The sequence below is a fragment of the Sus scrofa genome, chromosome 5, assembly GCF_000003025.6.
Source record: "Sus scrofa isolate TJ Tabasco breed Duroc chromosome 5, Sscrofa11.1, whole genome shotgun sequence".
In the NCBI taxonomy this organism is placed as follows: domain Eukaryota; kingdom Metazoa; phylum Chordata; class Mammalia; order Artiodactyla; family Suidae; genus Sus; species Sus scrofa.
The window spans coordinates 62,673,816-62,745,748 of record NC_010447.5 but is presented as its reverse complement, the minus strand read 5'-3'; the positions used below and the strand labels follow the sequence as shown (position 1 = coordinate 62,745,748).

The window sequence follows — 71,933 nt, the reverse complement described above, 5'->3', positions numbered from 1 at the left end:
GCTGGGTGTGCCACAGTTTCTCTGGAGTACAGGGACGTCTTCTTATCCTGTCTTTGCATTTTAGTATCCACTGTTACAGGGGTAGGAAAAGGCTTTTTGTTAGGATTAGTGCACATTTTCTGAGTATTAAAAGCATTAAAAAAAAGAGGATCAAGAAGGTGTTAATGAATGGGATGATTGTTGAGCTGGTGAGTTAGATCCTTGGTCACGTCTATCTCTTGAACTCTGACCATTCAGCTCCGTTGTCCTGATAAGAGCCCAGATCCAAGGTTTTACCTACCTCCTCGTTGACCACTGACCCCTAGGGGTGTCCAACCTGTATCAAAGGAAGGAGAAAATGGGTGTGAATGACTCCAGCTCTCTACCCTATAAAGCTTGTTTGAGATGAACCAGAAAATGACAGGAAAATTGTTGTACTATTCCGTGGGGTTTTTTTGTTTTTTTTAGTGGACATTGCATCCCAAGCTCCTGGGCCAATGATCAAATCAGAGCCATAGCAGTGACAACACTAACCTCCTGAGCCACAAGGGAATTCCTCTGTGTTGTGTTTCTATTACAGCTCAATATAAAAGTACTCAGACCTTGGAGTTCCCGTTGTGGTGCAGTGGTTAATGAATCCGACTAGAAACCATGAGGTTGCGGGTTCGGTCCCTGCCCTTGCTCAGTGGGTTAACAATCCGGCGTTGCCGTGAGCTGTGGTGTAGGTTGCAGATGCGGCTCGGATCCTGCGTTGCTGTGGCTCTGGCCTAGGCTGGCAGCTATAGCTCCAATTGGATCCCTAGCCTGGTAACCTCCATATGCCGCAGAAGTGGCCCAAGAAATGACAAACAGACAAAAAAAAAAAAAAAAGTACTCAGACCATTGGTACTACATACAAACATGGAAACACTCAAAGACAGCAGATTCCTGAGGACAAAGGAGTGCTCTGTTATGCCCTGATTCAGAATGCTCTCTTGGAGTTCCTGCTGTGGCTCAGCAGTCGAGAACCCAACACAGAGGATGTGGGTTCAATCCCTGGCCTCAGGATCCTTTCGGTTAAGGATCTGGCATTGCCGCAAGTTGCAGCATATGTTGCAGAGGCAGCTCGGATCTCACATTGCTGTGCCTGTGGTGTAGGCCTGTGAACTTTTACGTGCTGCATGTGCAGCCCTAAAAAGCAAAAAAGCAGGAGTTCCCGTCTGTGGCTCAGTGGTTAACGAATCCAACTAGGAACCATGAGGTTGCGGGTTCGATCCCTGGTCTTGCTCGGTGGGTTAAGGATCCAGCGTTGCTGTGAGATGTAGTGCAGGTCACAGACGCAGCTTGGATCCTGTGTGCTGTGGCTGTGGTGTAGGCCGGCAGCTACAGCTCTGATTCAACCCCTAGCCTGGGAACCTCCCTGTGCTGTGGGAGCGGCCCAAGAAATGGCAAAAAGACAAAAAAAAAAAAAAAAAAAAAAAAAAAAAAGCTCTTTTGCCCTCAGTCCTGACCTAAATTGGGTTCCAACCCATACACAGGGCCAGTGAGTGGCTTTTGTGATGTATCCTGTCCTTTTTTCCCCACAGCCAACCCCTCTAGCTACACTACTGAACAAATCCATAGACTATATTTGGCAGAATGAGAAAAAAAGAGTAGGATTTCTTCAAAGTTCAAGTTTCACTTTCTGTGGCCAGTCTCCTAGCTAGCCTCCGTGAAATACATGAAGATCATTTTTCTTTTGTGCATAGATGTGGCAACATCTTTTTTGCGTGCACATGAATATGCTTGTGTGTGTGCTGTGCTAGTGTTTGTGTGTATATTCCCACTGTTTTCCTCCTCGGTTTCGACTTGAGTTTCTTAGGAGGTGGTCCTTATGTTTGTGTACCCATTTGTATATATCTGCTTCTTTTTCCTTCGGTATTTGTTTCCTTGTATATGTGTGTGGCCCTCTTTTGGTGATTATGTATGCATTTGTGTGTATCTTATTTTTACCTTAATTTCAAAACTCTCAGGATACCTTTCCTCAAATCTGAGGTCATCTCTAATCCCAAACCTGCTGCCCTTTTCTTCTTGGACCAAGAATCTGAGTTCTCTCTCTCTCTCTCTCTCTTTTTTTTTTTTTTTTTTTTGCTTTTTTAGGGCCACGCTTGCTGGCATATGGAGATTCCCAGGCTAGGGGTCCAATGGGAGCTGTAGCCGCCGGCCTGCACCACAGACACAGCAATGCAGGATCTGAGCCGCGTCTGCGACCTACAGCACAGCTCACGGCAACGCCAGGTCCTTACCCCACTGAGTGAGGCCAGGGATCGAACCCAAAACCTCATGGTTCCTAGTCAGATTTCTTTGCACGGTGCCACGGTGGGAACTCCAAATCTGGGTTCTCTTTAATGGCAATTCTAGGACTCAGTAGCCAACATCTCTCCTCCGTTTCCCCTTCAGCCTCCCTCTAGTCACCCTCTAACAGACACCCCCACCCACATCTGAGGAGATGACATTTTAGGGAGAAAAGAGAAAAGGTAGGGACTCACCAGAGGGGATGATGAGGGCAGTGAGCACCAGCAGCACTTTGGGTCCCAACAGCAGCATATCTAACAGGTGAATGGGGAGAATGGAGAGAGAGATGCTCTAACTCTGCCTCTTCCCGGGAGCTCTCCCGGCCCCTCATCAGAGTCCAGCCCTTCCTCTCTTTGACCCAATGTTTAGTTCTTCATCCGATTCTATTCTTTGATCATTTACCATTATTTTCACACCCATTACTTCTTCCGACCAACCATGAAAAGGTTCTTGGTGGCCCCAACCCTGTGGTCTCTTTCACCCCCTAGTGTCTGTTTTGTTTTGATACCTGTGGCTTTTTTTTTATATTGTTTGCTCGTCTTGGGGGCTCCTCAACTGAATTCCATGGATGACTGGGATGTCTATTCATTCCAAGTCAGTGACATTTCCCATTGCCCCCCTCCAGCCCTTCAACACACAAACACACACACACACATACCCACACTCCTCTCTCTTTTTCTCGCTCTCCCTTCCCTTCGTCTAGTTAGGGTTTTATACAGACAAAACAACTTACTCTTTATGGTTCTCTGCGCTTTCCCACCGAGTCCTCTGGTTGTGTCGCTCTCCTTCTCACTCTGTTCCACTTTGGCTGGAGAGCAAGTTGAACAGGGCCCCTCCCTGGAAAGGACTTCCAATTTGGCCTCCTGAAACAATGAGATGAGGGAGAGCGAGAAAGAGAGAGAGGGGTGGGGGAAGACGGCCAGGCGAGAAGAGTCAGATGTAGGGTTGCAGCGAGGCTGGGAGGGGAAGGGGGACGGGACTTTGCAGTTGCTCACACCCTCATTCCAAAGGTTATGACCACATTGAGAGATGCTGCTGCTCCCTCGAAGGGCTGGGTCGAGCGCATATGTGCCTTTCTTCCATGAACCTATTTTTCTTCTCCCAATCCGGCCCCAGCCTCACTTTTTTCCCTTGGGCTCCTTCTTACCTAAAGAGCAGTCCAACACCCCGCAGAATCTGTTTCAATCTCCCTGGCTAGCTTCCATATTTGACTTATTCCTCCAGTTCCCTTTCTCAATTTTGTCCTTTTTAGAATTCTCTACCAAACATTTCTGTATCATCTCTCTCTTTTTTTTTTTTAAATGCTTTTTAGGGCCATGCTGTGGCATATGGAGGTTCCCAGGCCAGGGGTTGAATTTGAGCTGTAGCTGCCGGCCTATGCCACAGCCACAGCAATGCAGGATCTGAGCCTTGTCTGAGACCTACACCACAGTCCACGGCAACACCAGATCCCTAACCACTGAGCAACACCAGATCCCTAACCCACTGAGTGGGGCCAGGGATTGAACCTGCAGCCTCATGGTTACTAGTCAGATTTGTTTCCGCTGCACCACAGAATTCCTCTTTGCCTCTTTCTTGACCCACACCTGCCCACCCCCTCCCCCACTGCTATTTATTATTGCCACAGTCAAGCAAACATTATGTGAATTCTATCCAAGAGGAGAGCTGGCTGTTTTAGGATTAGGAAAAGTTGAGTCCAGAACCTTCAGATATTTGAAATCTGGAGGAGCCCCATGAGAGGAGATGTCAACCTTATTTTGTCTTTTGCCTTTGTTTATACTTAGGTTAAGAATCTTGGGGATTTCCTGTTGTGGCTCAGTAGTAACAACCCGACTAGTATCCATGAGGATGCAGGTTGGGTCCCTGGCCTCACTCCGTGGATTAAGGATCCGGCATTGCCATAAGCTGTGGTGTAGGTGGCAAACAAAGCTCAGATCCTGCGTTGCTGTGGCTGTGGTGTAGGCCAGCAGCTATAGCTCTGATTGTCTCCTAGCCTGGGAACTTCCATATGCCACAGATGTGGCCTTAAGAAGACCAAAAAGAAATCTTGGTGTCTGGAATCTTAAGGACAAAATGCTATCAGAAGCCCAGAGAAAATTGGAAGCCAAATTTTCCTGCTTGCCTTATTTTCTATCAGTACTCTCCTTCTTTTGTAATATGTACATAACACTTTCTCTGACCCAGGAGTTAGAAAAATTCATCTTTGCTCTTATTCCTAGAAACCCTAGTGCATCGACCATCAAAACATCTCCCCTTTGGGGGGAAGAAACTTGAATTATAGAAACTCAAATCTGAAGAATGGTTGACATTATGTGCAGTAGAAGTGTGTAAATTTCAAGTTAGCTGTCAGCTTCTTCTTTGCATTTCCCTGCTGAGCTACATTAGAGAAGAGTACAGGTAGACAGAACAGACAGTTTTAATGGATTACAGACTAGAAGAAAGAAGAGAGTAAATGGTGGATGGAAGGAAGGAAGGACAAACAGTCGCTGTGGACATAGTCCGAAATAAGCATGTAGGCATCTCTGGTTTCTCTTGGTGGGGGAGTTATGTGTTCCATCTCTGAGTGTGATACCTGGGTTCTGGTCTGACCTGAGAACAAATCTGAGTACAAAGCCCAGCTCTTCCCGAGCGGCCAGGCCCAGAATATGCTCTTTTCCCATCTGCTCCACACTGAGAGCGCAGAGGCTGGAAAACAGATGTGACTCTAGTCTGGGGAGAAGGGGGGGGGAGAAAAGGCGCGGGAGGTGGGGGTGGGGAAGAAACAAAGGCAGACGCAAGGCAGAGCTAAGGCAGGACTTAGAATAGGGAGCCTCGAGCTGCAGTCATGTTTTCCATGGAGTACAGACAGATGGAGAAACTGAACCCACGCCAATCGTTTGGCAGGGGCAGCAATGACCTCAACGTGCTGGCCTGGTCCGAGACTATAGCTGAAGAAAGCCTCCCTAGGCGGTAGGAGGGGGCACTCTCCTGGGGTCTGGGGTGGGGGGCGTCTGAAGTGAGGGCGGTGAAAATGGGAACAGAATGTTCAGAGACAAGACCAAGGGAGGAGGCAGGCAGGGAGCAAGAGCAGAAACCACCATATATTCTTGTTGGGCGTGGAAGCAGGTAGTCTCTTTCAAAGTACTTTGGTTGATTCCTTGTTGAAAAGGAAGAGAGGTGGTCTCTTTCTTCCCGTCAGGTCCCCACTTTTTTTCAGTCTCGGCCCCAGCTTTAGGGATCCTCCGATTTCCTTTCTCGTTTGTCATTCAATTACATCAAGCCCACATCGGCACGGATGGTCAGGAATGAGCAACCACCATCCAGAGATGCGAGCCTGCACCCTTTTCTCGCTGACCCTGAGGAAGAACTCAGTCCACACACATCCCACACAGGCTGCATCTCCCATGGGGTCGAGGACACAGCAAAGTCCTCCATGAAACTGACAGGTGGGTGCGGAAGGACTCAGGTCTGAGATACCCAGGGAAACTTGTAGTTTTCAAAAGAGGTCTCCCAGAAGTTCCTGTTGTGGCGCAGTGGTTAACGAATCCGACTAGGAACCATGAGGTTGCGGGTTCGATCCCTGGCCTTCTCAGTGGGTTAAGGATCCGGTGTTGCTGTGGCTGTGGTGTAGGTCCGATTGGACCCCGAGTCTGGGAATGTCCATATGCCTCGGGTGTGGCCCTGAAAAGACAAAAGAAAAAGGAAAAAAAAAAGAGGTCTCCCATCAGTGAAAGAGGCGTAAAGTGCAAAGAAAGAGAAGGGAGGCCGAAAGGCGACACGGCTTGCTGCTTTATTCTCTGTTTACCGGCCTGTAAAGAGTACAGCCATTAGTTGAAGGCCTCTGGGCAAACATACAGAAACGTTATTACTACAGTCCAACTAAATTAGATCCAGGGCCTAAACACACACGGACACACATACACACACAATCCTGTAAAAGGAAGAGAAGAAAGGAGGGAGGAGGGTTATATGAGGTGGGGCGGGTGGGGGTGGGGAGTGGTGTGTGTAGAGGAATGAAGCAATAAAGTAGTAACAGCCAAACTTGAGAGATGGACCCCGTGGAGGACTGAGGAGCCAACAAACATATGTCCTCAGCGAACTTGGACTAGGGAAAACTTCCTGCTTCTTAGTAACCCACACCTCTCCAATACTCTGTTCCTCAAGCCTCCCTGCACTTGTTTCTGTTCCGTCCTTTCTGAAATATCCTTTTCGCAACTTCAGTAAATAAATGCTTAAGTCCATCAAAACCCAGCCCAGGAGTTCCCACTGTGGTTCAGCGAGTCTTTGTGAGAATGTGGGTTCGATCCCAGGTCTTGAGCTCAACGGGATGCAGCTCAGATCTGGTGTGGCCACAACTGTGACTGCAGCTCAGATCCCCTCGCCTGGGAACTTGCATATGCTATAAGTGCAGTCATAAAAAGAAAAAGAAAAAAAAAAAAACAAAACAGACTATATGCTGCTCTTCGTGGTTCTTTTTGTTTCTGAAGAGTTAACCATTCATTCTCTCTACTGAACTATCTGTTTTTTTTGTTTGTTTGTTTGTTTTGCTTTTTAGGGCCGCACCCGAGGGATATGGAAATACCCAGGCTAGGAGTCGAATCGGAGCTACAGCTGCAGGCCTACGCCACAGCCACAGCAACATTAGACCCTCAACCCACTAAGCGAGCCCTGGGATCGAACCTGAAACCCCATGGTTCCTAGTCGGATTCATTTCTGCTGCGCCACAACTGTTTATCTCTGTTTTTTAAAAAATAATTATGGCATCAGCTTTATTATATTCTTTCTCACTTTTTTCTTTTTAAATTTTCTGGCTACGCTCACCAGGAACCGGTGCCAGAGCAGTGACAACACAAGAGTCCTTAACCTGCTGAGCCACCAGGGAACTCCTATATTCTTTTATTTGTGTTCTCCATTAGACTGAGAGGGTCTTGATCATCACAGAAGCTAAGTCTTACCCATTTCTGGTTAGTACAGAACAATGGGTCTTTTGGATTGGGATGAAGACTGGGAACTTGGAATCGAAACACGCAAAAACTGATTAAATGCAAACAGGTAGAGGCTAAAGTCCTAGAGAAGAAAGTAGTTAGAGAGGCAATGGGAGCATGGCCAGTGAAACAAGTATTTTGATCCAATATATGAGGTGAAAAGAACTAAAGGAAACAGGAGGAGGAAATGAGCAGTTATTCAAGAAACAAAGGCGTAAGGGCTATAAAATCAGCACATGTGAAAAAGATAAGCTATGACGGAGTTCCCTTTGTGGCTCAGCGGTTGACAAACCTGACTAGCATCCATGAGAATGCGGGTTTGATCCTGGCTTCACTTAGTGGGTCGGGGATCTGCGTTGCCGTGAGCTGTGGTGTGGGTCACAGATTTGGCTCCGATCCCGCGTTGCTGTGACTGTGGCATAGGCTGGCAGCTGTAGCTCCAACTCAACCCCTGGCCTGGGAACCTGCATATGCAAAGTTCAGTCTTCTGCAACCTCAGGCACTGTTGGCCAGTCCTGCCTTTTTTGAAATGTTCCCTTTCCTTAGCATCTCTGACATCAGTTCCCACATTTTCCTCTTAGCATTTCTCGGCATCTTTTTAAATTTTTCTTCTCCTGCTTACCCTTAAATGCAGGTCGTTTTCAAGGTTCTTAACCTAGCCACCTCTCTTTACTATACCCCAATCCTGTGTCTTTGTTTACCATCTGTTTACCATCTGTTTGCTTTATGTTCCCAGCTCAATACCCCAGTCTAATCTACATCCTGAAGGTGCCTTAGCACATCTCTAATGGAATGTCCTATTGGCATCTTCCCCCCTCCTTTTCCCCCCTTATTTATTTATTTATTTATTTATTGTCTTTTTGCTATTTCTTTGGGCCGCTTCCGCGGCATATGGAGGTTCCCAGGCTAGGGGTCTAATCGGAGCTGTAGCCACCGGCCTATGCCAGAGCCACAGCAACGCGGGATCCGAGCCGCGTCTGCGAGCTACACCACAGCTCACGGCAACGCCGGATGGTTAACCCACTGAGCAAGGGCAGGGACCGAACCCGCAACCTCATGGTTCCTAGTCGGATACGTTAACCACTGCGCCACGACAGGAACTCCCTTCCCCCTTTTTTAAAAGCTTGATTGAGATACAGTGGATTAGCAAGGTTTTGATAATTTCTGCTGTACATAAAAGTGATTCAGTTTTTCTGAGCTTGGTGATTCTTTTTCCACATAGATGATCACAGAAGATTGGGTGGAGTTCCCTATGTTGTACAGCAGGCCCCTGTTGGCCAATCATTCCATAGACCTCAGTGTGCAGGTGCCAGTCGCAAATCCTCAAGTGGACTCATCCCCCCCCCCAGTCCCTCCATTGTAAATCATTTAGCTTAGGCGTTTAAGCAGAGAGAGGGGAAGCTAAAGTACAGACACCCGGGAATGATCACTAAGAGACTCCTGTGCTCCTCTCAACTTCTGTCACCCCTTAGGCTCTAGAACCACACCAGCTCTGCCTGAATCCAGAGCAGCAAAATGGATCCTCACATCCTGCCTCTCTTTTACTTGGTTTTAAATTCAAGTCTCAGGAGTTCCCGTTGTGGCGCAGTGGTTAACGAATCCGACTAGGAACCATGAGGTTGTGGGTTTGATCCCTGCCCTTGCTCAGTGGGTTCAGGACCCGGCGTTGCCTTGAGCTGTGGTGTAGGTTGCAGACTCAGCTCGGCTCCTGCATTGCTGTGGCTCTGGCATAGGCTGGTAGCTACAGCTCCGATTAGACCCCTAGCCTGGGAACCTCCATATGCCGCGGGTGTGGGCCTAGAAAAGACAAAAATAATAAGTGCATTTGGTTCCTGGAACCAAACATTCAAACCCTAGTATGGGAGCACCTAGGGTCTGCCCCTTTTAGTTTTCCATCCTCTGGAATACAGGAAAATGCACAAGAAGGAAGTTTTGTGGTTTTTGCTTTGTTCCCAGACTAGGAGTCTAATGGGAGCTGTTGCAGCTGGTCTATACCACAGCCACGGCAAAACTAGATCCGAGCCGTGTCTGTGACCTACACCACAGCGCATGGCAACGCCGGATCCTTAACCCACCGAGCAAGGTCAGCGATGGAACCTATCCCCTTGTGGATACTAGTCAGGTTCAAGATTCTGCTGAGCCACAATGGGAACTCCCAACAAGGAGGTCTGAATAAATGTTAGTTAATTGCCTTATCTATGGGTCTGTGAAACTGAGTCATCTTCCTTGCCATGCATCCAGGTCCTAGGCTATCACACTGTGACTGACAACCTTGGGTCTCAACAAAACACACACACACACACACACCCTTCCATTGCCAAAATTCTTTTTGTTTTTTTTTTTTATTTTCAAATTTTTATTGAAGTATAGTTGATTTACAATGTTGTGTTAGTTTCAGGGATTTTATGAACCAAGTGAAATAAGAAATAGGTACACAAGTTAGGCGTTTAAGAAAAGGTAGGGGATTGGCAGTATCGTGAATGTCAGTGTCATGACCAATTCCCAATGTCCTGGCCAACCTACCCACAAGCTATTTACTCCACACCTAAAATGTACTGGTAATCACGGCTAAGGTGGGCTGCTAGCTTCCTATCCCTACGCCAACTCTCTGAAGTGAGCAGCGTTATCCCCACTTTACAGATGAAGAAACTGATGCTTAGAAAGTTTAGGTAACTTGTCTGAGTTATAGAAGCATTTGAACTACAGCCACTCTCACTTTGGCCACTAGCTCTTAAGCACTATTGAGCAGTTGCTATGTACCAGGAGCTGTGCTAACGATGCTATGAGTATTAATCTACGGAGTCTTTACAACTAATCTATGAAATGAGTGCTGTTATTGCCCCCATTTACAGAAGCCCTATTTCCAGCCACAAGGTCACAGAGCTAATACATCCTGGAGCTAAGATTTACCCCACACCACCTTACTCCAGAGTTCACACCCTTAACCCTCACACTGAAATGCTAGGCTTTAAGGAGCTGCTAAAGTCAGCCTCCAAATAACCATGGGAGGGGAGGGGGATGCATTCATCAATGATAACTTCTTATTGGAGTTCCCTTCATGGCTCAGCGGTTAACGAACCCAACTAGGATCCATGAGGATGCGGGTTCAATCCCTGGCCTCACTCAGTGGGTTAAGGATCGGGTGTGGCCATGAACTGTCGTGTAGGTCACAGACGTGGCTCGGATCCCATGTTACTCTGGCTGTGGCGTAGGCTAGCAGCTGTAGTGGGAACTTCCATATGCCGTGGATGCGACCCTGCCAAAATTCTTTTGATCTTACTTCCTTAATAATCTTTCATATCCTTCTGTTTTCTCAGTTTCCATCATCATTTCAATTCGGTTCAGCCCAGTCATTGTTCTAACAGAATCTTAACTGGTCTCCCAGCTCCAGTGTTTCCCCACCTTTCATTTGGTTTTTTTAGGGTCATATGGAAGTTCCCCCACCTTAATTTCTAGTAGCTAAGAAATTAATTTCTAACAGCGAACGCTGAGGGTAATATTTCTAGCATTACTCCACTTAGGTCACTATGGCTCAGAAACATTAAAAACTCTTTACTATCCTTAGGATATGGATGGAAATTCTTAGTTCATCTCTCAGCAGTGCTGCAACGCCCCCTCCAATACATTTGCACTTTGCTTTCGAGCAATACTGAAGTCAGTTTTGCAAAAGCTTCAGGGGCTCTTGCTTCTAAGCCACTGTCCGTACTGCATTCTTTTTTTGGGTTTTTTTTGGCTTTTTGCCTTTTCACCTTTTCGAGGGCCGCTTCTCACGGCATATGGAGGTTCCCAGGCTAGGGGTTGAATCGGAGCTGTAGTCACCGGCCTACGCCAGAGCCACAGCAACGCGGGGGATCCGAACCGCGTCTGCAACCTACACAACAGCTCACGGCAACGCCGGATCCTTAACCCGCTGAGCAAGGCCAGGGATCAAACCTGCAACCTCATCATTCCTAGTCAGATTCGTTAACCACTAAGCCACGATGGGAACTCCGTACTGCGTTCTATTTGCAATAACTCCACCATAGTCCTTAATTCGGCACAATGCCTCTGTTCATCTGGCTTATTTATTTATTTACTTATTTCCCACTGTACAGCATGGGGATCAAGTTATTCTTACATGTATACATTTTTTTCCCCACTCTTTGTTCTGTTGCAATATGAATATCTAGACATAATTCTCATATCTGGCTAATTTCTACTCATCCTTTCCAACTCAGCTTGGGCAATATCTCCTTTGAATTATTTCCCTGAGTGTCTTTTCACTACCACATGGGCTTTTTGTGGGCAGATGTCTTATTTACTGCTGATTTCCAAAGCCAAGCACAGGGACACATCAGAAAGATGCGCTGTGGGCGGAGAGGATGTATTTCCTAAAGTTGGACACAAGAGGGCAACAAACCACGTCTTTAGATCAGTGTTGCGGTTTGTTGCCTTTTCCTACACCCCCATTTACTATTCTAATTGACTGTTGATGTAGCACAACCCCTCTAATGACTCAGAACTGCACTTCATTTATATTCTGGCCAACTTCTCAGTGCTGGCACTTTACTATGTACTGGTAATTTAGAAAGATGAATCAGGCACAATTCCTACATTCAAGGAATCAAGAATCTGGTGGGAAAGAGAAGCGATTCTGAACTTTCTTTATTCCCTGACATAGAAGAAACGAATGTTCATCAGTAGCACTAGCTGCTTAAGAGGGTAGAAATGTCAACTTGGGTGCAAATAACCAACCCCGATAATTCTATCTGAAGTAATTCTAGGGTAGCTGGAGAAGTATGCCCCATCTTAAGCCCAGTTTTCCCCTCTGGTTCTTCTTTTTAGAGCAGTTCAAAGCCAAGTTGAGTGGAAAGTACAGAGAATTCCCATATACTCCCTACCACACTTACCCACATCCTTCCCCTCTATCAACATCCGGTACCACAGAGGTCCATTGTTATAACGAGTGCATTAGGGCTCACTCTCACTGTTGTACCTTGTTCTTTTTATTTTATTTTTTTGCCTGCCCCTCATTCCCAGGCCAGGGATCGAACCTGGGCCACAGCAGATCCTTAACTGCTAGGCCACTAGGGAACTCCTGTTGTACACTGCATTTTGTACATACGAATACAAATTCCCTGCCCTAAAAGTACTCTGTGCTCTGCCTACTAACCCTTCCTTTCCCTCTAAGCCCTAGCCACAACTGATCTTTTTACTGCCTCATGGTTTTGTCTTTTTCTAGACTATATGGTTGGAATCATAAAGTATGTAGGGTTTTGTTTTGTTTTCCCAAGATTGGCTTCTTTCACTTAGTTATAGGCATTTATGTTTCCTCTGATTTTCATGGTGTCGCAATTCATTTCTTTTTAGTGCTGAACTAATGTTATTCCATTTTCTGGGTGTAAAACGGTTAAATCATGTATTCACCTACCAAAGAACATTTTGATTGTTTCCAAGTTTGGGCAATTATGAAACTGTGATAAGCATCCACATGCAATGAACATAATTTTTTCCTTTGAGTAAATGCTTAGTTTTGTAAGAAACCACCAGGAGTTCCCTGGTGGGTCAGTAGATTAAGGATCTGGGTCGTCACTCCTATGGCACAGGTTCAATCCCTGGACACAAGAGGGCAACAAACCACCTCTTTAGATCAGTGTTGCGAACTTCCAAGTGTTTTTCTTTTCTTTCTTTTCTATTTTTTATGGCCACACCCACGGCATATGGAAATTCCCAGGCTAGGGGTTGAATTGGAACTGTAGGTGCTGGCTTACACCTCAGCCGCTTGGGATCCGAGCTGTATCTGACCTGCACTACAGGTCACAGGAACGCCAGATCCTTAAGCCACTGAGTGAGGTCAGGGATTAAACCTGCATCCTCATAAATACCAGTTGGGTTCATTAACCACTGAGCCACAACGGGAACTCCCGCAAGAGTTTTTACAGGAGTTTTTGCATTAGGTCTATGACATATTTTGAGTTAAATTTTTTGAGAAGGGCATCAAGTCTGTATCTAGATTCTTTTTTTTTTTTTGTCTTCTCAGGGTTGAACCTGCAGCCTATGGAAGTTCCCAGGCTAGGGTTTGAATCAGAGCTATAGCCGCTGGCATACGCCACAGCTACAGCAACTCAGGATCCGAGCTTCGTCTGAGACCTACACCACAGCAACGCCAGATCCCCAACACACTGATTGAGACCAGGGATCGAACCCATATCCTCATGGACCCTAGTCGGGTTCGTTAACCTCTGAGCCATGAAGGGAACACTTAGATTCTTTTTTTTTTTTTTTTTAATGTGGATGTCCAGTTCTTCCTGCGCCTTTTGTTGAAAAGACTGTCTTTGCTCCATCGTATTGCCTTTTTTCCTTTGTTCGAGTTTAGGTAACTGTTTTTATGTGGGTCTGTTGTCTTTGGGGGGGCCCTTTGTTGTACCTACCTCTGATCTATTTGTTTACTCTTTCACCACTACCACACTGTCTTAATTACTGTGGCTTTCTAGTGTTTGATGCATAGCAAGCCAAATGCTGAGACACAGAGGTTTGCAGCAGAGAGGGTTTATTCATGAGGCAGCCAAGCGAGGAGAACAAAGCTGAAATCCACCACCCCAGAGATGAATGGCTCCGCATATTTAAGAGGTAAAGAGGCAGGGTGGCCTGAGGTGTGGGGAAAGAGATTGGAGGCAAGATAAAGGTGAGGTGTTTGGCACAGACGCATCTGAATTACATGCTTCTTCAGGTTCAGAAAATTGTGGCATCAGCATGATCTGAGGATGGAACTTTTGGCCCTCTGGTGTCATAAGGTCATCAAACAGGCCCAGTTGAATAGTCTAGTGGTTTGAACTGAACAAGACTAACTCCCTGTTTCTGAAAAACAATTCAAGCAATTGTTACCATGTACGTCAGAGGTGTTATCTATGGGGGCTGTTGAATAAATCTTACAGATGTTTTGTTTCATCTACATGAAGCTTGGCAGGTATGCAATTCCCAGGAACAATTAAAGTGAGCTTGATCAGTGAAGGTAGGTTACAGGTTATTAGTTATTAAGCAAGTTACAATTTAAGGGATCTAACCCATGGCTGTTACTATAGGAAATCTTGAAGTCATAGTCCAAATTGGTTCTTCTCCAAATTGTGTTTTCCCTTCTGGGTCTGGGTAATTTTGTTGATATCCACAAAGTAACTAGCTGTGATTTTGATTGGGATGGTATTGAATCAATTAGAAAGAACAGACATCTCGACAATACTGAGGCTTCCTATCCAAAAACATGGAATATTCACTCATGGAGGATTTTGCAGCCTATGGAAGTTCCCGGGCTAGGGGTCAAATCAGAGCTGCAGCTGCCTGCCTGGGCCACAGCCACAGAAATGCCAGATCCTCACCCTCAAGTTTACTGATTGGGTTTGTTAAACGCTGAGCCACAACAGGAATTCCTCATTGCATTTTTCGCATTTTTGTTTTTTTCAGAGTTTTCTAAGTTTTTGTATATAGTTGGTTAGTTTTACACCTAGGTAGTTCATTTTGTTGGGACTCCTGGAAGTAGAGCATGCATAAGTGATTTGTTTTTTGTATGCTAATGAGATGACTGGTGGCTAGGGACTCCGGGACAGTCTGTGGATGAATGCTGGTTGCCAGGGCAACTAACCATGTGACCAGAGGACTGGGAACTTTCAACCCTATCCCCACTTTCAGGGATGCGAAATTGTTAATGGACAGTGAGTTAATCAATCATCTCTATGCTGTACAAGTCTCCATAAAAGTCATGTAAGGAAGGGGTTTGGAGAGATTTTTGGTTTGGTGAACACCTCCAAGTGCTAAAAGGGTGAAGTGTGCTAAAAGGGTGAAGTGAGACTCTGATCTTCTTCCTCATGCTTTGCCCTATGCATCCCTTCCATTTCACTGGTCCTGAATTTACAGCTTTTATAATAAATAGGTCATAATTAATAAGTTAAGCACTTTACTGCGTTTTGTGAACCGATCTAACAAGTTATTGAACTTGAGGAGGGCATTACAAGAACCCTTGATTTATAGCCAGTTGGTCATAAATACAGGAGGCAGAACTTGTAACTGGCATCTCTGTTGGAATCAAATTCTAAGGCCTGAACTTGAGAGATCTGACAATAACTCCAGGTAGAATGTATCAGAACAGAACTGCTTTTTGTCTTTTCTAGGGCTGCCCCCACGGCATATGGAGGTTCCCAGGCTAGGGGTCCAATCGGAGCTGTAGCCGCAGGCCTACACGAGAGCCACAGCAACTCAGGATCCGAGCTGCGTCTGCGACCTACACCACAGTTCGTGGCAACGCCGGATCCTTAACCCACTGAGCAGGCCAGGGATCGAACCCGCAACCTCATGGTTCCTAGTTGAATTCGTTAACCACTGAGCCATGACGGGAACTCCGGTATTGTGTTTTTAATTTCAAATTCCACTTGTGCATTGCTAGTATATACTAAAGTGATTGAATTTTGCATAATAACCTTGTGTTCTGCATCATTATGATCGATTATTAGTTCCAGGAGGTCTTTTTCTTTTTCTTTTTTCTTTTTAAGGCCACACCTATGGCATATGGAAGTTCACAGGCTAAGGAGTGAATCTAAGCTGCATTTGCAATCTACCCTGCAGTTTGTGGCAATGCCAGATCCTTAAACCACTGAGCAAGGGCAGTGATCAAACCCGAATCCTCAGGGCCACTGTGTCGGGTTATTAACCCAATAAGCCACAACGGGAACTCTCAGAAGGTTTTGTTTTTGTCAGTTCTTTCAGATTTTCTATGTAAATGGTCATGTCATCTGCAAACAAAGACTTATTTCTTCTTTCTCAATCAATACAACTTTTCTTATCTTACTGCAACAGCTAGACTTCTAGTATAATGTTGAAAATGGTGAAATAGGACATACTTGCCTTGTTCAAGATCATAGTAGGAAAGTATGATGCTAGCTATGGGGTTTTTAAAAATGTTACTTTTTTTTTTTAGCTATCGGTTTTGATAAATGTTCTCTATTTCTACTCCTGAGAGTTTTCATCAGAAATGAATGTTGAATTTTTGCCAAAGCCCTTTCTGCATCTATCGGAAAAATCATGCAATTTTTCTTTTCTTTTTGGGGGGGGGGGCTGCACTTATGGCATATGGAAGTTACCAGGTTAGGGGTTGAATCGGAGCTGCAGCTGCTGGCTTACACCACAGCCACAGCAATGCCGGGTCCTTAACCCACTGAGCAAGGCCAGGGATCGAACCCACATCCTCATGGATACTAGTCAGATTTGTTTCTGTTGAGCCACAGCAGGAACTCCTTTTAATGCTACGGATTATATTTGAATGTTGAACTAAGAAATGAGATAGAATTCTTAGACGTTGTTGGATTTGATTTGTGAATACTTTGTTGAGGATTTTTTTTTGGCATACACATTCATGAAAGATAACTGGTCTTTTATTTTTTGTAATGTCAGTATCTGGTGTAATGTTTCGTGAGGGAGTAATGTTGAATGAGAGAGGGAGTTGTCCCTCTGCTTCTATCCACTGAAAGAGCTTATAGAGAGTTGGTTTCATTGATTTTGGCTCTAATTCTTATTCCCTTTGCTATAATTGGATTTTTTTAACCACTTTTTTTTCCTATGGTGAAAAATTCTTGAGCTTAGAAATTTCTTGTTTCATATGTGCATTCAGTGACAAATTTCCCACTCCACACTGTTTTTTCTGTTGCCTACAAAGTAGTGCCAAACTGGAAGTGGCTAGGTGCACTCCACCAACTGGATCTTGGGAAGAGACTTTTGTAGAAAAAAGGTAGAAGCAAAGTTTAAAGCTGTTTGTGATTGGCTATCCTTAGGTTTCAATTTTGTAATCCTGAGGCATTTACAGGTTTATATTTTGGTTTGCTTGGAATGAGAGAGACCTCAATCTAATGGCTTCTTGTTTAATTAATGTCACTTAATATAATTAACTAAAATGAATTTCTCCCAGAGTTCCTGTTGTGGCACAGGGGAAACGAATCTGACTAGGAACCATGAGGTTTGGGTTTGATCCCTGGTCTTGCTCAATGGGTTAAGGATCTGGTGTTGCTGTGAGCTGTGGTGTAGGTCGGTCGCAGACACAGCTTGGATCCCTCATTGCTGTGGCTGTGGCGTAGGCCAGCAGCTACAGCTCTGATTGGACCCCTAGCCTGGGAACTTCCATATGCCGTGGGTGTGGCCCTGAAAAGCAAAAAAAAAAAAAAAAAAAAAAAAAAAAAAAAAAAAAATTAATTTCTCCCTTTTGACACTAAAGATTGAAAAGTTTGGTACTCAGTCACCATCAGAGTTAAGTTGCTCTTGCCTCATTTTGAAACTGATTAGGATGTCAGCTTCTATTTTCTAAGCACAGTGAGATCATCTGATGTACTGCGGATAGCTGTGAATACACATTTCAGACCTTTAGGAGAACACAGTGAACCAAGAAAATAGTGATGATGGCTATTAGGAGGATAATACCAAGGTTAAAGTATATTTCTTAATCGGGACCTCCCAGGAACCAAACCCAGTTGTTATCAAATAAATCAGAATGTACCTAAAGTGTCATCAATCTGCTTTAGCCAAGTGGCTTTTTATTAATCTCTTGTATTAGGTCTAATACCAGCAGTGTTGATCTAGGTTGTGTCATTTGCTATGACACCTTCCTCCTTATTTAGCTGATAAGCAATTCTGTTATCTAAAACCACCCTAGCAAGAAAGTCTAGGGATTCTTGTGCAACTGTGGCCTTATAGATTCAGGGATGATTGCCAAACTTAAGGCCCTGACAGGAAGTGACATTTTTTATTCACCTGGCAAGGCTGCCAGGAATCCTGCAAACAGGATAACAGGCCAGTTTTTCCCAAGAGGCTTTATTGGTTCCACAAAGTCAACCTTCATTTTCCTCTGGGCTTTAAATTTCTTTGAGACCTGCTGTTCTCTTCTTCTGAGTATACTTGTTTTTAACTCCTCAAAGAATTGGGTGAGATCTCTCCCTAAATGAGATCAAGAGGCTGACCCACCCACTTAACCACATTATCTTCAATTTATTTCTTTATATCAGGGAGATTTCTAACTATGATGGAAATCCAGATTCCCATGTTCCAGATTTAGAGCTGTGTGTTTTTGGAATGTTTTTGTAAATGCTTCCTCAATGGCCTGAGAATGTTTTTCTTTCCCTCTGGGTACATAGTTTCATTTTAGTTTAGGAGAGAATGCCTTTAAAAAGTGGCTAAACATAAGGCTTTGAATATCAGCTTCCAATTAGGTCAACTTCTGACCAAAGAGCTACCTAAAAAAAAAATTTTTTTTTTGTTAGGGTTCAGCTGTGACTAGTAGATCTTCTTGGATGCAAGAGGTGGCTGGCCACTAAGAGGGTGCAAAAGATACTGCCTTTCCAAGATTCAGAGTCACATCCAAAAATAGCCAAAAGAGAGAATCAGTCAGAAGAAGCCTAGCCACAATTATGTCTGGCTGTATTTTGGGGCCCCCAGTCTGAGGCCTGAGCTGCCTACACAAGAACAAATACCCTGAATGCCCCAGGCAGGCAGAGAGCCAAGCCTGGTTCTGAGACACAAAATAAGACAATGAGGTAGCTGTTCCAGTAAGAGCAAGGATGGATAACGAGTGGGTATCCCAAAACCAAATTCATAAGATCATGAACTTGGAAAAGAAGAGACCAGGTGAAATTTTACCTTCCTCTCTTGACCAGGCATCACAGATAGGGGAGAGCTGACCTGGGTAAGAATTCTCACCCTTTGGCGGCTTCTGCCAGTTTCCCCAGGGTCCTGTCTGAAGACTCAGGAGAAAATGGGGTATTCCAGCAGGTCCGGTCACTAGAAACTTCAGGGAGGAAAATGAATTTCCCCTCTATTCTTGGTAGTGAGTGCTTGGCTGAGAACCCTTTTTCTCTAGGGTACCTCTTCAATGGATCTAGGTTAAAGGTTTCCCACTGGGACCTCTGTAATTCAAGATTATCTTTGATGAGGTTAACATTCTTGTTCAGCCTTAAAGCAAAAATTGTATTCACCAGAGGCCGCACCCTGGCGCCAGTCCAGTTTAAATCAGTCCCAGTCTGACTCCTGACCCAGTTCAGTTTGGACTCAGTTTGACTCTGGCTAGTTTCTGGACCCAGTCTGCTCAGGTAAAGGCTGAGAGCTAGGATCCAAGAGGGACTCACCTAAGACCAAGAGAAGAGCAGTGAACTCAGTGGGTTAAGTGGGTACCTTCCTCCGGTTCCTCATTGCTCCTGGGGCCGCCTCTGATTCCCTCTTCTGAAAACAGACCAGTTAAAGGAGATATGTGTATATATATATATATATATATATATATATATATATATTTTTTTTTTTTTTTTTTTTCCCCGGCCGTCCCTCGATGTTTGGAGTTCCCAGACCAGGGATCAGCTCTGTGATCTGATCAGTTGTGACCTACACTACAACTGCGGCAATGTGGGATCTGTAACCCACTGTGCCTGGCTGGGCGTGGAACCTGCATCCTTGGCACTGCGGAGATGCCTCTGATCCTGCTGTGCCACAGCAGGAACTGCATATTACAATTTCTTTTAAAAGAATTTATGTGAAAAGGAGTTCCTGTTGTGGCTCAGTGGTAACAAACCTGACTAGGATCCATGAGGATGCAGGTTTGATCCCTGGCCTCACTTGGTTAAGGATCTGGCGTTGCCGAGAGCCGTGGTGTAGGTGACAGACGCTGCTCAGATCTGGAGTTGTTGTGGCTGTGGTGTAGGCTGGCAGCTGTAGCTCCAATTCAACCACTAGTCTGGGAACCTCCATATGCCGTGGGTACGGCTCTAAAAAGCAAAAAGAAAGAGAGAGAGAAGGTAGGAAGGAAGGAAAAGAATTTAAGTGAACAAAAACCAATTCTAGTTGGGCAACACCAAACTGAAAAGTGGTTTGGAGCACTCATTCATGCGAACTGGGGAGGAACTTTCATGGGGCAAGGTGGATGCAAGGAAATTTTACTGATGGGCTGGAACCAAAAGCTTAATTGGAAGTTTGTGACTGGTTGTTCTTAGGTTGTCATTTATAACCTTGAGCCATCTACAGGCTGGTTTTTTTTGTTTGTTTGTTTTGTTTTTGTCTTTTTGCCTTTTCTAGGGCCGCTCCCTCGGCATATGGAGGTTCCCAGGCTAGGGGTCCAATCAGAGCTGTAGCCGCCAGCCTAAGCCAGAGCCACAGCAATGCGGGATCCGAGCCGCGTCTGCAACCTACACAGCAACGCCGGGTCCTTAACACACTAAGCAAGGGCAGGGATCGAACCCGCAACCTCATGGTTCCTAGTCGGATTCGTTAACCACTGCACCACGACAGGAACTCCATACAGGCTGGTTTTGGTCTGCTTTTGTAGGCTGCCTCAGCCACAGAGCTGATTCAGTCCACTGGCCCCCCTTTTCATAAAGTAATAATAAAATTTAACATTTTATTCAGCTTCAGGGAGGGCTCCGTGATAGTACTGTGGAGAAATTAGTGTTTATCAAACTGTAGTGCATCAAAATTAATATCCAATGAATATCAAAATGAAGGTTTTGTTCTTTTTGGTTTTGGCCCAGGGCATGTGAAATTCCTGGAACAGAGATCGAACCCAAGTCATAGCAGCGACCAGAGCCGCTGCAGTGACAATGATGGATCCCTAGCCCTCTGGCCACAAGAAAACTCCAAAATAAATGTTCTTGAGCTTCTTGGGGATTTTAACCTGTATGACTGTGGTGGGAGTAAGAATCTGTGCTTTGTAAATACCTCCAGGTTTTCTTACTAAATGTAGGCCTTACTAAATATAGACTGTTTCTCAAAGGACCATGTAACAGAATCCCCTGAGGATATGACCGACAGATGAAATATAGGATAGTCAGGTAAATCTGAATCTCACATATGCAACAGATACATTTTTAGCATATCTCAAAATGGCAATATTTGGAACAAATCATCTCTGTTCTTTTAACTGAAACTCAAATGTACTTTCTTTCTAAGCATCATTTTCAAACTAGCCATTTAAGTCTTTCTCGGGGGGGCAGATATTTATGATTTCCTGTCTGTTTTATCTTTTTTGGAAACTTCAAAATATACAGTCTCATCAGGAGATTATTAAAGAGAATGACCTCTGAATCTCCTAGTGATCTTTTTTTTTTTTTTTTTTTTTGTCTTTTTGCCTTTTCTAGGGCCACTCCTGAGGCATATGGAGGCTCCCAGGCTAGGGGTCTAATCAGAGCTGTAGCTACCAGCCTACACCAGAGCCACAGTAACGCTGGATCCAAGTCGCTTCTGGGACCTACACCACAGCTCATGGCAACACCAGATCCTTAACCTACTGAGCAAGGCCAGGGATCAAACCGGACCCACAACCTCATGGTTCCTAGTTGGATTTGTTTCCGCTGCCCCATGATGGGAGCTCCCAATCTTTCATTCTATGATCTTTTTTCCGTTTCTCTTTTTACTTTCACAACTCCTCCATTGCATCTCTCCTGTTCTCCCCCTTCCTCTGAAGCCTGTGTCTCTGCTTTTGTTCAAGTTATCTCTCACTGACATATCTACCGGGGCTTTCTCTCTTCCCCATCCTTCCCTTCTGTTTTCTTTTTTCTCATTTTCCTTCTCCCCAAACCTTCCCTGTCAAAATTAAGATTTGTAAAAACAAGTTAGGGCACTAGGGACCAGCCCACAGTATTGTGTTCCAGAAGGAGATTCTGTTCTTTGGCTGGAACTGGTTCCCAGTTAGGGGAAAAGAGTTTCAAGACACAATTGCTTTGCCTGAGTATCTGTTGGGAGGGTGATGGATGGCACTGCAGAACTGCCGGAAAAGGAGGGGAGTCCTTGCCAGGCGGTGTGAGGGGAGGAGGTGGCTGGGAGAAAGAACCAGTCAGAAAGAGCTAGCAAAGGGGCGGAGAATGCCCTGCCTGGATTTGCTGCCTGCAAGACCTTTCTGCAGATACTGTGTCTTTGTGAGCTGGCTGCAGAGGCCATGTGCATGCGGGATGTATGTAAATGTGTATGTTGCTTATTTCAGATCATGGGTCTGTGCGAACTGCTGACTGCCAGAAACCGGAATGTATTGTTGAAAGGATTTTGCAGTCAGAGTGCTTGTTTGTGGTTGTGTGGTATGTGTGACTGACTTTTTGCCAAATGTGCTCTTCTGATTCCAGCTCTGAAAGTTTAGTGGGAGTCTGGCTGACTAAGCCAAGACACAACAAAGTCAGAAGGGAAATATGGGGGCAACCTGAGAATAGATAGAAGACAGAAGCTGTTGCAATCAGAGGGGGAAGAAAAGGAGATTTGGAGAAAGGGGAGATGAGTGAGAAAACAGAAGATCAACAATAAAAATTCCTCCCTCAGAAAAGGAAGGAATTTGAAAGAAGAGGGAAAGAAAAGCAACATTCTTCCAGATGTAGGCACTACATAAGTATCCCTAGTTCTTTTGGTACCTAGCTGAGTTATTTCCCAGTTTTTCTCTCTTGTTTCTTTCTAGACACGGTTTATCTCGACATATATATATATATATATATATTTTTTTTTTTTTTTTTTGTCTTTTTTTGCTATTTCTTTGGGCCACTTCTGTGGCATATGGAGGTTCCCAGGCTAGGGGTCGAATTGGAGCTGTAGCCCCCGGCCCATGCCAGAGCCACGGCAACGCCGGATCGTTAACCCAATGAGCAAGGGCAGGGACCGAACCCGCAACCTCATGGTTCCTAGTCAGATTTGTTAACCACTGCGCCACGATGGGAACTCCTCGACATATATATTACACATATATTTTGATTACACCAGAGGATATGTACAAACAATTATCCAGGAGGGAATATTACCAGTTCTTAAATTAGAAAGAGGGTTGTTGTTGTTAGACAGGAGAGCATTTGGACATAATGGAAAGGCATTCAGTTTTGATCAGAGATTAATTGAATAGGTTTAGACAATTTTTTTAGTAATTAAAATAGTACATTTCAAAAGCAGGAATGTTGAAATACATCCTATCTCCACATTCTGAATATGGTTATTCTTAACTACCTACTCTCGGCTACCTACACCTGGAATGAGATATTTAACTTAGTCATGAGAATGTCTAGATCTCAACAGATAAGCAGGTCGAGTAACTTTGAACTTGGATGTGGGCTGGGGAGGCAAGTCCTAGCTGGGACGATCCCAGTTTTGCTTTGTTGCAAGAACACTAACTCCTATTTTTGATGGATTCAAATTGCAACCTTACCATGTCTTGCTCACTTCATTTTTTACACATGAGCAATTAAAATTATGACAATTGTATCTCCAGGACTACTTTTGCTCCATGCATCAATATGTCTTTTGTTTCATTCAGCCATCTTTTCCTCTCTTTCTTTCCATGATTTTTTGTCATCTGCCCCTCTCTTGTTTTTCTTTTCCATCATGTTTCCCTGGATTTGATTAAAATTCTCTTCACTCTCTGTACCACTCTCCCCTTTATTGAAATTATTCCTTCTCAGGCTTGTCTTTTTCTTGATTCTTTTCTCTGGTGTCTTTTGTCTCCAGCAGAGGGGGTCTGCTGGTGACACGAGGGAGGGAATCAGGCCTGGGAGAAAGCAGGCTGCGAGGAGGGAGGAGGGAGTGGGGGCTTCAGCTGTTTCTGCCATCAGCCTATAAAAGCCTGACTTAAGTCCGCCACCGCTATAAATTCTTCCCCTCCTGACCTACAGTCCCCCCCCCCCCCTTTAAAGTGTCTCTCCACTTCCCCACCTTAAATTCCTCCTCCCCTACCTCCCACCCCATATCTCCGGTGACATCACTCTGTGTCTGCCAGGGACACTGACCTACTTTTGCCCTCTCTATTGGGCACTAAACCCTGGTTTGTCTGCTAAACCCCTTTTCCCAAACATGTCAGCGGGTCCCTTTTTAAACCTCAAAACATTTTGGTTTCCCACAAAATAATAGATTTATTTTTAGTAACTAAATTTTGAGAAAAAGCGTAATGATGAAAAGCTTCTAAGAATTTAGTGAATTCACTTATGATGAATTTAAGTGGATTTGTACTTTGATAATCACAATAGAATCTATATTTAGAGAATAACATTAATTTTTGTTGTTGAATCTTTATAGGTATGCTTGAGTAATGGACTCTTAGATCCTTTGTGGCAAATTCTAATGTCCTATTATGTATGAAATATTTGTGTACGATGATAGGGACATAAGCCAAAACAACAGGCCATGATATGTAAATAAAATTTTACATATTAAGTAGTGGGGAGAAACTGCAGACAAATTCAATTACATAGCCTTGGAGGGATTATAAGAAGTTGGTTAAGAGTATGTATTTGAGGGACCTCCTGCTGTGGTGCAATAGGATCAGTGGTGTCTTGGGAGTTCTGAGACTCGGGTTCGATCCCTGGCATGGCACAGTGGGTTGGGGATCCGTGTTGCCACAGCTGTGGCTTAGGTCTGTAGCTCAGATCTGATCCCTGGCCTGGGAGCTCCATTTGCTATTAGGTGGTCCAAAATAAGGGGGATAAAAAAAAGTATGTACTTGATGCTTGAATTCAAATCATGGTTTTGCCACTTGCTAGCTGTGTGCATTTGGAAAAGTCACTCAACATCTCTGTTCCTCAGTTTGCCCATTTGCAGCCGCAAGATACTCAAACCCCCTAGGGTTATTTGGAGGATCAAACTGTTAGCTCTGAGAACATTTCATGTCCTAAGATACGTTAGGTTTATTATGAAACTGGTTACAGATATGTAACCACATATGTTTCAAATATTTCTGTGGCAAGTTTCCTAAATTTCATGTACCATTTATTTACTAAGCAAGCAAGCCGGTATTATAGATCTTCTATCTTGGTTGTCTGCCCTTGTTGTCCAGATAAGTTTTGGGAAATTAGCAAGAAGGATTGGAACTCATATATTACAGATTTGCCTAGTAATTCTACTGCGTCATTCAACATAGGTTTCTTTCCATTTTTTTCTTTTGTCTTTATTGTCTCCTCTTTTACCATGCTGCTAGGATGAATCTCAAATTGAAAGGCACTGGGAGAGAGACAAAAAAATCAAGGAAAGAGTTGGGGGATTTGGGTGGAGTTGATGAAAGGAAGGTTAAATAGAAAAAGCATGGAGGGTTAAACAGAAAACAAATGATGTAAAAAAAAAATGAAGGAATAGGGCAGATGGGGATTTGAATAGAAAAGATATGTTCTGTTTCTTTGCATCAAAGATGATTACACAAACTGAGACTCCCTATGGTCGACTTTTTCAATGTGCAAAAGACAGCAAAGTGGACCAGGACAAGCAAGATGGTGCCAGGTCATTAGGATGCCTGTAAATATTTACAGGCATTCAATCTGTAAATATTTGTTCATCATTCAGGGCGCTGCTGTTGACATAGACCCATACAGCCCATGTGTGCTTTGAATGTCATCATTTCTACGATTGAAATGGCAACCAATTCAATCATGTTTCCCTGCACTTGTTTTTGCCCTTATTACTTGAGGCTTCCTCTATTCCTTGAAGAGAGCATGCTACCTTATTCCTTTCTCTCTTCCATTCTTCCCAGGTTGATACACTTTTAAGACAGGAAATCAAGAGACTAGGAACACCGAATTAGGAGACTAGGAAATTGCCACCAATGATTTTATCTCATTGCCTTAGTGTTCTCTTCTGTCCAAGGAGACTCACAATATTTGCTCAATATTTACAAGTTTGCTTGACTAATATGGGTTTATAAATGCCAAGTGCTTTAAATAAAGATCATTTTACAAATGGTTGTCTATTAAGATACTATTCTCAAACTTGCATGTTTCTTTCATGCAACTTTCAGAATCACTTTGATAAACTGGTTAAAAGTGTGGATTATTGGCTGATTCCATAAGCTCTGAGTTTGGCTTAAAACATGCAGATACCCGGGCTAATTCAGAAGGTCTGGGGTGAAGGCCAAGGACTCTGCATTTTAAACGTGCTGGCTTATTCCTATTCAGTAGTTAGAAAAAAATAGTAACCAGGTACAATTAAAGGAAGGGGAGGTACCTATACCACCCCTCTTTCTAAGTCTTTTATTTTTCTCCACAATTTTTCTTTCTCTGATTCAGCCAACGTGCAGTCTTTCCTCCCTTTCCCCTCATCCTCCTTTGTGTCTGGCAGCGGCATTTTCTTAAGTTCTGAGAGGCGCTCAGCTGAAAGTGCAGAAACGAAGTGGAGACAGAGGAGGAGGGGTGTGGGTGGAGAAAGGCTAGATCAGTGTTTAGCTATTCTAGCTGTGAAGACTGTTGTTGCCGGGCTGGTTCTAGCCGGCTGGTTCTGGGAGAGGAAGCTGGGGAGAGAGAGCAATTGGCAGCTGCCGCTACTGTTCCGTATTGGCTAGTGTAGGTTCGGATTCAAGACTCCTGCTACCTTTCTTCCACCCACAGGAATCACATTAGGTACCCTATGAAGAAAACTATTTTAGGTACTGAGATCCCCTTCTGTTTACAGTTTTTCTCTTTACCACTTTAAGTCTTTAGTTTTCATCAAATTCCAGTTTGTCTCGAACACCTCCCCCTGTCCCCACCCCCCACTCCCAGATATGCACCAGATGGTGTCTGTGGGATGCTTTGCTGACCCACAATCTAGATACTAGGTGAGTTATGCTTTTCTGGCTGATGTAGCTAGCTATACACCAATGCAACGCAAGAGAACCTGGGCACCTTTTATTTTCATCAAATCCTTTCCCCCAGTGTCTTCATATTGTCCCCAAGAACTTTAAAAAATGCTTCTTGCAGCAATCTCATGTGATTCAAATGTCTAGATAATGCATGCATTTCATTATGTCATATATGGATAATTCCAGCATCTCTGTTGTCCAAACTTTGGTCTTCATCTTGGCTGCACACTAGAATTTCCTTAGAGAGCTTTAGAAAATGTTGGTCCCTGGACCCCAATCCCAGATATTCTGATTGATTGATTCTGTTGTGTATAGGAACACAACAGAACACAACAGAATTGTGTTGCTTCCCATTGATTCTGTTGTGTATAGGAACAAAAATCTGGAAATGTTTTGCTTTGGGCAAAGGATGTTTCAATTTGTTTCAAATATATTAGTCAGGGTGGGGTTGGTCTCATACTCAGAGAAATCTATTTATATTATTACCATACATACATTGTATAGCTTCTCTTTGGCCACATTGGTATCCTACAATAATAGCTAATATTTATTGAGCACTTATACTATGTAGTGCATTACATTTACCTCATTAATCCTTACAACTCAATGAAATAGTTAACCTTTATTTATTTCGTTGATAAGAAAACAGAGGTTAAATAACAGCCCTATGTTGCTAGTAAATAAACTTGGGATTTCAAATCAGATAAATCAGGTTTATCTGACTCCAGAGATGTTAGGTTACTTATAATATGTCTTCTCTAGGGATCCAACTGACCCCAGAGCATCTTGAAGAATATTAATTTATGGGTTAAAAGTGAGTGGTGCATGATTAAACCAAGATAAGCTACTTAAAATACTTAGCATACTTGGCTACCCAAAGGAAATGGAAGCCCATAGCTGTCCAGACATACATACCGTGAATGGAGACAAATTATGATTGAATCTTTCTGGACCTTGCTTCCCCATTATGGAAATGCTAAAAATAATTTCTGCTCCCTCATTACTTCATATAAAAATATTATCTTATACAGTGACAATCTGTTTAAGCCGTATCACTGGCTTTGTTTTTAAAAATGTACTTCTGGGAGTTCCCGTTGGGGCTCAGGGAAATCTGACTAGCATCCATGAGAATGCAGGTTTGATATCTGGCCTTACTAAGTGGGTTAAAGATCCAGCGTTCCCATGAGCTGTGGTGTAGGTTGAAGGTGTGGCTCGGATCTGGCATTGCTGTGGCTGTGGTGCAGACCAGTGGCTATAGCTCCAATTCCACTCCTAGCCTGAGAACCTCCATATGCTGCAGGTGGGGCCCTAGGGGGAAAAAAATGTACTTCTGGGTTTGCCTTTCTTTTTTTTTTTTTTGGTTTCCCTGAATAGATTAAAATGAAAAGCAAAGTTGTATGCGTTATGAATTTCTTAGGATGTATCTGGCCTATAGTGAGAGGAATTTTTTTTTTTTTCCATAATAAATAAGCAAGCGGGAGTTAACGTTATGGAGCAGTGGTTAACGAATCCGACTAGGAACCACGAGGTTGTGGGTTTGATCCCTGGCCTTGCTCAGTGTGTTAACGATCCGGCATTGCTGTGAGCTGTGGTGTAGGTCACAGATGTGGCTTGGATTCCATGTTGCTGTGGCTCTGGCGTAGGCTAGTGGCTACAGCTCTGATTCGACCCCTAGCCTGGGAATCTCCATATGCCGTGGGAGAGGCCCTAGAAAAGGCAAAAAGACCAAAAAAACATAAATAAATAAATAAAATAAAAAAAATAATAAGTAAGCAGCCAGAGAGTTAACAGTCTTAATACCCTCATCAGCAATACAATCTGCCTTTTCTAGGCAGTGTGGTGCATGGGATCCTTAACTGTGGGACAGAGAGGTAGGTATTATTGAACTTCTGGGGGGGGGGTTTTGCAAACTTTGTGCCAATTTCCCTAAGTATCTTGTGCCAGATTTTCAATTGTGTTCATATCTTTGTGATCAAGCTTTTTTGATCACAAAATAATTGTCTTGGTCTTTAGATCATAAGGGAGGTACTTCATGTTCTGGGAGATGAATATTAGAGCTGAATAAATAGCAACATTTTAATTCTGTAGATCTTTCCCCCTTTCTTCTTAAGATAATAGCACATTTGTTCCTCGAAACATATCTTTGGTGAAAATAGCTCACTATCCTGGGTTACTCTCAATGTCATAATATGTAGTAACAGCAGTAAACACTTATAATAGCACTTGCTTTGTACCAGGCATTAAACCTTAATACTTGACTTATTTACACCTAACTGAAGAAGGTGGGTAACTATTTTTATAGTTTTAAAAAAGGTAAAATTTTATAGTTGAGCTGATTAAGATTCAGAGAAGTATCACATAGTTAAGCAAAAAAAAAGAAATCCAGTGCAGCCCAGAAGTTAACACCCTAGGTTATGCTACATTTCTGAGGTCTCCCTAAGGTAAATCAGTTAAAAAAAAAAAAAAAAAAAAAAAAAAAAAAAAAAAAAAAAAGGCAGACCTTGAAGATTGGGAAAGGAATGCTGAAAAGAATTTGGCTGAGAAGGGGATGTCATCTGCAAGAAGGCAAACTTGTTCGGGCACTGTCTCTCACACGTGGGCTACCTGGTGGTACTAAATGGCAGGTTATTTGGAAATGAATCTTCCATGTAATTAGCATGGTCATCTGTTGCCTTTCGTAATAATACAGTTAAACCTATTTATATTCTTACCTTCCTTCGTGGAGGAGTTGTGGGACCTTCTGTACCAGAGAGAAATTATCAGTAACATCTTAAAAATCTGCTACCCCCTTCTCAGAGGTGTTATGAAGAAACACACTAACGTGAACATTCCTTTTTACATAGTTTGAGAATTTACAAAACGCTTTCGGGGATATCATCACATTTCTTTCTCACGGCAACCTTGGAATATTCTCTTTTCATAACAAAGGCTCAGAGGAAGTTCAGTAACTAAGGTTTACACTAGTTTCTGGCAGAGCCGGCGGTAGCACGCGACCCCGCCTGGATCTGAGAATATATGATGTAGTTTAAAAAGTGGCCTCACGATATACAGTGGAATTGTCTTTACTCCGTACACCGAGAGGAATCTCGTAGGTATTTACGATCATTGTCCCCAGAGGGGATACCACGGACGGGGGAGGACTCGACGGGGAGGCCGTCCGCTGGGCGGCGGGAAGCGGACCGCGCCGGGCGGGAGGCGCAGACGCGACACCGCCCCTCTGCGCCCGCGAGGCTCCGGGGGGCTCGCGTCAGGGTTCAGAGCGTGGATGACTGGGGCCCGAGGAGGGGCTGTGAGGGCGGAGAGGGTGTACAACCGAAGGGCTTCATCACGCGGTTGTGAGTCGGGAACAAACCTCGCCCCCCGCCCCCCGTTTCCCTTTCTCAGTGAGGACGGTTTAGGGGCGGGTGGGAGAAGCGCGTCCTCGAAGCGCTCTCGCGCTCTCATTTCGCCCCCCGCCCCCAGCGCTCGTGCTCCAGCGATTCTTCACCCGAGAGGCCGGCGATGGCTGCGAGTGGGAGACCCGGCGCCAGGGGGGGTGGGGCGATGGGGGCGGGCCCCGACGCAGGTGTCATACCCGCTCGGCCGGGTTCGGCCCACTGGCCCGGCCCTCGCTCCTCGGCCGGCCGCCGCCCCCGCCCCCCGCCTGCCGCGCCTAGTGGGCGGGGCCGGGGCGCGCGCGGGTCCTCTGCACGCGGGCTGGCGGCGCGCAGCGCCTCGGTCTGGGGGAGCTCGGGGCGGCCTCCAGCGGCGGCGGCGGCGGCGGCGCGCGCGCTGTGTGTGTGTGTGTGTGTGTGTGTGTGTGTGTGTGTGTGAGAGCAGGGTCGCGCGCGCGCGCGCACTTCTGGCGAGTGAGGGAGTGTGAGGGAGTGTGGGAGCGAGGAGCGGCCGAGTGTGTGTGTGTCTGTGTATGTGCGTGAGTGTGTGTGGTGAGGTGAATGTGTGTGGGTGGGTGTGAGGAGAGCCAGGCCAACCACGCGGCTGTGAGAAAGGGGGCGAGTGGGCGAGGACGCCCGGCCTGGCTGCGGGAGCCGCTGCGGCGGCGGCGGCGGCGGAGAAAGGAGGCGGCTCCCGGCATCCCGACCCCCTCCCCCGCCTCTCCTTCTTGGACTTCCAGCCCCTTGGCCGCCCGCGCTGCCCTCGGAGGCCCCAGCCCGGCGCCGCCGGCAGAGAGTGAGGGAGGAGCCGCCCAAGCCAGGTGAGCGGGACCCTCGCGTCCCTCCCTGGGGGTCGCGGCGAGAGGCGGAGGTGCCGCCGCCCTCCGCCCTCCCCGCCGCGGCCGAGTTGGGTCGAACGGGCTCCGGATGAGCGGGGCCGGGCCGGGAGGGTGTGGGGGCCAGCGCGGCCGGGGCCCGGGGCTTGTGGAGGCGGGCGGGGGGGTCGCCTCAGAGCCGGGGGCGGCGGGGCGCGATGCCGACACTGGGCTGGGCGTGCGCGCCGGGAGGGGTTGAGGATGCTGGTGCGGGAGGCGGGAGGGAGGCGGCGGCCTCGGCGGGGGAGCCGTCTCGGCCCCGTCCTTGAGGGGGTGTGGTAAGCCTGGGAATGCGCCGCGGGGCCACACGCGTGGCGGTAACCTGTCCTTGGGAGCGTGGTGATCTCTGCCGCCTCTGCTGCCATCAGACAGATGCCTGTGGTGCGTGACCGAGGCCGGAGCGGGTGGTGTTGGTCCTGCAGTTATTCTGTTTTAATTCCACGTTTTCCTCCCTGCGTGAATATTTCAGAGAGAGTGACAGCCATTCCTTGTGACAGCCCTCTGATTAAGAATGGGGTGACAGTAATTGCTTGTCTTGTTTGATTTTTTTTTTGAAAGCATTTGACTATGATGCATATATCTTTATCCCTCCCCAATAAATCCAAAATAGGGGGTAATAACTTCAGATTTACTTTACTAATGTATTATCTCTGATAACAGATTTGCAGTCTCCCGTATTTTCTCCCGTCTGTGTTTATGAATGGAGATGGGGCCTTAATTCTCTTCTGTGAATGGGATTATTATACTGACCGTGCTGAGTGTAACTTCGATGTAAATTCTTTCATTGTGCTATTTTGTCATTAATTACGTAAATTATTCCCATATTTTCGTGGGGTTGAATTAAATCTATATGGAAACTATGGGCAGCCTAACATGGAAGATTTTCCTTTTGTGGGGCTTGATATATTGATTATATTCATGGAGATTGAATTTCTAACAGTAACCATTAAAATGTAAATGTCTCATTTTATTTCCTAACATTGGATAGTTTCAAGGTCATTTTAAAAAAATTTCTTAAACAATTAGTGGTCCAGATACTTTAAGGTAATCGTTTGGAACAAAACACCTTCTGAAATTCCAGTCGGAGATTCACCATTTTCTAACTTTTGGAATGAAAACCTCTAATATAGTCATGATAGTCATAGTTAAATTTCTTTTCTAATGGTTATTGGATATTTTTTGGTTAGTGTGTCAAAGGGGAGGAGGCTTATTTTGTTTTGAGGTAATCTTTTGTTTATTTCACTCTATCTTGGTCAGCTATTAATTTCCTTCTTTCATGTCATAGATTTAGTTGTTAGTTTGTCAACATGGCTGTTGATGTTTTTCTCTTTCTCTGTCTCCCTTTTTCTCTTATTTTCTCTTACCCCCACCAGGTGCTGGAGTCTCCTTGTCGGGGAGGGGGGCAGTCTGTGATTCTGAAAATAGCCAAGAAGGGGAACAGCAAATTCAGTCACATGCAGTCCTCTACTAAGTCAAGAGCCACTCTCCTCTTCCCCCATTTTCCCCCTGGGGGGGGTAAGGAGTTGTATATCTAACCTTTAGACTTTTGGCTAGTAGCTAAAATTGCAGTTATCTTACTTTCTGGTTGGAAAGCTTTTAAAATTTTTCTCATGTTTCCTATTGAATATGATATTATCTGGGAGTGGAGGAGAAAGTGACAACAAGAAGTTATCCCTTTTATTCTTTTCCCTTCTCTTTTGGTCCCCTTTTCCTCACCAGAGGGAAATTACCGGTGACATAATTTTTCTATCCTTCCTTTGCAATATTGTAAAGAAACACATTAAAGTGAATATGCTTTTTAAAAAATCTCTGGCTGTCGAACATCAGTCAGTCCTCAGGCATTAGTTTGTTGGCACAGGATGAGACATACCTTTTAAAATATCTCCCAGTTCTTTCTCAATTTATATTCACCTTGGACTTGCTGTTGGGGTCACTAGGTGAAGTTTCTCAAAACTTTTCCCCTCCTTATAAGCTAAAGGACTGAACGTTGTGAACAGTGAAACAGATTGGGGGAACACAGCGGAGTGAGTTGTTCCACACTTTGGGTTGTAGCTTTTATCATCTTCCTCTGGGGAGCAGGCATAGTAGAGACCTAAACTGAATGAAAATGGGTGGAGGAAGAACTTCTATACCCAGGAACAGCCCATGAAGAGTGAGAGAAACCAAACATAAAGTAAGGAGGGTGAGTTTCACCATATGTTGCTTATTGACACACTTGTTTTGGGGGGTATTTAATTAAATCATGTGGATTTGTAGAGAGACTTTATGGCTGGTTGATTTACAAAGAATATTCTTTGTCAGTGGGATTAAGTCATGAGCATATGAGAAAAGACCCTTTAGAAAGTATAATAGTTATGCTACTTTAATGAGGGGGTAGATTGTGATAAGGACAGTGAAGAAAGTATTATTTTAAAATGATAACTGTATTGGCATATGCAGTTATCTGAAGAGAGGTTGAATGGGGAGATTAAGTACAGATGTTGGAGAAATTGTTTTTCATTACTTGGGAATTTTCCTGCTTGTCCTATTAAGGGTTTGTGTATTATCTTTTAATACCTCCCAAAATATCTGTACATAATGTATTTTAGATTCATGTGCTGTATGAATCTGTGTAAATGTTAGTTTTGCAGAAAGGACTGCTTTTCTGGCTTCGTGGTAACACCATGATGTTATTTTCAGTGTTTTCTTTTCCAGTGTTTTTTCCCCTTCACTATTGGCCTGGAGGACAAAAGCCACAGAGCTAGCCAGCTCTACTCCCTTAGAGTGTAGGCTGCTATCTTTTCCCCTCCTTAACTGAAATTATGTGCCTGTGCACGCCTCCCCCTCCCCTCCCCACACCATTAACAAAGGTAATTATGTTTAGAAATTATGATGTTCTTTAGCCTGTCTAATGTTGATAATATTAAATATTTTCATACTCTTTTATAGTTTATTGTAACAGACTTCTTTAAAGTAATTCCTAACCTTTAACTCTGTCCTTTTCTGAGGTTCTATGCTGTGCATTGACGATAATAGAAATAAAACAGATAGGAATTCTGTCCTCATAGAGTTTACAGTCTAATATCATTGATATTACTTTTCCTCTGTCAGTCACTTCTCCCAGAACGTGTCTGGAGGAGTCTACTGGACTCTAATAAAATGTGTACCAATTGCTGAATTAGCAAAACAAGTTTGTGTAAATATTGATATGTCAGATTTTTACTACCTTTCTTTCAAAAGTGGCAGCACATCACCAAGGTACAACCCCCCAAAATAATCCTAACCTACTCCTTAAAGTTTTTGTTCTGTTCAGCTTTTTATATTCCCTTTATTATTTCCTGCTCTCCTTTTTTTTTTTTTTTTTGAACCCCTTCTGATACTAGCTCTTAGCTTCATGTTCTTAGAATGGATTTGCTATATAAGATCAGACCAATTCTGTCTTAACTGCTCTGCTATCCCATATTTGGCAGCATTTCAGAAATGCTTCAGAGAACTACATTTTAAATTCATGCAGGTTTGCACAAATATAGCAACCTTGGAATTCTTCCCTGATGCTTTGGAGTTAGTTGTTAGCTTCTTCCTTTTACATGTGATGTAGTTAGCCATGTCTATAAAGCCTTCTTGAATATATTGACAGCTTTCCAACTCTTTTTCAACATAATGTGCAGAAAGAAAATTTGGAAGGAAGTCCCAACATTTAACATGTTAAATGTAATGAACTTTGAGCTATACTGTGTATTGCATCTCAGGAACATTTTTGAAATTTTGTGCCATGTCCCAGAGATATGCTGATGTAACATTTCTCTGTTAAGTGAAATCATGAGAAATGTTACTTGGATTCCAGAGAAAACTTAGGTTTTTTTGTACCACAGACTATTTTAGGAATTTTAGTAACTAAGCTACAGGTTATTTAAGTAGAGGAAATTTTTTTCTGACCATTTAGTTGGGTATGTGTAAACATTTTCATGTTTTTGTTTTTTTTGCCTGGGACATGTGAAAGTTCCCAGCCAGGGATGGAACCTGCACCACAGCAGGGACCCTAGCCACCGCAGTGACAATGCCAGATCCTTAACCCACTGTACTTACAAACATGTTAGAATTTGCTCATGACCTTTTTTTTCCTTTTCCAGTTTTGTTTTTTAATTGTAAAATACATACAACATAAAATTTACCATCACAACCAGTTTTCAGTACATATGTTAGTGGTAGTACGTTCATATTGTACAACCATCACCATATCTATCTCCAGAACTAAAAACCAAAATCTTATACCCATAAAACAGTAACTCCCCAGTCTCCCAACACCATAGCCCTTAACCACCACTGTATTTTTCTCTATGAATTTGACTACCTCAGAGTAGTCAGATATCCTGGAGTGTAATATCCTCAAGCTTCATTCATGTTGTAAGCATGTATCAGAAGGACCTTATAGGGCATTGTATGTATATACTGCATTTTGCTTGTTTATTCATCTCTGAAGCTACAGGTGGGTTGTGTCCACCTTTTGGCTATTGTGAATAAAGCTGCTGTGAACAGTCTACGAGTAGCTCTTTGAAACTCAGCTTTCAGTTTTGGGTATATAGGTAAAAGTGGACATGCTGGATCATGTGGTGATTCTATTTTTAATTTTTTGAGGAATCTCCATACTGTTCCACAGCAGCTGTACCGCTGAACATTCCCACTAACAGTTTGCAAGGCTCTGTCCTCTGCAACACTTATTTCCTGTTGTTGTTTTCCTTTTTGATAGTAACCATCCTGTATGGGGGTAGGTTTATGGCTTTTTGTTTGTTTGTTTGCATTTTGCTAGTGCTTAGTGATGTTGAACCTTTTTTCTTACTCATAACCCTTTTTTTTTTGGCTTCCCCATGGCACATGGAGTTCCTGGGCCAGGGATCAGAGCTGGGCCACAATTGCAGCAACACTGGATCCTTTAACCCTCCTGTACTGGGCTGGGGATCAGATCCGCGTCCTGGTGCTGTGGAGATACTACCAGTCCCTTTGCACCAGAGCAGGAACTCTCTGACATTTTAACATCAGGTCACTTTTAGCTCTATGAGGGCTGGGACTGTGTTTACTTACCATGGTATCTTTATGAAGAGTATGTAGTAGGCACTCAGGTAGTAGTTAAATGTAATTCTTAATTGAATGCTGAGTTTTGTGTATTTAGTATTTCTCTTAGATTCAGATCATTTTTTGCCTTGGAATAGTTTGCTTTTTCAGTAGGCAGGTTATAGAGAGATTTCTCCTGGGATGTTGTAAAAATATATATAAAAGTAAAATGATCAAATGTAAAATGATGATTTTTGTAGTGTACAAAGGTAAGTCCCACTCAGATACAGGGCAGTACCACTACTTGCTGACATGCAAACCTTGATGGAGCATGATATGATCGAGTATGTTTGTCAGGCTGTTTCAGTGGCCTCTAATAAAGAATCCCCAAATATCATTGACATGAGATAGAAGTTTATTTCATGCAAGAAATAGTAGAAGCAATCCAAGGCCACACCACTACACAATTGTCAGGGATTGAAGTTCTAACACTGTAGCTATGCTTTTCCTATGGTTGACTCCTGCCTCAGTCCAGATGGTTGTTAGAGGTGTACCATGACATCTACATTTCATAGCAGGATGGAGGAAGGGCCAAGGAAGAGTATATTTCTTTAGTATGCTACCTAAAGGTTGGAGTGCAGTACTTTCATTCAGCTCTAGGGAATACAGTATCTTAGTCATATGACATTGTGCTCAGCTAAATGTCAGATATTATTACTAAGGAGTATGTAGAAAATGGATATTGTGAGGCAAGTGGCAGTCTCTGCCATAGAGTGTGTGGAATTTGAAGTGATTCTGGGTTCTGTCACTTTCTAATTTAGACATGCAACCAGTCTGCTAGTATAGCCAAATGAACACAATAATGTCATAGGGATGATGATGAGGATTAAATGAGAAGATACAAATAAACTGTATTTCATATATATTATATATATATGTATATAATGTATATATATATAAAATCACTCAGTGAATTTATGGGAGTTGGCCTTAGTGGCTCAGTAGTTATGAACTCAGCTAGTATCCATGAGGATGTGGGTTAGATCCCTAGCCTTGCTCAGTGGGCTTAGGATCTGGCGTGGCCATGACCTGTGGTGTAGGCAGCAGAGGAGGCTCGGATCTGACCTTGCAGTGGCTCTGGTGTAGGCCGTCAGATTAGACCCCTAGGCTGGGAACTTCCATATGCTGTGGGTGCGGCCCTAAGAACAGAAAAATAAATAAAAAAGTGAATTTATTTTCTTGTCTAAATTCCTTTCAATATCTTTTAGGGATAGTAGAAAAGAGTACAGAAATCAGAAAACTTGAATCTTGAACCTATTACTGTGATATCTTGGGCAGGTCATTCCTTTAAAATGGGATAAGATGTATCTTTGTTCCTCACATAATTACCTGCAGACTAAATGAGAAAATATATGTGGCAAGTGTTGTGTCAGCTATAAATGGAGAATGTTTTTAACCCCACCTGTATGCATTGTTTTTGCCTTTGTCTTATGTATGTTTCTTGTATGAAGGAGGGGAGTGCATAGGCACTTGTTTATATATTAAAAAGTGTTGCCTTTCCTTACTTTTATTGTCTTTTCTGTGTCTGTGTAAACACTTAGTGTTTTACTGTTTTTCTTCAGTCTTTTGATTAAGGGACCATATTGATTTTGGATTAGAAAATGGTTATCTCCTTGGAGTTCCCGTCCTGGCTCAGTGGTTAATGAATCTGACTAGGAACCATGAGGCTGCACGTTCGATCCCTGGCTTCACTCAGTGGGTTAAGCATCGGCGTTGCTATGAGCTGTGGTGTAGGTCGCAGGTGCGGCTCGGATCCCACACTGCTGCAGCTCTGGTGTAGGCCGGCGGCTATAGCTCTGATTAGACCCCTAGCCTGGGAACCTCTATATGCTGTGGGTGTGGCCCTAGAAAAGACCAAAAAAAAAAAAAAAAAAGAAAAAGAAAAAAAGGTTATCTCATTTTTCACCCAATTTCATGTATATTGCTTCTTAATAAAAGGTTATCATAGATGAGAGACCTATAAGGAGAGAGAGTATGAGTGAAAGTATAGTGGGAACTTTTGAAAATTAGATATTTGCTGCTTTCGAGGCATACTCTTTCAAGAATAATCTGTCACTGTAAAGTCAACTTGGATTAATATGTAGCCTTCGGAGTTCCATTTGTGGCTCAGTGGAAATGAATCCGACTAGAATCTGTGAGGACACAGGTTCAATCCCTGGCTCAGTGGGTTGGGGATCCGGCATTGCCGTGAACTGAGGTGTAGGTCTTAGAGGCCGCTAAGATCTGGTGTTGCTGTGACTGTGGTTGTGGCTGGCAGCTGTAGCTCTGATTTGATCCCTAACCTGGGAACCTCCATATGCTGCAGGTATTGCCCTAAAAAGCAAAAAACAAACAAACCCCACTAATCTTCTGCTCCTATTTTCATAGCATTGTAGTCTACCTTAAAGTTAGTGTGGCAAAGAAAATAGTGATATTGTTTTTAGTGGCATCTTAGCCAAAGGATGAGATTGTAGAGGAAATCTCAAAGGGACATTCTTTTGTGATCACTTATTGATGAATGTTATTAGTTGGTAATGGGTTAACTGGACTATTCATTGGTTGTTTCTGAGACTCTTCTGAGATTTTCATTTTATCACTCATTTTCTGTATCTTTAATCCCCCCCCCCCCCATAGAGGTGTTTCTTCTCTTTCTCTGTTCATTAATGCTTTTGTCCTTCTACCTCTTAAGCCAATATAGGCACATAATGTGATTTGAAAGGAGACTGTTGGGGACTTAGAATCAGAAAATCTCTTGAAATCCAGGCCGAAATTAGTATTGTTTGGTTAAAAAAATTTTTTTGTCTTTTTTTTAGGGCCTCATTCGCGGCATATGTATGTTCCCAGGGGCTAGGGGTTACATCAGAGCTACAGGTGCTGCCCTACATCACAGCCACAGCAATGCAGGATATGAGCCGTGCCTGCGACCTGTACCACAGCTCATGGCAATGCCAGATCCTTAACCCACTGAGTGAGGCCGGGGATCAAACCTGCATCCTTATGGATACTAGTCGGTTTCATTACCACTGAGCCACACCAGGAACTCTTAACTCCATTTCTTAATCTTAATGTAATACCTGAGGCTTAATTGAAATAGCATATATAAAAGTGTTCAGTAAATTAGTTTTTTTAATGATTTTTATTTTTTCCATTATAGCTGGTTTACAGTGTTCTGTCAATTTTCTACTATATAGCAAAGTGACACGATCACACATACATATATACATTCTTTATCTCACATTATCCTCCATCATGTTCCATCATAAGTGACTGGATACAGTTCCCAGTGCTATACAGCAGGATCTCATTGTTTATCCATTGTAAAGGCAATAGTTTGCATCTATTAACCCCAGATTCCCAGTCCATCCCACTCCCTCCTCCTGGCAACCACAAGTCTGTTCTCCAAGTCCATGAGTTTCTTTTCTGTGGAAAGGTTCATTTGTGTCCTATATTAGGTTCCAGATATAAGTGATAGCATATGGTATTTGTCTTTCTCTTTCTGACTTACTTCACTTAGTATGAGAGTCTCTAGTTACATCCATGGTGCTGCACGTGGCATTATTGTGTTCTTTTTTATGGCTGCGTTGTATATATACCACATCTTCTTAATCCATTCATCTGTAGATGGACATATAGGTTGTTTCCATGTCTTGGCTATTGTGAATAGTGCTGCAGTGAACATATGGGTGTATGTATCTTTTTCAAGGAAATTTTTGTCCAGATATATGCACAAGAGTGGGATAGCTGGGTCATATGGTAGTTCTATGTTTAGTTTTCTGAGGTATCTCCATACTGTTTTCCATAGTGGTTGTACTAATGTTCAGTAAATTAGGCCAGTATTCAGAGTTTGTCATTCAAAGTCATGTCGTTCAAAGGCTTCAGATATTATGCTTCTGTTGTATATCACATACACTTAGAAACAATTGCCCCTTGCATAACACGGGTTGGAATTGTGCAAATCCACTGATCCACAGAATTTTTTTTTCCCCTTTTCTTTTTTAAGACTGTGCTTGAGACATATGGAAGTTCCCAGGGTAGGGGTTGAATCAGAGATGCAGCTGCCGGCCTATGCCACAGCCACAGCCTTGCCAGCTCTGAGCTGTGTCTGTGACCTGCACCACAGCTCATGGCAATGCCAGATCCTTAACCCACTGAGTGTGGCCAGGGATCGAAGCCACAACCTCATGGTTCCTAGTCAGATTCGTTTCTGCTGTGCCATGATGAGAACTCACACAGAATTTTTTTCATTAATTACATTCTGTAGTACACCTCAGACTGTAGTTGATTGAATCCACAAATGCAGAACCGAGGATGTGGAGGGCTGACTCTTAAGTTATATGGGAATTTTTTAGACTGCCCAGAGGATTGGTCCCCCTTAACCTCTGCTTGTTCAGGGATCATCTATGTCTACGTGTGTGTATGTGTTTGTATATATGTTGCAGGAAGGGGGGTCCCTTCCAGGGCTGGAGAATGGGCTCTTGTCAAACAAGAATTAGAGTGAATTGTCTGAGGAGACGCATGTGCTGACAAAGCAAGGGATTTTATTGGGAAGGGGTGCCTAGTCAGAGACCAACAGGGTAAGGGAACCCAGGAGAACTGCTCTGCCCTGTAGCTTGCAGTCTCTGGTTTTATGAGAATAAGGTTAGTTTCTGGATTGTCTCTGTCCAGTCGTCTTGCTCAATCTGTACTTGGTCTGGCCAAGGGTCCTTTCAGCCAAGATGAAGTCCAGTGCCAAGGATCCTGGGAGACTGGTTGTCTCCCTCCTATTGGCCTCTCCCAAATCCTCCTGGTTAGTCTTTAGGACAGCACCCTGTTCCTGATGTAAGACAACTCATGCAAGCAGCTATTATCATGCCTGGCCAAGATGGACACTTTTACTCAGTGATCGCCTAACAAACATGTTGGGGAGAGGGGAAGGAAGGAGGGAGGGAGGGAAAGGGAGAAATTAACTTTAAGGAAGTGGTTAATGTGGGGCTGACAATTCTGAAATCTGTAGGGTAGTCCAGTAGGCTGCAAACTCAGGGAGTATCTCTATGCTATGAGTCTTCTACATCAAGTCCTTCTTCTCATTTTATCTCCTTTATTCACAGTTAATCTGTCATAGTAACATGTAGACTAGTGTCTGACCAAACAGTTGGGTACCATTGCCTAGCCAAGCTAATACATAAAATGTTACCATCTCAATGGAAGGTCCAGGTGTTGAAACTACGTGAATAAAAATATTCATTTTTTTACTTGCTCAACTGAGGCAACAGTGAGTTCCATTTAGTTATGGATGCCCATTGAAATAGGATCTGAAATTCAGTTGAAAACTCCTGGTTGGAAAAATATATTTAGTAAGTCAATGATAGTAGTTGAATCTGGGCTTACAGAGAAAAAAGACTCAGGTTTAAGAATAAGCCTGGGCATTATGTACAGCAGGAGAGCTGCTGGGAGAAAAGAGTTAACAGAAAATAAAACTGAAGGAGTGCGTTTTTACACATTTTTATGTTTCTCTACAAACTCAATCCAGCTCCTATATTTTACAACCAAGACAGAGTGATATCGCTGAAAGGACATATGTAGTAATTGCCAAATGGAGTAAATTCTATTTTTATGATACATATATATATATAAATGTGTATTTTATATGTATCTTTTTCTTCCTAATATTCTTTCAATTCTGAGTTCATATGGTATATCTTATCTGAAATAAAGAGTCTTTCTAGTAGTAAGAGAGGCTCTTGATATCAGATGGCAGATTGTGATTTTGATTTTTCCCTACTGGAGTCATTATTGGAAAGGGACTCACAAGAAAAATGGATGTGAAGTTTGCATGGGAAAACTGTCTCTAATATAGAATTAAATTTTATCAATTTTTCTATTTGAGATAGGCTAGTTTAGCAGTTTATGAGTAGTATCTGATATTTATACATCATATTCCTTGATACTTTGAGGGAAATAAAGATGAGATTTAGTAGATCTGATTTTACATTTTAGGGGGAAATGTGTAGAGAATATTTGCAAGTGCTGTATTTATATTGTTACATTATTGGGTAGCAAAACCCACTTTACTAATTGTCTGCAGGAATGGGGGGAATTTTACAGGGGACTCTTGCCTGTCTTTAAAATAGTGAATGTGGAGTTCCTGTCGTGGCTCAGGGGAAACGAATCTGACGAGTATCCATGAGGATGTAGGTTCGATTCCTGGCCTCGCTCAGTGGGTTAAAGATCCGGCATTGCTGTGAGCTGTGGTGTAGGTCGAAGACGAGCTCAGATCTGTGGTTGTTGGCTGGTGGCTGACGCAGCTCGGATCTGTGGCTGGTGGCTGTATCTCTGATTCAACCCCTAGTCTGGGGATCTCCATATGCTTTGGGTGTGGCCCTAGGCAGAAAAACAAAAAGTGGATATGATTTGAACTTCAGGACTGTCATTTTATTGGCATACTTTGGGCTCCTAGGTTGTGTAGATTTACTGTTACACTTCTGACTTCTTACCACCTTTTTTTGTCTGTTCCTTGATGTTAACAGATTGGAATAAAACAAAAGTAGATGTTTTTTTTGTTTGTTTGTTTGTTTGTTTTTTTTTGTCTTTTTGCTATTTCTTGGGCCGCTCCTGTGGCATATGGAGGTTCCCAGGCCAGGGGTTGAATTGGAGTTGTAGCCACCGGCCTACACCAGAGCCACAGCAACGCGAGATCCGAGCCGCGTCTGTAACCTACACCACAGCTCAGGGCAACGCCGGATCCTTAACCCACTGAGCAAGGGCAGGGACTGAACCTGCAACCTCATGGTTCCTAGTCGGATTCTTTAACCACTGCGCCACGACGGGAACTCCAAAAGTAGATGTTTTAAAATAAAAGTTAGGGGAGGAGACACCAGCCTATTGGTCTTTGCCTGGCTTATAGGAATGTATTGGTGGCCTCTCACAGGTCAGGAGGGCCATGGGGTGGAGGTGGTGGGGACTTGAAATCTCTCTTTGTGGTATTGTTAGATGTGAATCCTAAAGGAACAGCCTGGAAAAGGCAAATGGCCATTTCATACAGCAGCATCCTTAGAGACGGGGGTAGGTCAGCCATTCATCCTCCTGAGGAAACCGTGTACCATTGGGCAGAAAGAGGTTGTGCCCTTTCACTCCCTAACAATAAACTGGTCTCTAGAGATCACTAAAATTATAGTGTGGATTGAAAAATCTAGGCAGGTGTCACTTGAAGATACCGACACCAATGGAACAGTAAACTGAGGATTGTTAGGCACACTTTCCTTTTATAAACTGGTGATGTCATTTGCTTAGTGCATAGGAAAAATGAGTTGCAACACAACCTCTACAAATCTTAATAGGAAAAGCAAGGCATAAAACACATCTTTTGAAGGTGATAAAGAAAATGTTTTCTACATGATCGAACATGAAGATCATGACAAGGTGAGAGCCCCCATGTTGCCTGCCACTTAGGGGGGCTTTGAGCAACCACAACCATTGACGACACCTTCAACATAGTCTTTACCTCTTTCATAGAGTGCTCTGCAGGGTGAGAGCCTTCCTCTATCTATTTTCAGATTTGTAGGTGCAGACATGCCCCCCAAAAGAATGTGGTCTAGTTGTGACAAATGATGAGTACTTCTACACTGAGAGATCAGAGCTGGGGCTGAGAACTGGGCAAGATGGATACGCTCATGCGTTATCTCTCAGGAGTTGCTGTACAGCAGTGAGATTGCTGCTCTGGAGTATTTTTATTTTCTGTTATAGAATCGCTGAGAACACCATGTTGTGTTACTCTTGCTGCACCGGCATTTTCCTGAAAGCTCACATACCATAAGCGCTTCCCAGTTCCCATCCTGATTACTTTTTCTCCCCATCCTGATTTCTGTTGGAGCCACAACTGCCCTAATAATGCAGTGCAATTTCATGCAGTGAAATTGATCATATGAACAGATGATGGTCAAGAACGAAGTGTCAGTGGAGGCACAGAGATGGTGGCTTTGGAATATTGCAAGTCAATGACAGGGTGTTTCAAAACCAGCCCAATTGTTAACATTTTAAAGGGCATTTTTGTAGCTTCCTTCTCAAGGGAAACGGGGTATTTCTACATTATTAGGTACTCTGGTGTGACTTGTGAGCTTTTCCTTCTGAGTGAGACTCTTTCCACTGGCCTGGAAGGCCCTATAAGGTCACACTCCATGTTCCTAGTGTATAAATTGAGTTATTACTTTGTCTAGCCTAGGGTATGTTCTTGAGGACAGTTGTGGAACAAGGGCGCAGAGAGCCAGGAGGCTCTGGGCATCAGCAATCCTCTTTGCTAGTTACTTGGGTCTCTCCCTAGTGCATTGCCACAGCTGAGAGCTCCTTTCTCCTTTGCTTTTTTACAGCTCCAAGCCCCTTTCTAGTGCGTATTCCACATTCCTTTACTCCCTTGCCTGCTTTCTAGTGACTGATACCTTTGAGACCTTAGTTCTTGGATAGTCAGGACAAGCTAAGGTTTTGAGGGAGGGGTGGTATGGTGTGTGTTTCTATGTGTATGTTATGTGGTAGTGCCCCATAACCTGGTTATACTCTGTGCATCTGTGGAGCAGGCATTTCTGGCTGAGACTTGGAAAGCATGTGAATGGTATAAGAGGGACCAGTTTCAGCTGCTATAAGTGCTGGAAGCCATCCATCTCTATGGCCATTGCTTCCTCTAGTCCTCACCCTTGTTTCCCATTGTCATTTGGAATAATACTGTTTTTGTTGAAATCACCAATTAAGCTTGTTATTAAAACTTATCATGAAAATGATTTTCAGCAGTTGCTTGCTCATGATATAAACTCTTGAGAAGCAGCACCCTTTTTTGGCATTCTAGTAAACAAGCTGTGTTTGTTTTAAAAATTAAAAATAGAATAAAAACACTGAGTAAGAGCATGCTGTCTCCTGACTGAAATAAACAAATTTTTGTGAATGAACTTTGGCATTTAGTTTGGTTATTTAAAGTTTTTTTCCCCACGTTCTCTGTGTACTTACTTAGTTGCTAGGTCAGTGACTTCAGTGTTGATGCTCATCAAGTAGTAAAGGTGCTACCATCTCACTTTTATTTTTTTATTTTCTCTTTTCTTTATTTTTTAATTTACCATCTCATTTTTAAACAAGCCTATAAATATGTTTATGATACATGTACGTACATATATATGTTTGTAATATACACATATACATATATATGAAATAAGGGAAGAAATTGAACAGTAACTACATATATGTGAATATGCACAATTTGTTGGAGATTGTAGTAGTGGAAAAGATGGAGATATTGGATTTCCCTATTTTTTATAGTTAGCATATAATCACAGTGTTTATTTGCATGAAAGCAAAAAATTGACTAGATTTCTTGATTGATTTTGTATGTGTATCTTCTTTTCCATCTAGAGTTTACATTCAGGAGGAAATAATCCCGGAAAAGGAAAAACAGGCAGATCAAGATGTGTAGCTCTGTGGCTGCCAAGTTATGGTTTTTGACAGATCGTCGAATCAGGGAAGACTATCCCCAGAAAGAGATCTTACGAGCATTAAAGGCCAAATGTTGTGAAGAGGAACTGGACTTTAGGGCTGTGGTGATGGACGAGGTGGTGCTAACAATTGAGCAAGGAAACCTAGGTAAGTCTATAGTTGAATGAACCTAGATGTTCTAGGAATAACTAGGGCAAATAATTTGTTAATAGCCTTAAGTATCTAATCTAAAAATCTAGTATATTTTATGGAAGAAATGGAAACGCCAGTATTTATTAAATAAACCTCTATTATTTAGGAATTAGTTGAGAATTAAAGTAAAAATTAAAGATAACTTAGTTTTCTTCCATTATTGTTGTCTTCTTGTTTTAAATGCCTTGTGCTACAGAAATTTGTACCCTTTCAGGGTCCTTCTAGAAAATTAATCAAAAGCCATGTGTGATTCTTATTTTCTTTTTTCTTTATAAAATGCTTTATGCATATGGTGCATGATACTTTTTTTTTGAGTAGTGGTGTCCTAATTTATTTTTATTGTTATTATTTTTTTTGCTTTTTAGGCTGTACTCACGGCATTTGGAGTTCCCAGGCTAGGGGTCAAATTGGAGCTACAGTTGCTGGCCTACAACACAGCCACAGCAACACAGGATCTGAGCCATGTCTGTGACCTACACCACAGCTCATGGCAATAGCAGAAAATATTTTGGAAATGTATAGAAATTCTTTAGGACTGACTTTCAGAAATCTTTGCATCTGTGCTTTGAAAGAGTTATGATTTGTTACAGCTAAATGGTTATTTCTGTTTAGGAGTTATATGGTAACATGTTAAGTGGCATTTTAAATTAAGTTTTAGAAAATGCTTAGTTGTTTAGTGATAGTATTGGGTAAGGATATAAGACAAATACTTAATACATTCTAGATCACTTACTTGCTTTGTGGCCAGAATCATAATGAGGCCATATATTTAGTTTCCTCACCAAGGAAATGGAAAAAGGTGGTACTGTGAGAATTAACAATAATGCAAAGTACAAATCTCCTCTTGTAGGGTAATTTCATTCATGGGCTATTTAATATCCAGCATCTATTGACTGATTAATAACATGATATCATGGATTTAAATAAGTAGAATCTTTTAGTAAACAATCACTCTGCTCTCTTAAACATTTTGGTTCCATTCTCAGTATCTTTTCAGCAGTTATTTTTCATTTTTCATTTTTTTATAGTTTATTGAAGTATATAGTTGATTTACAGTGTTGTAATTTCTACTGTATCAGCAATTATTTTTGCTTTAGAAATAACTGCTTTAGAAATGTTTCTAAGTTGTTTCACTTGAATTAATATTTTTTCCTGCTCAAGTTAACTAGAAATAATTTAGAAATCAAATAACCTTAACCAGTAGAGAAATTAATTCCAGAGAGCATATTGCCAACAGTAGATTTTCAGAGACTTGGTTATCTGGCATAAGATGGGGCAGAAATCAATTAAGACTACCCATTATTCTAGAATGGGAATCTAATAATAATAATAATAATGATAATTCACATAGCGGTGAAACTGGTAATTAAGTCATTACTTTTATTCATTTGGATCCTTAGTCTTATTGTGAAGATAGTAAAGCTTGGGAATCTGCTAGGTGCTGTCACAGAAAACTTTTTTAAAGAATGTAAGGGATTTGGAAATAGACGAGAATGGCCTTGTGAAAGCATTGGGATGAGGATGAGCTCGAATTCTTCCTTCAAGGCAAATAATGGAATTCAGGGGTTTTCCACTAATTAGGACTAACCTAACCATTAGAGTATAGTTTTACTGAAAGGAGTCATACTGCCAGGAGTTTGGTGGGAATTCATGTGACTGTAATGAAAAGAACTTCAGCTTGAGAACTAGTTAGATCTATTTGTCCTGGGTAATCTAATTTTTAAAACTAAACTGCAGTTGGTTAGACTGCTCGTCTTGTTTCATTTACCTACTGCTAAATTAAGCCTGTTGATAAATTCTCTTTTGGGCAAGTAGGAATAAAAATCAAAAGGCCTGCTCTATGTTTTCAGGGTGGCTTGAGATGTATATAAAATGCCCTGGTATGGTGTCTGACACATAGTAAATAATCAGTTAATTAAGAAACATGATATTCTTTTACTTCTTGTGCACAGTACTTTTGACAGTTGTGAAAATGGGTGATTTCATTTTAAAAATTTCTAGGGGCCACCTTTTTACTTTCTGGTATTTTCAATTTGAGTTGGTTAGTTTTTCTGTAGCATTTATAAGGAAAATCTTGCTTTAGACACATAGCTTCAGACTATAAACACCTGCTCTGCTTCTTAAAAACTGAGACAGTTTCAAATTTCAGTAAATATCAGTTGAGTCTGTGTGCCTGATAGTGCTGGGGGATGTAGCTATGAACAAGATAGTCCTGTTCCTGCTCTCAGGGAACTTTCTGCTTACTCTAGCTCTCAGTTTTCCTTTTGCAAAAGGGGAAAATGGATGGCAGAGAGTGCTTATGTGCCAGGCACTTTTTCACTAATGTTCACTGTGCTAATCTTCACCACAACTTTATTAAGGAATTACTTCAACTATTCTCATTTTACAGATGAGGAACCTGAGGCACAGTAACTAGCCTGAAGTTACACAGTAGAGAGGGTGGTAGCAAGATTTGAATCTGTTTTTGTCTTCTTATCCCCTCATCATTGTCACCTTGCTATTTGAGGTCTAAATAAAACATTTCATGGAAAAACCATAATTTACTTTCCCTATAGTTTCCAGAATTCAGTATTTAGAGAGTTTTCCTCTTTATTATTCCATTGATCTGAATTAATATCAATATTTATTTAAAATTATGTAAATATAGTTATAAAAATCATAAGCTTATGTTTTATATATAGGTGTATAAAAATGTAAATTTATCCTTATATTTACTTACAGCTGTATTGAGAAAATATCAGCTTCTCTTGGTTGCCAAAAGTTGGATAGAATAAATATTAACCTGGAGTTACTCATTTTCAAAAGTGGACAGAGGGACTTGACATTTAAAGGCTATCACAAAGATATTTTGCTTCATCCCCCTCAGTCTACACTAGTCTGTTGCTGGAATACTGCAGTACATTTTTATGACTAACTTCATTAATAGTGGCTTAAATTACACACACATTTACCCATTTTTTTTCTGTACAGGTTTTTTTTCCTTTCTTTTTTTTTTTTAATAACCATTTTCATGTAGAGTACCATCTTGGGGGGAATAAAATGTAATAATTAGTTTAGATACAGTGTTTCATATTTGGAGAATAGTAAGAAAAACACTTAAAAAAACAAGTTTTCCTCATGTCGCAACAGAAGAAAGGGTGGGGGAAAAAACTGTAACTGCAATGTATACATCTAAGGATGACCTGACCCCCTTGCTGTACAGTGGGAAAATAAAAAAAAAAAAAAAAAAACAAGTTTTCATGCTAAATTAGCAAAATAGAATTACATCTTTTTGCTTCTGATATGGAGACCTTAGGCATCAAAGTTTGAGGGTAGAGAGCAGACTCTCAAACTAATAGTAGTAATATCCATGAGAACTTGGGTTTATTCCCTGGCCTCGATCAGTGGGTTAAGAATCTGGTGTTGCTGTGAGCTATAGTGTAGGTTTGGATCTGACATTGCTGTGACTGTGACCCGTAGCCTGGGAAATTCCATATGCGACAAAAAAAAGACTGAAGTTCTCAAAATGTATTGCTAGTAGCAGTTAGTACATGTGTCATCAGCCTATCCAAACCCAACATTGTAAACTATGAGCCACTAACAATTACTAAGCATTTACTTTGTGTCAATTAAATACTTTTTTTTTTTTTTTTTGTCTTTTTGCTATTTCTTGGGCCGCTCCCGCGGCATCAATTAATACTTGACATGCATTTTTCAGAGTCCCCGTCGTGGCTCAGTGGTTAAAGAATCCAGCTAGGAACCATGAGGTTGTGAGTTCAATCCCTGGCCTCGCTCAGTGGGTTAAGGATCTAGCATTGCCGTGAGCTGTGGTGTAGGTCGCAGGCGCGGCTCGGATCCCACACTGCTGTAGCCGCTGGCATAGGCCAGCGGCTACAGCTCTGATTTGACCCCTCGCCTGGGAATCTCCATATGCCGGTGGTGCGGCCCTAGAAAAGACCAACCCCCCCCCCCAAAAAAAACAAGACATGTGTTTTTCCTCATCATCCTCCTTAAACCTTTCAAGTAGGGCTAGCTTTTTGCCCTACTTGAGTATGGCAAAAAGAGTATGTGCTCCTCTTTTTTGGGGGTTTTGCTTTTGCTTTTTAGGGCCGCACCCATGGCATGTGGAAATTCCCTGACTAGGGGTCTAGTCATAACTACATCTGCAGGCCCATGCATCAGCCACAGCAACACCAGATCTGAGCCACATCTGTGACCTACACCATAGCTCATGGCAATGCCAGATCCTTAACCCACTGAACAAGGCCAGGGCTCAAACCTGCATCCTCATGGATACCAGTCGGGCTCATTATTGCTGAGCCACAATGGGAATTACCTTGCACTCCTCATTTTGAATGAGTAAAAGAATGAATGGATAAATGAATGAGTCCTTTAAAGGTATAATAATCTGTTTATGACTTTTATGAAGTATTTTCTCCTAAGCCATTTTTTTCTGTCTACAAAAAAGGTGAAGAGAATGTGCTTAGACATGCCAAGCTTGAATGTCAGCATTTATAAAATTTAAGAATTATTTTAGCTTAGTGACATCGCATTTCTCTACATTTGATATTCTGACCTCCTTTTGCCAATTTTTGGGGTAGAGTTTTATTTTTTAAGGTACTCAAAGCAGAAGTTGGCCAGTCATTTCCTTCAATAAAAGATACATAATCTGATTGCTTGTTTGCTTTCCTCATCTCTTTCTCCTTTCTTTGCCCCACTCTCTTTTTTGAAACACATGACTGTCAGCTGCAGGGCGGCAGTGCTCAGTGATAATGAGGTGCACTATTATAGTAGAATCTCTTTTGTTTCTTTCTGTACCACTGATGAGGGGCCTGGGAAAGGAATATTGGTTCCTCATCTTTCCCAAAAGAGGATACCACTGAAGAAAAAAACTTGCTGGTATCTGGGATTATTAGGTAAGGCTTGGAAACCAATTGGACAGGCAAAGGATTACTAAGGATGTTAAAGAGGCATCATAGAAAACATAAAATATATCTTGTAGGAAGCAGCCAGGCAGATAGAAAACACATGTATCTTCTCAAAAAGAATGGATTCTTATACTATACTTGTTTTTGATATTTGATAATTACTAGATGTATGAGTTCTAAGCCAGCCTTAATAAAGACTTTGTAGTGTTTTGTATAACTCTTGGTACCCATTACCAATAGTCCTATTACCATCAAAATTTAGATAATTACTTATTATTTTGGGGCTTGGTTGAGAAACAAGCCAGTGATTTTTACAAAAAGGACATTTCTGATGTGAAGCAGATTGTTTGTGCTAAACATCAGTTCATGTTTATGTTGAACATCAGTTCTGTGTGACCTAAGCCCTCTTGCTCAAATCTTCTATTAATGTCCTAAAATAGATAAACTGGAACTAATACAGATAATTTGACTGCAGTAGTAACACTTGAAACATAAATGACAAAGGAAATGGGGCATTGGCAGAACAGTGAGTGGATTTTTGGTGAGAGAAAGAATGACAAACCATTGAGAAAGAAGAGAAGTAGATAGATAAATCCTTTTTTTTTTTTTTTTTTTTTGTCTTTTTGCCATTTCTTGGGCCGCTCTCATGGAATATGGAGGTTCCTAGGCTAGGGGTCTAATCGGAGCTGTAGCTGCCGGCCTACACCAGAGCCACACCAACGCAGGATCCAGGCTGAGTCTGTGACCTACACCACAGCTCACGGCAACGCAGTGAGCTGAGCAAGGCCATGGATCGAACCTGCCACCTAGTCAGATTCGTTAACCACTGCGCCACGACGGGAACTCCCTCTTTTTTGCTTCTTAGGGCCTCACTCGTAGCATATGGAAGTTCCCAGGCTAGGGGATGAATCAGAGCTACAGCTACCGGCCTGCACCACAGCCACAGCAACACCAGATCTGAGCCACATCTGCGACTTACACCACAGCTCACGGCAATGCCAGATCCTTAACCCACTGAGCAAGGCCAGGGAGCAAATGTGCATCCTCATGGATACTAGTCGGGCACCAAATATTTCTGTACCTGTGGCCAAAAAATAGGATATTGTTATATATCATTAAACACAGCACACCTAAGAAAACTCAACTCTTTAATGTCATCTAATATGTACTGTAGAATCAAATTGTCACAGTCAGTTCCAAAATATGCTTTTCAAGAATTCCCATCGTGGCTCAGCGGTAACCGAAGTAGTATCCATGAGATTCCTGACTTCACTCAGTGGATTAAGGATAGGGCGTTGCTGTCAGCAGTGGTGTAGGTCACAGATGCAGGCGGCTTGGATCCTGTGTTGCTGTGGCTGTGGCATAGGCTGGCAGCTACAGCTCCGATTTGACCTTTAGTTTGGAAACTTCCATATACTGCAGGTGCAGCCCTAAAAAGACAAAAAAGACAACAAAACAAAACGAAAAACAACCCTAAAACCAAAATAGCCTTTCCAGTTGGGCTGTGTAATACCAAGTCTAATTCTAGAACATTCTTTCCACCTTTATTTTTTTCAGTGAGACTTTTTTTGAAGTGTTAGAGCAATTTAGTGTCTTATATCTTGGCTTTGTCTGGTGGTTTTTTTTGTGTGATATCTGTCTCCTAAAGCTTCCTCTGAGTTGGCTTGATCAGGTACAGGCTACGCATTTTGTACACACAATTACCTCTTAGGTAATGATACATACTTCATGGTACACCTAACTGGGAGGCCTGAAATGATAGTTTGTGCCATCATCAGTGATGATAAATTGGATCGCTGGGATAGATAGTGCCTGCATGTTCTTTACAAAAATCTATTTTTATCTTTTGCTTAGCAGTTCCCATCTTTGAATATGGTGATTTATGATATTTTTAATTAATATGAAATATTTTGTTGTGTTGTCATGTACCATATTTATCAAGTACAGAAATTCTTCTCATTAAGTTTTATTTTTCTTTCAAAAAAAAATAATTTAAGTAAGAATGTTTCTCTGTCCCAGTGAAATGTTAACAAAATTGTACATTTAGTTTTGAGACCCAAGCTTTGGTATATAGCTATTCCTCTATTTTATTGTATATTCACCTTTAATGGTTTTGGTTTCACTTCTGTGTATTTCAGGTCTTCGGATCAATGGGGAATTAATTACTGCCTACCCCCAGGTGGTGGTAGTTAGAGTACCAACCCCATGGGTGCAAAGTGATAGTGACATCACTGTTTTGCGCCATCTAGAGAAAATGGGATGCAGGTTGATGAACCGACCTCAAGCCATCCTGAACTGTGTTAATAAGTTCTGGACATTTCAAGAGTTGGCAGGTCATGGTGTTCCTCTGCCAGATACTTTCTCTTATGGTGAGTTAACTGGTAAGAATTTATAACCTTAGAGTTCCCATTATGGCTCAGTGGGTTAGGAACCCAACTAGTGTCCATGAGGGCGTGGGTTTGATTCCGGGCCTCACTCAGTGAGTTAATGATCTGGTGTTGCCACAAGCTGCAGTGTAGGTCTGTGTTGCTGTGGCTGTGGTGTAGGCCGGCAGCTGCAGCTCTGATTTGAAACCCTGTAGCCTGGGAACTTCCATATGCCGAAAGTGAGGCCGTAAAAAGAGAAAAAAGAATTCATGGCCTAAATTTTAGAGCACCAGTAGTTTTGAAAGACATTCTAAACTAATAGAATTGTGTGATGTAAAGAAGTTTATAATCATGAAAGAACCAGGAGTGTCTTTCAGTTTTAACAAACCGGGCCAGAGAATTATTCTGCATGTGGTATGGGTATAATGGACTTAGCAAACTTTTTCTGTAAAGAGTCAGGTATTAAATATTTGGGGCTTTCGAGGCCATAAGTTCTCTCTTGTGACCCCCAGTAAAGCGTTGTATTGAAAAGCTGCTGTAGACAAATCTTAAATAATGAATATGGCTGTTTCCCACTAAAACTATTACAAAAAAGAGTATGTGTCAAATCTGTCCTTAGTTTGGCAACTCCTGAGGTAATAGAATCTGATATCTCTACAATTTCTGATTATCTTCATTACCATTTTCATGATAATGCTTCAAATGTTTTTTTATTTTTGAAGAAAATGCCACTACACTAGTATGCTTTAGACCAGTGCTTCTAAAATCATCTGTCATAAAGGATCGTTTTTTAATTTTTAAAGAACATACTTGCTGTTGATCAATGCACATAAAGTACTATAAAAATACCAGAGCAATGCCAAATTGCTTTTTTATGCTTACTCTTAATAATGTATTTATCTGGACACATCAATAACAAAAAAAAAAAAAAAAAAAATGAACAGGAGGGGTTCCTGGACCACACTGCTTTAGCACTGCTGTAAACAATGCTCTGTTAATATATTTCCTGATATTCAAGTTATTCTATTTTGGAAAGGGTCAGACTTACAATATAAATCATTGTAGTTTTTCATAACAATTTTTTCAGATAAATGTCCAATGGAATGCTTGGAGAGTTAATGAGGATTTAAAAAGAAATTGCTGTCCTTTTCTTTTAATATTTTAAAGAAGGGAATTCCCCACGTTTGTATGACATACATGGATACAATTGCAGTTTTTAACAGTTGCACAAGAAGAGAAATATGAGTAGTTTGAGAGTTCTCTCTTCCTGATGCTTTTGATGTATTATAGCTTATTTCATCTATAATTTTTATAGTTCTATTTTTAAGAGAATGGAAAGGAAAAATATATTAACCAAATTAATGAACATTATCTAGGTTCTAATGGTGACGATTTAGAATTTGGAGGCTGGATCATCTTAATTTCTCTAAGCTACAAATTTATAATATTGCTTTTCCTCCCCTTTTTTGGCCACCGCATGGCATATAGAGTTGTCAGGCCAAGGATCAGATCTGAGCCGCAGTTGGCAACCTAACCTGAAGCTGTGGGAACGCTGGATCCTTAAGCCACTGGGCTTGGGATTGAACCTTGTCCCAGCACTCTCAGGATGCTGCTGATCCTGCTGAGCCACACCGGGAACTCCAAATATTACAGGTGTTTAATGAACTTTTCTAGTATATTTATTCTGTGTCGTCTTGCTGTTTTTTTACAACTACCATTTTTGCATGAGCTTTGCTTTTGTATCATTTGTTCCTAGGCAATAAGGACAGAAAGAATAAGACGTAACCCTTGGGGACTGATGGCTCACTGTAGAAATAACTGATATATAGTGGAGATAAGAAAAATTAATTTGTATATTTGATGAGAGCAAGTGAATGTGTGTGTATGCATGCATGGAGCATCTTTTCACCTTTGGATGAGTCTTCTCAGTGACTCATTCTTATTTCTTAATCCAAGCCTAGAATTCTATATACTAAAGTAGATTTGGGGGCTTCTGTTATTCGCATGGTTGAGGAATAAGTAATAAAAATATGAAAAATGTTATAGAATTAGGATACTTTGGTTTTTTTTTTTCTTTCAATATTTTTTTAAATTGAAGCTTAATTATTTCCATGGAATAAGTTAAACTGCTCTAACAAAATGTTTTCACCAGCATCTCAGTGACAGGTATTTAGGGGTTTTTAAATGACTCGTGATGCTAAAATCAGTTTATCTTTAAACATTTTTTTTTTCCCCACTGTAAGGATACTTTGTTTTAACTGAAAGATACTTAATTTCTTGGATATTAGAATACTTACACTTTAAAAGATGTGGTTGTTTTAAACTGATAGTTAACTGAACTTTCTTTCTCCAAGAAAAACAAAATTTAGCCATCAGGTTATCTCCCTTATCTTGCTAACATAGGGTAGAATTTATTACAAAACACCACTGTTACTGTTTCTAAATTTCTTCTTTGTTCAAACCAGGGGGTCATGAAAATTTTGCTAAAATGATTGATGAAGCAGAAGTACTGGAGTTCCCAATGGTTGTGAAGAATACACGAGGTCATAGAGGTGTGTATGAGCTGTTGTTACCATTCATAATGTTGCAGTTTCTCTTGGGAGTTAATGAGAGTGATTATAATAGATATTTAAGAAGCTTAATTAGATCTTTCTTATATTTGCTCATGATTATTGACTAAACAATCTTGTTAATTCAGATTTATACCTTTTCAGGAGTTCCCTTCATGGCTTAGTGATTAACGAACCCAACTAGGATCCATGAGGATGCAGGTTCAAGCCTTGGCCTCACTCAATGGTCAAGGATCTGGGATTGCCGTAAGCTGTGGTGTAGGTTGCAGATGTGGCTCGGATCCTGTGTTGCTGTGGCTGTGGCTGTGGTGTAGGCCGGCAGCTTATAGCTCTGATTTCGATCCCTAGTCTGGGATCCTCCATTTGCCCTGGGTGCAGTGCTAAAATAGCAAAAAGAAAAAAAAAATTTACACCTTCAATAGAATTGTTAGAGGGAAATTGCTGGGTGCCTAGTACTTCAGACTTATAGAAGGTACTGTGAATTGTTCAGTTTGACTATGATCACTTTCTGTTCATTTAGTGGTTTTGCTAGAAATTTTAAGATGCTTTTTTTCTTTTTTTTTGTCTTTTTTCCTTTTCTAGGGCCACTCCCGTGGCATATGGAGGTTCCCAGGCTGGGGTTGAATCGGAGCTGTACACCGGCCTACGCCAGAGCCATAGCAACACGGGATCTGAGCCGAGTCTGCAGTCTACACCACAGCTCATGGCAACACAGGATCCTTAACCCACTGAGCAAGGCCAGGGATCGAACCCACAACCTCATGGTTCCTAGTCGGATTCGTTAACCACTGAGCCACGATGGGAACTCCTTAAGATGCATACTTAATGTGGACTGAATCTTAATATCCTTGTCTTCCTCTTCAACAATACAAGAACTTTAGATCACTAACTCTATCATCCCATCTTAGTTTATACAGTTTGAAGACAGTGTATAAAAATATCTTCATCAGTTCAGGCATAACATGATTCATAAATTCAAGTGCTACACAAGGTTTAGTGCCTTGACAGTGATAGCTGGATCGTGGTTCAGCTGGGACTTTGGATTGCATAGTGTCTAATTGGCTTCTCCACTGTGACATCCAAGAGGTCTCAGGGTTCCTACAGTGAATGCTCCAGTGAACAAAGACTCTATGTGAACTTTTATGACCTAGCCTCAGAAGTCAGTTACAGTTGCCTCTTCTGTATTCTGTGTTGAAGCAATTACAGTCCCTTCTGGATTCAAGGAATGGGCGATTGATTCCCCCCTCCTCTAGATAGGAACAATGTCAAAGGATTTATAACCATGTTGTTTTGTTTATTTGTTTGTTTTATTTTTTGGCTTTTTTTTAGGGCTGAACCCGTGGCATAGGGAAGTTCTTAGGCTTTAGATCCACAGCCATAGCACCGTGGGATCTAATCCTTGTCTGCAACTTACACAACACCTCATGGCAATGCCAGATCCATAACCCACTGATCAAGGCCAGGGACCAAACCCATGTCCTCATGGATACTAGTCAGGTTTGGTACCACTGAGCTGCAATGGGAACATTTTAAAAGGAAACCCTTCTAGTAGCACAAAGGTTGAAAAATAGCTCAGTGAAACAAGCCTGGGGAATTCAGAAATAAAACAAGAAACATATTGCTGTTTTACTGTGTTGTATCTTAGTATATTTTATTATAACAAATAAAATATTTTTATAACATTACATATTTGTTATATATTTATAATATATAATGTATAAAATATAAAAAATATTACATATTTATAACATTAACTCAGAGAAATGTTTTGTTAAGTGAGGCTGGTATTATTGGCTAACCTGGAAGAATACCACCTCATAGTACATATCAAAATAAAGTCTAGATTCAGGGGTTTGAAGGGGTAATAGGAGATTAATTACTAACTTTGTCTTTATACATGTTTTTACATTGTCTTACTAATTACCATAACTCTATCACTTTGTTTAAAAAGTAATTGGTTTTTGGAGTTCTCCGGTACAGCGGGTTAATGGGATCTGCCCAAGCTGGTGCTGTGGCTCAGGTTCAGTCTGACCTGGGAACTTCCAATTGCTGTGGGTACAGCCAAAAAAAAAGTAATTGCTTCTGAAAGAGCACATTGGGACACAAAAAGATCCAGGTAATATGTATCAACTGCTCATGGTTTGATGAGTTACATACATTTTTTAATTCTTTTTCAATCACAGGCAAAGCTGTGTTCTTGGCTCGTGATAAGCATCATTTGGCTGACCTAAGCCATCTTATTCGCCATGAAGCTCCGTACCTATTCCAGAAGTACATTAAAGAGTCTCATGGAAGGGATGTACGTGTCATTGTCGTGGGAGGCCGTGTGGTTGGCACCATGTTACGTTGTTCAACAGATGGGAGGATGCAAAGCAACTGCTCACTAGGTAAAGCAATGCAGGTGTCTTTCTGGGATATAAAGTAACGCTATTTAAGCTTGTTCAGTGAGTATTCGTGTATAACTCAGATCTTGAAAAATATCTTTAACATGTAAATGTAAATAGCCTATTTAACGATTAATAGGCTTACCATGAATATAATAAATATTAGAGTTGTTTTTCTAGTAGTGAAGTTGGATTTCTTTGAATCCTAAATTTGCTTTCAACCATGCCTGAATTTGTAACCCAATTCACATATGTATGAAATGTCTATCAGATTCCCTCTTTGGTAATAGATATTATTTTGTGTATAATTGGGAGCTGTGTTCTAACCATTTTACCTAACCCATTGGTCCAAAGAATCTTGCTGATTTTGACTCGCTTAAATGTGTATCTTCTGAGAGCTCTTATTGGTGAAGCGCCTCAGAGTTTTTTCTTCTGTATTTCACTTTCTTAATAATCTTACCTAGCTCTTGGCTTTAAATGCCATCTATATGTTATTTTCAAGTTTCTTTCTTCCATGTAGGCTTTTCTTCCTGAAAAACTCAAGACTCTACCTACACTCAGCCAGCTATAGTATTTATGCAAAAGTTGCATGTTATTGCAAGTAAGATAGGCTTTGGTGAAAGTTCTTCAGAAATAATAGCACACTGAAAAGTTGTCAATTTATTGAGAGACTGGGTTGGAAGGGGATTCCCTAATGAAAGAAACTTCGACTTCAAAATCCCAATTTTACACTAGAATAACACCTTTGTTTTTGTGACTAATTAAAGGGTTAGCCAGCTTTAGTTTACTCAAAATTTATTATTTTGTTCTTATCTTGTTTCTCAGGTGGTGTGGGGATGATGTGCTCATTGAGTGAACAAGGGAAGCAGCTGGCTATCCAGGTGTCTAACATCCTGGGAATGGATGTATGTGGCATTGACCTGTTGATGAAAGACGACGGCTCCTTCTGTGTCTGCGAGGCCAATGCAAATGTAGGTTTCATCGCCTTTGATAAGGCTTGTAATCTAGATGTAGCTGGTATCATAGCGGACTATGCCGCCTCCCTTCTGCCCTCTGGCCGGCTCACCCGGCGTATGTCCCTGCTCTCCGTGGTGTCCACGGCCAGTGAGACTAGTGAGCCGGAGCTGGGTCCCCCAGCCAGCACTGCTGTCGACAACATGAGCGCAAGTTCCAGCTCTGTCGACAGTGACCCTGAAACCACGGAGCGAGAGCTGCTCACCAAGCTCCCAGGGGGCCTATTCAACATGAACCAACTGCTAGCCAATGAAATCAAACTCCTGGTGGAGTGATTCCACCAGTAAATAATTAACCAACAAAAACCCTTGTAAAACTTTCTTTTTCTTCCTTTTTTTATTCTTTTTTCTTTTTTCTTTTTTTAACCAACTTGCAATGCTGTTCATGGAAGATGCTCAGGAAGATGAGAAAAAATTGAGTAGGACTAGTTAAAGAAGGGGGAGATAGACAAGACCGCTATTAAGGTGATACTGACCTTAATTTACAAATCCTACAGAGAGAGAGGCAGAAGAGGTGAGATAGAAAAAAATTTCAGGCTTTCATAGTTACCCTTTTAAATTACTCAATGTGTAGGTTCTCAGGCCATGAAGAACTTTTTTTCATGGTCCCTTGCTTTGTTTTTGTACAATTGGTAGCATAACTTCACATTGTGTTATAATGGGTGAGGAAAACATTACCTAAATTACAGTTTTTTATACAAATCTAGAAATTCTGTCTATACTCTATTAACTCGCAGATTTATTTCATAGTTTATGAAATCTTGAGGGACGCTTACTGATTTTTTTTTTTTTCCCTTGATTTGGATGGGAGGGCAATGTGAATGTGACCCAATAAAGGATTTTTAATGACAAAATTGGCATGTTTGCATGATAAAAGGGAAATGAACAGTATTGCAATGTCTGGCACACAAAATAACATTTACTCCATTGTAGATAAAATTGCACTAGTTTAAAATATGTGCATTGACTTGTATTTGTGTTTTAGTCTTTTTTGAAAGATATATGCTGTTATGTTACTTTTTTTTTTAATACATGCTAGTCTTAACATTCCCTGATCTATGCCTGCATCTTTAACAATGGCCAAAGTGAAGAAAATGCTACCTTTTTTGTTAACAAGACACTGACTTGAAACATGTGCATTTAAAGCCTTTTATTTTTCCTTTTCTCTTTTGGTGGTTGGGCATTTAAAGAATAAGGACAAGGAAAAATATTTTTAAGGGGCCAAATCAAGGGCCTATAAGTATAAAGCTGAAGTGATTTCTAATACCAGCGTTATATATTTGCATTTTTCACATTTAATGAGGGAGCGCACATGCGCGTGCATGTGTGTGTGTGTGTATGTGTGTGTGTGTGTGTGTACACTCGCCTGTGTGTACACATGCATGTGTATATGTTTTGCTTTTTGTTTACACCAACCAATCAAAAAGGATAGATGAAAAGAAAATCTATGATGGGAAAGTTTTTTTCTTACTGTACTCCACTGGGTAGATATACTATCCAAAGGTACCCATACATACCTAAAGGCATAAGGAGAGTAGATGCTTCTTAGGCTTTTGTGTATATGTATGTCTTTTGGTTTTTCCTTTGGTTCTAGACTGTTCATTGTTTGGTTTATTCAAGGCTACATGCTTTTCTCCTGTTACACATAGGTTTTGGGGTGGGGTGGGGTGGACTGAACATTTTTGTTTGGGAAGGTATTGGGTCTCTTATAGCCCTACTCTCAAGCCTTCAGTACTCTCCACTCTTTATTTCTTTGTTTCTCAATTTATTAAAGCCCCAAGACTGCATATATGAGCCTTTAAACATAGGTAAAGCTATCACAGTGAATGGTTTGGAAGGTGTGTTAAGAAATCGAGATGCTCCAGAGTTCATCATAATTTTTCTAAACAGCAAGTTCCATCTCCCTCCAATCCTCTGAAGCTTTTACCCGAGTCCTTTCTTGCCTCTTCAGTGCTTTTTTTCCCTTCAGATGGACCTTAAACATAATTTCTTGGACACTACTAGAGAGACTTTGAGGCAGTAGTTAAAAATCAGTATTAACCAGCTCTAACAGAGGTTTGATCATGCTTACTTGTACAGTTTTCCCCCATTTAAAAAAGGAATGTAATAAAATTTGTTTTTTCCATAGAATTAAATAATATTAAAATTGAGTGAAAGGTTGATTGTTGACAAATAGAATAGTACCTCTAATCTGTGCAGTGTCTCATTTCACCTTAGAAAAATATACGTAAGAATTTCTAATTTATTTTAGGATATTCTAATCTGATCTAAAAGAATTTGACTTGTACAGGGTTATTGTGGGACATATTGTGGAATATCATAAGTACCTCTGACTCACTTGGTACTTGCTGAATGACCATGCTTTGGAAGATTCACACTATTTGGGATAGAGAAATAAACAAGGAAGAAAGGACTGGTTAATTAAATCATCATTCGTATGTGTTTAGAGAACATCTGGTTGTCACATAGATTATGATACATGTACTTTGCATAGTTACATATCACATATATATAGATTAATGAATTTTAAAACACGGCACACCTCCATTTGAAAATCTCAAGCAAGGTTTGTGTTGAGTGGGATAAGGCACCAGGAAAAATGTAGGTAGCCTTTTAAAAAATGTTATCGAATTAACCAAATAATTATAAGAAGTATCTGAGATTATTTCATCTTTAGTTTTACTCACTATCCATCTTTTGTGCATTCTTACTATATGAAAACAGAGTTAGCAACCTATTTCTGGATCATACGCTCATGTTAGAATCAAAAAGGCAGGAACGGTCATCTTAAGCCTTTAAAAACATGACTATCCTCTTGAATTCCCTCAAAGTAAGGTAAAGAATATGAACGAATCATACTGGAAGAACCCAAATTAAACAGCCCAGGTATTTAAATGAAAGTTAAATATATTTTCATATTGTTTAATAACTTTTGTATAATCTTTATTGCTATTATGAGAGGTAAAAATGTGTGTTTATCAAATATGTATAAATGTTGTCATGCCAAAATCTGAATTATTGTAAAACTATTGTCTGTTGTTACAATTGTAATTCTGAATTGTATTTAAAAGTAATTCTTTCTGATACTGTTTTTCTGTCACCCATGATGAAAAGTGGACTATGTATACACAAACACACAAATATGAACTATTGCATTTAAATTTTTTAATAGTTATTTTCTTTTGATTGGTCATTTTTGCTGACTTTAACTCCACTGAACTTTGAAATGTTTCTGTATATGCTGTCAATTACAAAAATGCCCTGGGTCAGCATTCAAGAGACTTGGCTTTCATGAAGCACTTTGTCAGACTTTGGAGAAGGTACTGAAGGCATTGAAAGAAGTAATTTGGCTGTCAAGATCATCTCTTCTTTTTCTCAAGAAGAAAACAATGGAAAAAGAAATTCTCTTCATTCAGTGAATCCCTAGTTTGGGGTCTGGGGAGCTTAGAGACACTGTGAAATCAAATCTTGTGTTACATTTTTCTTCTGGCTCACTCTTTTTGAGAAGGTTTATGGGCTATATGGCTGGTGAGACACGATCCCCTCCTAAGAAAATGTAGGTGCTCAGACAGGTAACCTCTGCTGCTACTGTTTTTATTTGTTTGTTTGTTTGTTTAATTTCTTTTAAAATTTGTTTTTGTTGTACTAGGATGTTTTAAAATGTAATATATTGCAGGATTTATAATGAGGTTCACTGCTTTCTTTCTTTTTTTTCTTAAAAAACAAAACAAAGTTTCATTTAAGATACATTTAGGCGCCTTTGAAGCTTCGATTTTGGAATGTTTCAGTAGTGGAAAGAAATCTGCTGTTGGAATCTTCTAGTCTTCCAGGTTTAATTTGAAATGTTTTTAGTTTTGTTTTGGATTTTTGTGTGGTATTTTATTTCCTTTATACCAATGGCCTTTTGCCATGCTGTTTTTCGGGTGGCTGCCTAACTCTAGTGAAAATTCTTTCTATATTAACGAAAATGTGGTGTTTTAAATTCCTTAATGTTTTGCATTTTTTAATTTGTTTTTAAAGAAATATTCTAACTGCTTGCACTATTACTGTTCTTTGCCAGCCTTTTCAGGAGCCAAAAAAACAAAAACAAACAAACAAAAAAATACCCAGAGAAAAAACTTTCCTTCTTCCCCCTTCCTGATGATGAGTGAGAAGTATTGAGAACTTTCGGGGTCAGTGCCCTTCTAAACTCCCCTTCCCCCAATAATGCAGCTGTAGAATGAATGGTAAATGCAGCGGTTTGGATTCAGGCACAGCCCCCGCCTGTTGGCAGGTAATTTGATTCTTTCTCCTTTTTTTTAATCACAAGGCTAACTTTACTTTCTTTTAAAAATTTATTTTCTTGATGTACTTTGAAGGCACTCATGGGTTTGTAATAATTTTAATTTCAAAAAGCAATATATAAATATATGTAACAAATAATTTTGATTATAGAAGAACTTTGGGGGTAAATTTTGAATTGGTTGGGATGAACTCAGGACTGTCTTTTGGGATTTGCTTTAGTCATTTAGACCTCTCCATTCCTTGCATATATGTCTATAGTATTTCAGAGTGTGACTTTTTTGGGTTTGTTTTTGTTTTGGGTTTGTTTGTTTCTTCCATTGTGCTATTCTGGCTTAAGCTTTTTCAGGGGTTGGTGTTCCGAATACACAGTGAGCTCACAGTATAAAGACATCAATTAGGAGTTGACAGGTATGGAAAACTAGCCTTTTGAAAAGGTAAAATTAGGTTCTAGGTTATATATATGGTAAAAATCCACCATAGCTTTCAGTTTACTTTAGTGGTTCTCTTTCTGTGATTTCACTATAAGAATGAAAGGGAATGATGAGCCAAAGATAGAAGAAAACAGTTCGGTTATTTTAGGAGCAGTGTGATTTTAGAATTAATCACTTTAGCATTTCTGAGACACTAGTTCTAACAAAGAGGTAGATGTCAGCAGTTTGAGCAGTAGGATAATGGTTTAAACATTCAAAAGTTAACAGGCTTGAGCAGATTGAAGAGTGTTTGTGAAGCACAAGATCATGAAGCCGATTAACCAAGAACAAATTTAGTGGCAGGAATAAGAATACAAATAATCCATTTTAATAGCCTTCCTGTTAGTTAATATATTATCACCTCCTGTGTACCCCAGTCCACTTACCCTTTTTCCTCCTTTTCCCTTTCTGTCTAAAATTTTATCTCTAATATGAGTTAATATCATTTTGGGAGATAATCTGCTTTCTAACAAGTAGAATTTTAGTGACAATAGTTAGGACCTTTTCAGGATATGTACTCTCCTGTCCTATCCAAGGAGGCCATAAGTCCAGTAACCCACTATTTTGTGAATAAGAAATCCTGGCTTATAATGCTATTTCTGTAGCTGAAGGCATAAGATAAATCATTAACCTGTTTTGTGCCTCAGTTCACTCAAATGAGGTATAGAAAGTCATTCCCCTTAAGTATCTTAAGATAAAAATATTTATATCTTGAAATATACTAAGAAGGAAATCCAAGCCACACCCCTGCAGTAATTTGTGATGTATACTAAATAGGCTTGTGTGCAAGGACCTTGTTCTCTTGCTGGTAAGAAGGGCCAGCGTTAGAATGTGTGCACTGTGTGGCTGCATGGGATGTGGAGTGTTTGTCAGTCTCTACTCTGCTGCCCTGTGAAGACCACGACATGTTAAGAATGATCTTGCTTCCAAATTTTACCATATTCAGACTAAATTAGCTGGGCCATATGTAGCATATATATCTGGCTGCCATTGTGGGTATTGGGAACATGAGGGGTGGGTGAATTGTTGTTGTTTTAGGTTTCAGTCAGACAGCCATCCCTGTGCCCCCAGTTCCCAGAAGCACAGCAGGCCTCTAGGAGCATCCGTGGGAACGGCGCAGTCCTGACATCACCACCTCTCCTGCTCAGGCTCATCCCATATACAGAGGTCAAAGGGGTGGGGTTTAAGATCGGGGGAAGGAATGAGAAAGCAGAAACAATGTCACTGCCATGCCACTGTTGACTAGCATTTGTTGCTTATGTCAGTGTTTAAATTGGCTTTTTTTTTTTTTTTTTTTTTTTTTTTAATCTGGGGGTAAAGGTAGTGGGAGGGTGGAACAGAAACAAACCATTGTTTCTAGTTCATTATTAATACTAGCTCATTCTTGGATATTGTTGCTTAGTAGTTAATACAGAAGACAAATCTAGACCCCAATAATAAGAATGGGACTAGAAATGAATTTCAGGATATTAACAAACAAAACATTTATGTGGTGTTGATTTCCAGTTGTACAATGGCTATTGCATTTGTCACTCTGTCTCCCTTTTTCTGCCCTCGCTCTTTTATGTATGTATCTAGTTTGAGGAAATGTGCATTTGTGGTCAGTCCTTTTAAAAGGACTTAATGCATTTATTACTCTTTTGTAAAAAATAATACCCACTGCTTATATGGGCATACAAATGCTACCCTATTTTAAATGTAGGTGGCGTATGTGTTCGTGTTTTATTGTATTCAGAGCCATTGTGCAATAAGCAGTCCAGAACATTGAAACTCAAGCAGGTAAAGCACCCTTAGTTTCTAGAATTATCTTTAAAAAACTCCTTTATTGCTATGTCTTCCACAAGTGTTTGGTAGTCTTTGCTGGCTTTGTAGACTACCCTGTAAGAATTTGTAGAGATAGGTGAAGAAGGAAAGTATAACAGAAAAGAAATGACTACTTGAGATGGCAACTGCTGAGGGTCTCAGTCTCCTTTCCTCCCAGCATGAGCATTGATCATACATGTTTTGATTTTCTGTGATTGGGAATTTTGTTTTAACTTGTGGTGGGGAGGTTTCAGGGAAACAGGAAGTTCATGTACATCTGAAAATATGAAATGTTAAAGAAATGAATTTTTCTCTTTTAACTTGAATAGTAAGCAAGAACTTTTTCTATATACCCTTCTGCTGCAGCAGAGAAATAAACTGGTAGGTGGCAGCAGAAGAGGAATTCTTCAGATTGATGGCTGCTGACAAAATTTGACAGACCATGTCAAGCAGGAGGGGCAAAAATGGAAACAGGACTAAGATTCCTAAATCTTGACTCTGCATGGTAAGTTAGTTTCATATATGTGCTTTCAGTCTGCTACCACTGTTCCCTAAGTCATTGTGGTGTATAGGGAAGTTCAGAAAGAAGGAAAGTCACGTGGTTCTTACTATAATATCTTAGTCTTTTTAACTTCAAAATGACTGATTTTTTTTTAAAGTTTATTATGAAATCAGAAGAAAATGGGCAAAATTGGTATTTTATAGATGGTTATTAGAGAAAATTAACATGAAATGTTAATCGATATGAAATTATACTAGTTTCAGGTGTAAAACATAATGATTGAGTATTTTTGTCTTTTGTCTTTTTAGGGCCACATCTGCAGCATATGGAGGTTCCCAGGCTAGAGGTCCAATCAGAGCTATTGCCGTCCACCTATACCAGAGCCATAGCAATGCCGGATCCTTAACCCACTCACCCAGGCCAGGGATCGAACCCGCAACCTCATGGTTCCTAGACAGATTTGTTTCCACTGCGCCACGACAGGAATGCATGCAATACATTATTTTTAACCGTAGTCATCATACTGTACCTTATATCCCTATGACTTATTTGTAATTGGAGAAAATCAATTTTCAGTCTTTTAAAGTTAAATGCAAGTTTTCTAGGATATAAATATATGAACATTTTAGAAGTATTTGTTAGTATATTAGTACTCATATGTATTAATATATTGTGTAGCACATAGATGATTGCTTTCAGGTTTTATAGATGGTGAAAACAGGATGTCTAGACGAGAAATAATTATTTAAAGAAAAGAAGTCCTGGAGTTCCCATTGTGGCTAAGTGATTAATGAACCTGACTAGTATCCATGAGAATGCAGTTTCGATCCCTGGACTTGCTCAGTGGGTTAAGGATCTGGCCTTATTGTGGCTGCGGCATAGGCCGGCAGCTGTAGCTCAAACAGGTGCGGCTGTAAGAAGCAAAAGGAAAAAGTTCTGACTCATATTTTTTAGATTTATAAATTATACATAGCTATTTATATATCAGTATCTGTAGTAATAGATTGAGATATTGGCCTACAGAGGCCTGTCATGAAGGGTTAGAATTTTTAAAATAGAAAGCTTAGAGGTCAAGATTATACATAATCTTGGATTTGCAGAAAATTAGTAATTTAGCTGAGACTTCAGAGCCAGGACTACAATCCGAGTCTCCTAACTACCAACATAGTGCATTATATACTATGTACCCTTCAAAATCTACTGTAGTCACTGAAAAAGTGAAGTATTCTGCATTGAGAGCACTGTGATGTTAGAAATTGTCACTGCTGGCGTTCCTGTTGAATCCAACATAGGGCCTGTGAGGATGTGGATTCGATCCCTGGCCTTGTTCAGTGAGTTAAGGATGCGGCATCGCCACAAGCTGTGACATAGGTCACAGACATGGTTCAGATCTGGTGTTGCTGTGGCTGTGGCATAGCCTAGCAGCTGCAGCTCGGATTTGACCCTAGCCTGGGAACTTCCGTATGCCACAAGTATATCCGTAAAAAGAAAAGGAAAAAAGTCACTGTGCCATTTATATATTTGGTTAGGAGATTTAGGCAGTCTCTGGGTAGCCATACTAGATGGTACATAGAATTAATGGGTGAATCTTTATAGGGTTTGATAATAAGTGTCCCTGGTTAACAGAAAGTGCAAAGAAGGTTTTTTTTATGGTCAAGAGGGAAGAGGAATGAAATCAGTTTTACCAATAATCCTCTCCCTTTTCTCTTGCTTACCTTTCATTTCTCTTTTGGAAAATGAATTGATCTCCAACAAAGATTAAATCTTTTTTTTTTTTTTTTCCTTGATTTTTTTAGGGCCACGGCATATAGAAGTTCCTAGGCTAGGGGTCACATAGGAGCTACTGCTATTGGCCTACACCATAGCCACAGCAACGCCAGATCCGGTATCCTCATGGAAACAACACTGAGCCACGACAGAAGCTCCTGGTAGAGCCAGTTCTGATGGCTCCCACTCTGCCTTTCCCACCATAAAAGCACTCACTCCACAGGTGAGCCAATGTGGATATTCTGCCAGCTATACAGTATATTAATCCAAGTTTGCATTTGGAACTTGGAAAATAACCAGAATGGATCGGGGTATCCACCAGGCCCATTGTGAGAAAGATCTGAGCTAAGGCGTTCCTGTCGTGGCTCAGTGGTTAATGAACCCAATTGTAACCATGAGGACTCTGATTCGATCCCTGGCTTCTCTCAGTGGGTTAAGGATCCAGTGTTGCCGTGAACTGTGGTGTAGGTCACAGATGTGGCTTGGATCTGGCATTGCTATGCCTCTGGCATAGGCCAGCAGCCACAGTTCCAATTGGACCCCTAGCTTGGGAAGTTCAATATGCTGCAGCCATGATGGGAACTCCAAGCTTTTTTAATTTTTAATAATAAGAACCTCAGATATCTTACAAGTCAGAGTTGTCAGCTGAGATGTAATTTCAAAAAACTGATTGTGATTTTATTCTTATTTTTTGGTGATCTAGATAATTTGTAATTTTTTAAATTGTCACATTTTAAATTTTCTTTATTTTCTTTTTCTTCTCATCCTAATTAAAAAGATGGTTGAAATTTGTGATAAGTGAGCTGTATGTGTTTTCTCCCAGGTTCTTTTGATCTCACAGAATGGATGAAGATAGATTTGACCATATGTTTTTTCAAATGGAGGATAGAAATACACAGAACAAGGAAGCAGTAGCTCTAACCTGTTTAATTCAGTGTGTTTTCTAAAATAAAGACACCAGACTGGAAATGAAGTATCATGGAGTATGATTTGTTCTCTTTGCAGCTATTTCTACCCACTCCATTTTGATGAATTCACTTCAGCCCATACATCTGGACTTGTCTAACTTTACATGTGTCATTCTCTCTCTGTTTTTTTTTTTTTTTTTCTTTACTTTTTGCAAGATGAAACTCCTTGGTTCTTGATAGACTGATTTCTCTATAATATATTCTGATATGATTACCCCTTTTGGCACAAAGATGTGTGTTATGTGGATTTCCTCCGGCCCATTTGATCTCAGTTTATCTGTCCTTGCTGAATAATTGTTGCTGTTTTTTTAATCTCTGAAAAAGTGCAGCCTTTTTTTTTGTTTCACTCTGTCAAGGCTTGGCACACATTTGTCATTAGCAGTGCTCACTGCATTTTAATTTTGAGACTGGAGACCATGTCTGATCTAGTTTATTTGAACTATAGGGGATCTGATAACATATGTGTGTATACAGAGGCAGCCCTAGTAATTTTGACAAAGAATGGGCTTTGTCATCAGATACTGATAGTAATTCGGATCTCATTATTTACTGTTTAGCCACTGGACAAGTCACCTGTAAGCCATAAAGGAGTGTCTGTAAAAAAATAAGTAATTGTACCTACTTTACTAGGTTAACGTGTAAGGTTTAGCTCAGCTATAATACATGTATAGTGCTTAGGACATAATTGAGTATTTAATAAATAGTAAATTTTGGTTATCCATACCTTAACCAAGACCTACTGAATCTTTTCATTTCAGAATTGAAGTCTATAAGGTTTTCTTTCTTGATATATTTTCAGTTTTCTTACTTAAGCTCCTTTTACATGATCTTGTGGTTGGATCGTTTTGTGTGTTTGAGTGATAGACACTGATTAGTCCTTATTGTTTTCTTGCTCCTAAACAGAGAATTAAATAAGGGCAATGCATACCATGTACCATAAAGAATAATTCTGTGATAATATGACTTGTTTTTCCAAAAATAATTTGAGGAGACTTAATACATTTATATTAAAGCAGAGAAGATTGGGATAAAGCCAGAAGAGAGAACAAAAATAAGGTGAAACAAAGGTTAAGAATGCAAATATATGCTAACAGGTTCATTTGCTTAGAGGTGGAACAAAATTGGCAGAGAGGTGAATAAAATAATTAGAAAGTCTTAAGATAGAAGCAGATTTACTGTGCAAGGAAAGAAGTGTTTCCTCATCATGAGATACCCACAATGCAAATCAACATCATGACAATAAAATATAATCTACCAACATCACTGCGTAAGTCTTTTTGAAGATCTGAGCTGATCCAGTGATAAAAATCTTCTCAAAGTCACGTAGAACCACCAATGTCATAATCATATAGGTTACATATTAGATTCTAGGGCCCTAAACCTGAATTTTGGGGTTGCCAGGAATCTGCATTTTGACAGACTCATATGACTTATTCATAATATTTGAGAACCACTGCCCTAAATTTTGTCAGCACCAGTGCACAGCAGATAGGAATCTGACTGGGAACCATGAGGTTGCAGATTTGACCCCCTACCTTTGCTCAGTGGGTTAAGGATCTGGCGCTGCCATGAGCTGTGGTGTAGGTTGCAGATGTGGCTCAGATCCTGAGTTGATGTGGTTGTGGTATAGGCTGGCAGCTATAGCCCCGATTAGACCCCTAGACTGGGAACCTCCACATGCTGTGGGTGCGGCCCTAAAGAGCCAAAAAAAAGGACACTGTTCTTTGGTAGAACACACCCTCTCATCATACACAAAAATAAAATGGCTTAAAGACTTGAACATGACATGATATCGTAAAACTCATAGATCATAGGCAAAACATTCCCTGACAAAATGTTCTCTTTTTGAGAGAAGGGGACCTAATCAAACTTAAAGTTTTTGTACAGCAAGAGAAACCATAAAACAAAAAGACAACCTATTGAATAGGAGAAGATATTTTAAAATGAAGCATCCAACGAGGGCTTACTTTCCAAAATACACAGTTCATACAAGTCAACAACAAGACAACCCAATCAGAAAATTGCACAGAAGGCTCGTACAAACATTTACACAAGAAATGCAAATGGCCAGTAAGCACAGGAAAAAGAAATCAACATCACTAAATACTAGAGAAATGCAAATCAAAACTGTAATGAGAAAAAAAAAATTGTAACGAGGTACCACCTCACGATAATCAAAATGGCCATCATTGATAAGTTTACAAATAACCTGGTTCAGTGGGTTACGAGCTATGAGGATTTGGGTTCAATCCCTGGCCTTGCTCAGTGGGTTAAGGATATGGTGTTGCCGTGAGCTGTGATGTAGGTTGCAGACAGCTCAGATTCCTAGTTGCTGTGGCTGTGGCATAGGCCAGCAGCTGCAGCTCAGATTTGACCTCTGGCCTGGGAACTTCATGTGCCATAAGTGTGGTGCTAAAAAAATACCCCAACAATAAACAAACAAATGGGTCTTTGTTAGGAGAGTTTGAGGTTATTTGCTGTGCTAGGGAAACAGAAGTACTGAAAATTCTTTAAATGAACCAAGAATGCTGCTTTTGTAATTATGGAAGGGGGAATAGATGATTCTTAAGTTAGCCTAAAATAGAAATATCTAACAGATGGAACTTGTATGATGAAAAAGTATTAAGGCACTGAATCCTTCAAAGTTCTTAGACTTGAAAGCTCAGTAGGTAAGGACTTCGATCCTACAGATGGCCTTGGTATAATTTTTTGGGTTCTGTATGAAGCTACTAATTACACAGGAAGACTTCTTTAAAGGTGAAGGCTTAAGATTTTCACATATGAGATCATATAGCATTATTCTTTCTATGACTCATTTTATTTAGCATAATGCGCCAAAGTTCCATGTTGCTGCAGATGGCAAGATTTCATTGTTCTTACGGCTGAATAATGTTACTCTACCACATTTTCTTTACCCAGTCACTCCTTCAGTGGACACTTGTGTTGTTTCCTTGTCTTGGCTATTGTAAAGAATGTTTCCTTTAGATATGTACCCAGAAGTGGGATTTCTGGAACATATGGTAGCTCTGTTTTTAATTTTTTGAGGAAATTCCATACTGGTTTCCACAATGGCTGGACCAATTTACATTCCCACCAGTATGCACTGAGCTCTCCCTTTCTCCACATCCTTGCC

The 71,933-nt window shown here is 41.2% G+C and overlaps 2 protein-coding genes across 12 annotated transcripts in view; one reads left to right on the top strand and one right to left on the bottom strand.

Annotated features, from left to right (window-relative positions):
- Nucleotides 1-3,229, bottom strand: part of MFAP5 (microfibrillar associated protein 5) — a 15,003-nt gene extending 11,774 nt beyond the window's left edge. Inside the window, exons 1-3 of one of the 4 annotated variants that reach the window (XM_021090989.1) lie at nt 3,026-3,229; nt 2,487-2,546; nt 281-316 (exon numbers count right to left, since the gene is read on the bottom strand). In XM_021090989.1, coding sequence (XP_020946648.1) covers nt 281-316; nt 2,487-2,544 — 94 coding nt within the window. In that variant the 5' untranslated portion in view covers nt 2,545-2,546; nt 3,026-3,229. 4 annotated transcript variants of the gene reach the window in all.
- RIMKLB (ribosomal modification protein rimK like family member B) lies at nt 30,476-69,529 on the top strand. Of its 8 annotated transcripts, XM_021092384.1 has the most exons (9): nt 30,476-31,003; nt 45,494-45,721; nt 52,812-53,042; nt 55,505-55,591; nt 57,793-57,996; nt 58,819-63,279; nt 65,463-65,539; nt 65,930-66,068; nt 68,656-69,529. In XM_021092384.1, exons 2-6 carry the CDS (start codon nt 45,547-45,549, stop codon nt 59,280-59,282), a joined length of 1,161 nt encoding a protein of 386 aa, XP_020948043.1. In that variant the 5' UTR covers nt 30,476-31,003; nt 45,494-45,546; the 3' UTR covers nt 59,283-63,279; nt 65,463-65,539; nt 65,930-66,068; nt 68,656-69,529. The 8 variants fall into 8 exon arrangements, with proteins under 8 accessions (XP_020948043.1, XP_020948044.1, XP_020948042.1 ...); XM_021092385.1 differs by lacking the exon at nt 65,463-65,539; XM_021092383.1 differs by having other exon boundaries at nt 65,463-66,068.

Bases quoted from the DNA above. Each gene is read 5' to 3' on its own strand.
- RIMKLB (XM_021092385.1), top strand. From the start codon at position 45,547: ATGTGTAGCTCTGTGGCTGCCAAGTTATGGTTTTTGACAGATCGTCGA. The intron at 55,592-57,792 runs GTGTGTATGAGC...TTTCAATCACAG, and splicing joins GAATACACGAGGTCATAGAG to GCAAAGCTGTGTTCTTGGCT. The intron at 57,997-58,818 runs GTAAAGCAATGC...CTTGTTTCTCAG, and splicing joins GCAAAGCAACTGCTCACTAG to GTGGTGTGGGGATGATGTGC.